The sequence below is a fragment of the Salvelinus sp. IW2-2015 genome, linkage group LG21 (genome assembly GCF_002910315.2).
Source record: "Salvelinus sp. IW2-2015 linkage group LG21, ASM291031v2, whole genome shotgun sequence".
Classification (NCBI taxonomy): domain Eukaryota; kingdom Metazoa; phylum Chordata; class Actinopteri; order Salmoniformes; family Salmonidae; genus Salvelinus; species Salvelinus sp. IW2-2015.
In genome coordinates this window covers 3,819,816-3,891,904 of record NC_036861.1, presented here as the reverse complement: position 1 = coordinate 3,891,904, position 72,089 = coordinate 3,819,816, and the positions used below count along the sequence as shown (strand labels likewise).

At 43.0% G+C, this 72,089-nt stretch overlaps 2 protein-coding genes across 3 annotated transcripts; both read right to left on the bottom strand.

The window, feature by feature from the left end:
• Positions 1 to 2,079: 2,079 nt before the first annotated feature.
• Positions 2,080 to 26,067, bottom strand: LOC111982430 (voltage-dependent calcium channel gamma-1 subunit-like). 2 transcript variants are annotated; one of them, XM_024013998.2, is made up of 5 exons: positions 25,856 to 26,067; positions 25,517 to 25,822; positions 15,494 to 15,568; positions 4,365 to 4,502; positions 2,080 to 4,161 (listed from the first exon to the last, which is right to left on the bottom strand). In XM_024013998.2, exons 2-5 carry the CDS (start codon positions 25,749 to 25,751, stop codon positions 3,932 to 3,934), a joined length of 678 nt encoding a protein of 225 aa, XP_023869766.1. In that variant the 5' UTR covers positions 25,752 to 25,822; positions 25,856 to 26,067; the 3' UTR covers positions 2,080 to 3,931. The 2 variants fall into 2 exon arrangements, with proteins under 2 accessions (XP_023869766.1, XP_070289920.1); XM_070433819.1 differs by having other exon boundaries at positions 25,517 to 26,067.
• Positions 26,068 to 36,490: 10,423 nt separating this feature from the next.
• Positions 36,491 to 60,825, bottom strand: LOC111982287 (voltage-dependent calcium channel gamma-4 subunit-like). Its single transcript, XM_024013835.3, has 4 exons — positions 60,307 to 60,825; positions 40,158 to 40,241; positions 38,655 to 38,795; positions 36,491 to 38,466 (listed from the first exon to the last, which is right to left on the bottom strand). Exons 1-4 carry the CDS (start codon positions 60,521 to 60,523, stop codon positions 37,910 to 37,912), a joined length of 999 nt encoding a protein of 332 aa, XP_023869603.1. The 5' UTR covers positions 60,524 to 60,825; the 3' UTR covers positions 36,491 to 37,909.
• Between the last annotated feature and the right edge of the window lie 11,264 nt (positions 60,826 to 72,089).

The following is a 72,089-nucleotide window of genomic DNA, read 5'->3' as shown; positions in this document are numbered from 1 at the left end:
CAAAGAAGTGGATATTAAATTTGAATCAGTTTCCCACAAATTAGTTGTTGGTTAACCTCTAAATTGTGCAATATTTATTCCTCTCAATTTCTGCAATGTCTGATCTATATTTGTGTAAAATCCAAACTATAAGCGATTGAGCCATTCTGTGTTTTGTTCTTACATTTACATTTTACATTTAAGTCATTTAGCAGACGCTCTTATCCAGAGCGACTTACAAATTGGTGCATTCACCTTATGACATCCAGTGGAACAACCACTTTACAATAGTGCATCTAAATCCTTTAAGGGGGGGGGGGGTGGTCAGAAGGATTGCTTTAGTAATCTTCTTAGTAATCTTGTCCAAGAGTAAGTAATAGGTCTGTGCTTGTGTCCATACCGCGCCTTTTCAGGCCTTCATTATTGCTTACTTGCTAACAAAATCTAAATTTTGTGCCGTGTCATGACTCGTGACCTGACTGACTTTGCATCGAGACAGAAGCTTTTAATTAGTTTGTCGTCAACAGAGTTTGAATGTCAGTTAGCCTCCACCCAGTCACATATCATCGTGTGTGAGTGGCTTCCGAAAGTTCTTCGCTATGCCTTCATAAAACAACTAAAACAACCCTAACTTGAAAAGACGGTTTTGTCTTGGGAGCAGCCTTTAGCCCAGCCAGTAGAGAGCACTGTGTTCAGCCTTTGTAAAACCACATCTCCTGTTGTCATCCATCTTGTCTCCAGTCTCCTCTGTTTCTTCCCCTCCCACAGTAAATCAATGGCACACCTGTTAACTGTTACCCCCCACTGGACCCACACGAGTGGGCTACATAATGATGAATATTTCCCTTTCACTCCTCAATTCAATTGGTGGTGGTCGTGATAAAGGATTTAGACTTTGTTTCAAAGGTATTATTTTCTTTTTTGTTTTTCAAAATTTGTTTCTCTATTAAAGTGTTTTTATTGAATCAGTTACTCCTTGTTTTTATTGCGGAGACGTACTTCAGTTGTTGGATTGGATGAGGTAGAGTTTTATTGCTCGGAGTGATTTCCCTGTGTGGAAAGGAAGTGCACACCATGTGGCTCAATGTCCCAAAAGGGACCGAAGGGTTACGCAATTGACTTTACTCTCATTAAATCGCTGGGTGTCTTGTCATTATCTCACTCGGAAGCGATGTGGCCCCTGAGGAGCCCTTAACCCCAACACACTGTATCTGTTTTAGGATCGGTTTATCCTTAGCAGTCTCAACCGTTGCCTCCACAGGTGCATAGGCCCCCTACCCATAACTGCTGCTAGTGGTGTACGGTACCCCAACAGTTTGCACTCAAGGCTAATAGACTTGCGTCATTGACATTTGATGTCACTTTTGTTTAGAATCAACCAAGGCAGCTCTGAAGTATTTTTCTCTCTGTTTTTGATCCATTCTCCATCATGCGGTTACTCCCTCTTTCCCCTCTTCTCTGCCACCAAACTAACCCTGGCTGTGAGTTTGGAATCTAAATGAACCCATCAAGGGAGCGGAGACCGAAAAGATCCGGATCAAAAGCCTGGACTCTTTCTGATGTGGCGAAGGACAGGGAGGGTGCTCTTGCTCCTCTTTCATCACCCCCTACACACACACACAGTGAGGGTACGCTTCCAAAATCCCTCCCTCCTTTCATCACCCCCCCCCCCCCCCCCCCACCCGTCATTCCTGCTCATGACCAGCACAGGTTACCGGCAGGGTTCCAGCAACAGTAACCATTCAAAAATCCCCCCCCCCCTCCCCCCACCAGAAAGATTTAAAAAATGATAGAATGCCCTCTTTCAGTGATCCACCTGGGAAATGACCAGTTAACATGGCTTCACTCTGTCGACACTCACTGTCCGAGCCCTGAGTTTTCTACATATTCCCCTCTATGGCCGTGATTCAAGGCTTTATTCTCAAAACAGGTTTGTCTTCATTGGGACACGCAAAAGAAAACATTTTGCGACAGAAAACAAAATGAGCATTTCTTATTGGGCAAGTCCAGGTAGTCCATCCCATTTCTTACGTTTTGTACCTAAATGAACACGACCCAGGTGTCTTGTACACAGAGAAGGACGAAAGAGATACAGGAAACTGGCTTTCATCAAAGCTAGATATCAGTGAATTTATTTGATTTAGAAATGCATGGTTTCATGGTCATAACATGTACGCACAACTGAAGACAACCACTGTACAGTAATTCATTCCATACCAAAAGCTAGTTCTAACAGACAAAATGGCTAAGCAAGTTATCTGCTACATTCATGAAGTCTCTTATGTAGTGTTTAAGTACCATAGTGCCAGTACCTTTTATCAACTGCCCTCATCTATTCAATCACATATCAAATGGGGAAAGCAATGGTATTAGAACTTGCAAGCTTGTTTTGAGACACTAGTAATGTACATTTCTGTATCAAAAAGAATCCTTGTTTCACACTTCCACTGAGTAAATAGAAAAGCAGTATCATCCATAACAATATAATGTACCCGCTGGGTTTTTACAGTACACCTATTTCCTGCCTGTCCATAGAAGCCAAAGATGAATGGTAACATAGGAGAGAAGTCCAGTTTAGTTTGGCTGAGAAGACTGGACATTTGGAAAATATATATTAAAGCCATATACTGGATCTAGATGGTACATATTAAGGCTCTGAGTTTTTCCCTGACCATTTGAACTGAATGGCCCTGAAAGTGTTGGCTACTGAGTACCTTCCAAGTTAAGTTAAATGCATCAGAAGCTAACTAAAATCAGAACTAGAAGAAATTGATAACTTCATTAAAAAAAAAAGAGTACTTGGTTCACCTAAATTGAATGGGATCAAATAGTCAAAGAAATTGGGCTGCAATGTGTTCAGCTCTAAAAAGCAGGGTTTTTTAGTGTTTGGTGTGCACCTGCTAGAACTGAATACTTTCCAACCCAAGCATTCAGTGGACTGTTGGTGTTTAGCATTCTGCCTGGTATGCACACTAAACCCACCAGACAGCATTATTTGTTTCTCCAATTTGCTGTGACAGCCATGTATTATTCTTCTAAAAGTAAGTCCTTTTGAATACTGAAAATATATTTATTTCACTATAAATCTAATATGACCTAAATTCTAGAATTAAAAAGGATCATTTTAATATCACTCCTTTACATCACAATTAGTGTTATGTATGCTGTGAATATTTTTGTAATTTTGTTGTAATATTAAATAATTATGAAGTAATCATTTGGCATCTGATTCTAACAATTTTCTGGTTTATCTTGAAATCTGCCTTAATACATTTGACATAAATTCATTGCAAGTTGCTTGATGCACTGAAAATAACAGAACCGTCCCAGTTATAAATTGATTGACTTATGTACAGAATTATCATAAAAAACACACATTGGGGAAAAGGTGGATTCATAGGTCAAATGTCACTCGGCTGATGGAAACAGGAAATGCCGGTGCAATTTTATAAAACAGACAATTTGCTCATTCGATATGGTGGGATGTTTTATGTGTCTGTAAAATTAATTATGCGAGAAATTGCAGTGGAAAGTCTCAACCGTTGCCTCCACAGGTGCATAGCCCCCCTACCCATAACTGCTGCTAGTGGTGTACAGTACCCCAACAGTTTGCACACAAGGCCAATAGACTTGCATCATTGACATTTGTGTGTCTGTTGACATTTATGTGTCTGTAAAATTAATTATGCGAGAAATTGCAGTGGAAAAGCCTTTTATCAGCAAATATTTATAGAATAACCATCATATCGGCGTAAACTTGGAGTCACACGATGACACTATGTTGTGTGGTCCTCCCACTATGACTCGGGAAAGCAGGACTCGACTGCTCCCAAGCACTGTGTGAAATAACCCTCTGGTTCCACTACATAACAACACAAAGTTTATCTTGATCGTGATCTTATTGCTTTTAAAACAAAGTGTCACTCTCTTCCTCGTCTCATCCCTCTGTCTATTACTCCACTTCGTGTTCAGCGTCCATGCAGGACTCCCAGGGGTTTTGGGGCATGCGGGGCATGGAGAGCAGGAGGAGGCCGAGGCCACTGAGGAAGAGGAGGCAGAAGCCAGCGCAGGCACAGGCGAAGGACCAGGCGTAGGAGTAGTCGATCCAGATGGTGTCCTCGCTCTCGATCATCCGCTTTACCGACTGACGCATCACCTCCACTGAGATGATGGCGCACAGGCCTGCGATTGGGCATAGAGGGAGAGAGGAGGATGGGTTAACGGGCATAACCTCCAATCACAGGTAAGCAGTTGAATCAGATATTTGTTTTTAATTTGCTATACTACATTATGATTTTAGTACTGTATCTGTTCCCTTAACCCATTGATAACAGTACAACCAAAAGATCACAGAGGTAATGTGTTATCTGCTTGTCTGGTCTTACCTGCGAAAGCGAAGAACATTCCGGCAGGTTTGAGGACGTAGTCATTTCCCTTCTTGAAGGAGCACAGGAGACACAAGGTGCCCAAGATCATAAAGGCCAGGCTGAAGATGGCGATGGCCGCTGCCGAGATATTGTACTCTGAAAAGAGAGCAAATAGAGGTCACTTCAAGATGACCCCTGACCTATGAAAATATAGTATGCCATTTAGCAGAGGCTTTTATCCATAAGCGACTTGGTCATGCATGCATATGGGTGGTCCTGGGAATAAAGCCCACTACCTTCGGCGTTACATGTGCCGTGCTCTACCAACCGAGTTAGAAAGTATGTAAATACACAACACAGGAGGAGGTTAAAGTTGCCCCTTACCACTGATACAGGGTCAGACATTTTTCCATCCAACTAGGATTGAGGGAAAGGTAATCTGATCCTAGATCTGTGGTTAAGCGCAACTTCTATCTTAAGCAATTGTACATACTGTAAACTTGTAGAGTGCTACTTTCCTCCTATAAACACTAAAATACCTCTCGAAACTGGATCTGCATAAATTAACATAAATTAACTTTAGCTTTTCAATACTCAAATAGCTTTTTTTTTACGTTACAGCACACGAAAAGGTGAAAAGGTAAGCAAGAGTCATTATGGTGGGTTGTGGGGGTTAATTTCTTTGTATGTCTATATAAATCAGCCATAAGCCGATAGGAGGCTTTCCAAGAAAGACTGTTTTATTCCATGAGTCCTTATGCCTCCAGCTGAATTATATAAATGATATTTCATTATAGTGCAGCGCTGGGCGTAACTGGATGTGCAAACACTTATGTGGTTTTTTAATTCGTCTTTCATTTCTGCCTGAGAAAATAGTTGAAGGGACCTAACTGAATTGTTACGTGTGCAGACCAATTTAGTTTGTCACCTCATTGTACAGTACATGAGGTTGTGTACAGTCACAGAATGGACAATTAAATATATATTTTTTAAATGAACAGGAGTGTGAAGCATGATAAGAAGATGGAATTTCATTTGGTTGGTGGGATCTGCCATCAGTCAAACTAACAAGCTACCTAAATCAATCTAACTAACTAACGGAATGAAATAACTAGGTTACATTTGAAATGACATTGCGCTTGAAGTAAAAATTGTTGTGTGAAATGAGAGACATGTTACCCAGTGAAAAAGTTCCTCTTGCAGTAAGGCAGCCATCTTTATTCAACCAAAGGAAAAAAACTAAAGCTTGGCATTACTGTACGTTGTTCAAAGCTGCTTAACCAGCCATTCCAGTTATGTTGGTGTTGTAATGTGGATGGAGGAGCTAGGCTTTGATCTTCCGCCTGCGCTCCTAGAATCGGTGCCCAGGGGAGAGCCTCTCCTCGGGGGCTCCCCTTCATCTCATTCTGGGGGAGGATGGGCCAATGCTGGCTCTCACCCCTTGAGTAGTTCTGGAATCATGCTATGTCCTGCATGGATTGCTAGCTCTCTTCCCCTTGCAACCCCAAACAGAGGGGTGAGTGGTTTCAGTGTAGGCTGGATCAGTGGTTTAATGTGTCAGGTATGGGCTGAAAGATCTCGTTGGTGCTTTAGTGATTTATTATCCCAGTGGCATTTTCAGTTTAGCTCTGTTTACGCTGCTCGGCTGGATCTGCCTGTGGCTAGTCGTACTGGCAGCGCTGGATCATAGCTCTATGTATAAATGGTAACCATTGGTTTATTGAGGAGTGAAGAATACCAATGGGCATTTGGAATGGGTCAGTGCTACATTTCAAGTAAGGGCTATTTCTATTTCTGGGGCTAGCCATTAGCAATTTCATGTGTGTGTGTGTGTGTGTGTGTGTGTGTGTGTGTGTGTGTGTGTGTGTGTGTGTGTATATAGTTTACACAAACTCATAATGACATGATAAGCTTTAGACCACACTATTTACCAAGAGAGTTTTCATCTATATTCTTCGTAGCTGTCTATTTACCACCACAAACCGATGCAGGCACTAGGACCGCACTCAATGAGCTGTATACGGCCATAAGCGAACAGGAACACGCTCATCCAGAGGTGGCGCTCCTAGTGGCCGGTGACTTTAATGCAGGGAAACTTAAATCCGTTTTTACATAATTTCTACCAGCATGTTAAATGTGCAACGAGGGAACAAAACTCTAGACCACCTTTACTCCACACACAGAGACGCGTATAAAGCTCTCCCTCACCCTCCATTTGGCAAATCTGACCATAATTCTATCCTCCTGATTCCTGCTTACAAGCAAAAACTAAAGCAGGGAGCACCAGTGACTCGGTCAATAAAAAAAGTGGTCAGATGAAGCAGATGCTAAGCTACAGGACTGTTGTGCAGCACAGACTGGAATATGTTCCGGGATTCTTCCGAAGGCATTGAGGAGTACACCACATCAGTCACTGGCTTCATCAATAAGTGCATCGATGACGTCTTCCCCACAGTGACTGTATGTACATACCCCAACCAGAGGATATGGATTACAGGCAACATCCGCACTGAGGTAAAGGTTAGGGCAGCCGCTTTAAAGGTGCGGGACTCTAACACGGAAGCTTATAAGAAATCCCGCTATGCCCTCCGACGAACCATAAAACAGGCAAAGCTTCAATACAGGACTAAGATTGAATCATACTACACTGGCTCTGACGCTCGTCGGATGTGGCAGGGTTTGTAAACTATTGCAGACTACAAAGAGAAGCACAGCCGCGAGCTGCCCAGTGACACAAGCCTACCAGATGAGCTAAATTACTTCTTTGCTCGCTTCGAGGCAAGTAACACTGAAACATGCATGAAAGCATGTGTGATCACGCTCTCTGCAGCCGATGTGAGTAAGACCTTTAAACAGGTCATCATTCACAAGGTCGCAGGGCCAGACGGATTACCAGGACGTGTACTCCGAGCATGAGTCTGTAATACCAACATGTTTCAAGCAGACCACCATAGTCCCTGTGCCCAAGAACACTAAGGTAACCTGCCTAAATGACTACTGACCCGTAGCACTCTCATCTGTAGCCATGAAGTGCTTTGAAAGGCTGGTCATGGCTCACATCAACACCATTATCCCAGAAACCCTAGACCTACTCCAATTTGCATACCGCCCCAACAGATCCACAGATGATGCTATCTCTATTACACTCCACACTGCCCCTTGGGTGCGTGCTCAGTCCCCTCCTGTACTCCCGGCTCACTCATGACTGCATGGCCAGGCACGACTCCAACACTATCATTAAGTTTGCCAATGACACAGCAGTGGTAGGCCTGATCACCGACAACGATGAGACAGCCTATAGGGAGGAGGTCAGAGACCTGATCGTGTGGTGCCAGGACAACAACCTCTCCCTCAACATGATCAAGACAAAGGAGATGATTGTGGACTACATGAAAAGGAGGACCGAGCACGCCCCCATTCTCATCGACGGGGCTGTAGTGGAGCAGGAGGAGAGCTTCAAGTTCCTTGGTGTCCACATCACCAATAAAATATCACGGTCCAAGTACACCAAGACAGTTGTGATGAGGGCATGACAAGGCTTATTTCTCAAGAGACTGAAAATATTTGGCATGGGTCCTCAGATCCTCAAAAAGTTCTAGAGCTGCACCATCGAGAGCATCCTGACTGGTTGCATCACTGCCTGATACGGCAACTGCTCGGCCTCCGACCACAAGGCACTACGGAGGATAGTGCGTATTGCCCAGTACATCACTGGGGCCAAGCTTCCTGCCATCCAGGACCTCTATACCAGACAGTGTCAGAGGAAGGCCCTATAAATTGACTCCAGCCACCCTAGTCATAGACTGTTCTCTCTGCTACCGCACAGCAAGCGGTACCGGAGCGCAAAATCTAGGTCCAAAAGGCTTCTTAACAGCTTCTACCCCCAAGCCATAAGACTCCTGAACAGCTAATCAAATGGCTACCCGGACTATTTGCATGTGACGAATACAATTGTATTTTATTTGAAATATTAGTGGCATAGCTTTTATTGCAGGACTTTGACAAATGACCTCAACAGTCAACCTTTTGTGTTTTAAATATGAATATTGGAATGTACAGTCTTACCCCATATCATGGGTGCACACTCTATAGGTATCAGCTTGCTCAGTGTCACCCATAGATTACAATTCCATAGAGTTTACACACATYTTAMCATCWTAGCTKTTATTGCAGGYCTTTYKWMMRSAMWAWMKKRSTRCKKWYRSKARKWWWMYTMSYRWMMGYASYMMKWTWKTSYKKWMRAAAGRCCTGCAATAAMAGCTAWGATGKTAARATGTGTGTAAACTCTATGGAATTGTAATCTATGGGTGACACTGAGCAAGCTGATACCTATAGAGTGTGCACCCATGATATGGGGTAAGACTGTACATTGCAATATGAATTTCCAATACACACAATAGACTGACTGGGAAGGTGATTTCTCACAGTCAAAGTCCTGCAATAAGAGAGAGCCCACTGCTCATCCCGCAATACACTGCAATCCTTCTCCCTCTGAAATGCTGCACCTCTCTCCCGACCTGCTGCAGCCACACTCTACTTGTTGCTTTAAACAGATGTGTGTGTGTTTAAAAAGCAACAAATCCCTTTGAAAAAGGCCTATGTGGTATCGGTATGAGTCAGAAACATTTATTTTAAAGTCAAAATGTACTGCAATGTGTAAATATGATCATTTTTGTCATGAAGTCAGTCTGGTCTAAAACGGCGTTTGGAACATCCGTGCATCACAACAGGTAAAGGAAAGTTGGGTTTTGATTTGATTTGACTATGTCCATTTGCCCACTAACATGGGGTGAGCAGCTTCGGTGATTGCTCTCTATCCAATAGCATAGACAGTGAGACAGACCTGCCCAGCAGCTCTGACTTTGTTTACAAAAGACAACACGTCATGCATTTTTTTACTCAGGAAATGCTGCCCCAAACACCTTACAGGCTGACTACACCGCTCGCGTCAATTATTGCACCCACATTGCTCGCGTGCGCCAACGAGCGTCTGCGTTGCCAAGGGTTAAAATAGAAGTCAGTTCCATTTCTAACGCAGATCGCGCTGCAAGTCCTGCCTCTCCCATCTCCTCGTTGGTTTATAGAAGCTGGTACCCACGTGCAATCTCCTCATTGGTTCTACCCACGTGGGTGATTGAAAGACGAAATAGGTCGGTGGCGGTAATGGACGTAATTTATGAAAGTTGCCAATTGCAATATAAAGTCCAAAGAAGAAAAAGAAGCCTGGGAGGAGGAGAGATGACTAGAAACAATTCGGTTGACCGTTTTATGTGTGGATTAATTGTCGGAGTAGAGGACCTTGTGCATTTCAGTTAAAATAACAACTCAATGTTTATATCCCAGGACAAATTAGCTAGCAACAGCAAGCTAGCTAAATAGGACAAATTAGCTAGCAAGTGGAAGCTAGCTAGCTAAATTGCCATAAATATTTAATGCTTTTCGACCTGTCCCCAAATTAATATAATATGTTCAGAGTTTGTTTTGATATTTTAACCTGCGTTTCGTGATCGCGTTTGGTGTGGGGGGACAAAATACATTTATGCATGATGGCGCGCGCAGCCGGGTTTGGTTCCGTGTTAGTCAGATGTAAAATTGCACAACTAAAACATCCTTGGCAAAAACGTCAAAATTAATTATAGATTTCTTGAGTTATCTTAGATTCCTTCTGGGGATTTGGAGGAAGTGAAATAGGCTTCCGCATCTACAGTGTCTCATGGGGGACAAACATCATTAACTAAACGTGTAATTGGTCAGAAAACAAAACACCAAGACTGAAATCACATTTTTCTAATGAGCGACAGAAAAAAACGGGCCGATCGGCGTGTTCAGTGGCTCTTTAACTGTGTGAAATCACCTCACTATTCAGACTATTGAACGTATTGAACATTCATATCGCTTTACCTATAGTGTGTGCACCCATGAAATGGTGCATCAGCCTACTCAGTGACAGAGTTTACACAAATATTAGCATCATAGCTCTTATTGCAGGACTTTGACTGTGAGAAATCACCTCCCCAGTGACCCCTGCAAACAAAAAATGAGTCGTTAGGATGAAAATATCCAGTACATCTCTCCTTATATGTACTCATATACACAATGTCCTTATAACGTATGTCCTTATAAACTATATGTCTTTACAAGCCTGTGCATTTACAGGTATATTATTTCAATTTGATCCGATGTACAAATCTGTAGTCAGATGTATCTTCTACATATAAAATGAAAAAATGTGATGTGTTCAATTCATTGATAGGACCATGGGAACGGTGGGTCCCCATAAACCATGTTACAAACTGACTGACATCATCAACTATAAAAACAAGTGTGTGTGTGTGTGTGCGTAAATATATTCCAATTTACACCCTACTGATTAGGTCTGACAAGGCCCTGCATGTGCTTAGCAGTCCTGTCATATGTGAGAGTACATGCGTTGAATGGGCCAAATGTGCACAGTACTGGCAGGGTCACAGAGGGGGCTAGTGGAAAGATGGAAGGAAAATATCCAAGTGAGAAGGGAATGGGCGTTGAGCGGGATTAGCTCTGTCACATGGAGTTCCATTGATGCTACCTGGCAGATCGTATACTCAGCTAACACATAACATTCTGAGAACCATATGTTTTTTGATGGGAATTTCAATACTTCAGCATAACGTTTTCTGCAAGTCAAGAAAACATTAGTAGTGTTCAAAGTAGTGTTCTCAAATACCAGTATCGCGATACGAGGAAGTATGGAAGAAAAGGAAACAAATTATGAAGCGGATTACATTTCTTGAGGGAAACATTCCTAATGTTGGATACAAGAAGTCTTATGCTGTCACCCAGAGTGACATTTGCTTATTTTCCAAGCTATAGCACACCATATTTAACAAAAGTAGGTTTTAAAGGACCATAGAGTTGAGTCATGTTTCGTGCTTTCTTTTTTGCCATGGAAAATCTGGTATCGTAGAATCACAATACTGGTATCGTGACAACACTAGTTCAAAGAATGTATTTCTTTTCAACATATACATTCTGTTCTCAGCGTCAACAAAACTCTATCCTCTATCTTGCTAAGTGTGTTCAAGTGTGTTGTCCGTGCCAACTAATTGGCCACACCTGATGTTAACGAGTGCTTGTTTCCTTTGAAATGGGGTCTGTTTGAATAGACTAAAATGAACAGCGTTGTAAACAGCTGAGTAATAAACAAACATGGCATGCTAGCTCTGTCCTGGTGACGCAGTGGACTAATTCCATGGATAGAGAACAGAAGGTCATAGGTTTGAATCTCACTGACGCCGTGCCATAATAAAAAAAATACATGTATTTGCATGATTAATGCCTAAGCAAGATTTCCATGTTCTTGAAAAATTCAGGGAAAGTTTTAAGGGAGTTATTCAAAAAACACCAAATTAACCTATAATTTCTGATCTCAGAACGTAAAATAAAAACCTCCCAGGAAAACTTCCAGGGAACCATAGTAAAACGTTCTCAGAACCTCCCTGCCACCTAAAAACGAACATTCCCAGAACAGGCTAAATTATCATTCCGTTTTCAGAATGTTTAAAAAATGTTCAGTTCTACCGGTCAGGAAACATATGGCTTCGTTCGCAGAACCAATGGGAAACCAAAAACGTACGTTTCCACAATTTCCTTGGAACCAAATGTGCTAGCTGGCTATCCATTCAGTTAACTTGGTATGCTGGGAAAAGTCTATATACTTCAATGTTTCTGCTTGTGTTGAAACCAAGGCTGATGGACAAATGCTAACAAAGACCAAGGGCCCCATTCAATCCGTAGCGCTGAAGAGCTGCGCTACTGCGCGTTAGGAAAGTAAAGGCAATCTTCCGACTGCATTGACAGTTAGGACTCCATAAGTCGGCTCAATCGGAAATTACCTTCAAATTTCAATCGCGCTGAACTTTGGTGATGCGGATTGACTCCAGCCCCAAGGCACCATTGGTTATGTGTGTAAAGCTTAGAATGAAGGGGTATGTCTGGTTCTTTGTGCTTTGGTCTTTGTTAGCGTTTGTCCATAAAACTTAGAAGGAGACAATGGGCAGCCCTGCCATGCGCCTAGCATAGAGTTGAGATGTATCCAATTTGGCTTGTACTATTCACCACCCATGTTTCATATCCCATGTTGCTTGTTTGTTTTTATGACTCTCCCTTTGAATCTTCTCTTATGAAACATTCTGTCAAAGGGACATCAAAGAATACACAAATGTTCTTCTTGAAGAGAATAAACCAATATACAGGTAACTGCCAAAATAAAGGAAACACTTGTGTAAATGAAGGCTATAAAGCAGGTGCTTCCACACAGGTGTGGTTCCTGAGTTAATGAAGCAATTAAAACATCCCACCATGCTTAGGGGTCATGTATATAAATGCCCAGTTGCCCATTATTTTGGGTACCATGGCTAGATGAAGAGATCTCAGTGACTTTGAAAGAGGGGTCTCAAAGGACCATAGTGGGCTTAAAGGGTGTGTGTGTGTATAAATGTTTTACTATACTTGAGTATCAAAAGTCCTCAAAAGAATAGTAAACCATCTCAAATTCAGAGAAGTGAGGACATTTTGCCGGTCCTCACTTGTAAAAAGGCTGTTTTAGGCTTAGGTTTTAGGGTTAGAAATAGGGTTAGGTTTAGGGATTAGGGTTGAGGTTAGGGTTAGGTTTAAGGTTAATTTAGGGGTTAGGGAAAATAGGATTTTGAATGGGAATCAATTGTTGGTCCCCAAAAAGTCCTCACAAGTATAGTAAGACATAGCTGTGTGTGTGTGTAAATCTATTATGATTTACACCCTACTGATTGGGTCTGACAAGGCCCTGCATGTGCTTGGCGCCCTTACGTGCATCACATGGAAGTCCTGTCATATGTGAGAGTACATGTGTCTAATGGGCAAAAGCATGTTCACAGTACTGGCAGGGTCACCAAGGGGGCTAGTGGGGAGATGGGAGAAGGAAAATATCCAGGAGAGAAGGGAATGGGCGGTGACAGGGATTCACTCTGTCACATGGAGTTCCATCACGCTACCTGCCAGAGCTTATATCTACTCAGTTGACTTGGCTTGCGCCTACCAAAACTCTATATACCTAAATGTTTCTGCTTGTGTTGAAATTAATTCAAGGCTGATGCACAAATCCAAAGAATGACCAAATCACCATTGGTTGTGTGCGCAAAGCTTAGAATAAAGCAGTATTGTCTGGGTCTTTGTACGTTTTGTTTTTGTTAACATTTGTCCATGAAACTTAGGAGACAACGGGCAGCCCTGCCTTGCGCCTAGCATGGACTGTTTGAGTTGAGATGTATCCAATTTGGCTTGTATTATTCACCACCCATGTTTCATTGTTGCCTATTTTTTTTTATGACTGTTTCCTTTGAATCTTCGCTTATGAAACATTCTGCCAGAAGGACATCAAAGAACACACTTCTTCTGTTCTTGAAGATACACTACATGACCAACAGTAGGTGGACACCTGCTCATCTCATTTCAAAATCATGGGCATTAATATGGAGTTGGTCCCCCCTTTCCTGCTATAACAACATCCACTGTTCTGGGAAGACGTTCCGCTAGATGTTGGAACATTGCTGTGGGGAGTTGCTTCCATTCAGCCACAAGAGCATTAGTGAGGTCGGGCATTGATGTTGGGCGATTAGGCCTGGCTCACTGCCTGGCTCGTTCCAATTCATCCCAAAGGTGTTCGATGGGGGTTCTGTATGGACCCTTGCTTTGTGCACAGGGGGCATTGTCATGCTGAAACAGGAAAGGGCCTTTCTGAAACTGTTGCCACAAAGTTGGAAGCACAGAATTGTCTAGAATGTCATTGAATGCTGTAGCGTTACAATTTCCCTTCACTGGAACTAAGGGGCCTAGCCGAACCATGAAAAACATCCCCAGACCATTATTCCTCCTCCACCAAACTTTACAGTTGGCACTATGCATTGGGGCAGGTAGCGTTCTCCTGGCAAACCCAGATTCGTCCATCGGACTGCCAGATGGTGAAGCGTGATTCATCACTCCAGAGACAGGTTTCCACTGCTTCAGAGTCCAATGGCGACAAGCTTTACACCACTCCAGCCGACGCTTGGCATTGCGCATGGTGATCTTAGGCTTGTGTGTGGCTGCTCGGCCATGGAAACCCATTTCATGAAGCTACCGACGAACAGTTCTTGTGGTAATGTTTCTTCCAGAGGCAGTTTGCAACTCAGTAGTGAGTGTTGCAACCGAGGAGAGATGATTTTTATGCGCCACTCGCTTCAGCACTCGGCGGCCCCATTCTGTGAGCTTGTGTGGCCTACCACTTTGAGGCTGAGCCATTGTTGCTCCTAGACGTTTCCACTTCACAATAACAGCACTTACAGTTGACCGGGGCAGCTCTAGCAGCGCAGAAATTTTACGAACTGACTTGTTGTAAAGGTGGCATCCTATGATGGTGCCACATTGAAGGCCATTCTACTGCCAAAGTTTGTCTATGGCGATTGCATGGCTGTGTGCTTGATTTTATACACCTGTCTAAAACGGGTGTGGTTGAAATAGTCAAATCCACTAATTTGAAGGCGTGTCCACATACTTTTGTATATATAGTGTATAAACCAAGTGTACAAAATATTAGGAACATCTGCTCTTTCCATGACATAGGCTGAACAGGGTAATCCAGGTGAAAGCTATGATCCCTTATCACTTCAATCAGTGTAGATGAACGGGAGGAGACAGGTTAAAGAAGGATTTTTAAGCCATGAGACAAGAGAGACATAAATTGTGTGTGTGTGCCATTTGAACGGGGTATGGTAGTAGGTGCCAGGCACACTGATTTGAGTGTGTCAAGGACTGCAATGCTGCTGGGTTTTTCACACTCAACAGTTTCCCATGTGTATCAAGAATGGTCCATCACCCAAAGGACATCAGCCTATTTAACACAACTGTGGTAAGTAAGCATTAGAGTCACCATGAGCCAGTATCACCGTGGAACCCTTTCGATACCTTGTATCGAACCCTTTCGAGTCCATGCCCCGACGAATTGAGGCTGTTCTGAGGGCGAAAGGGGGTGCAACACAATAGTAGAAAGGTGTTCCTAATGTTTTGTACATGAAAGTTACAAAACAGAATCATGGTGTGTTTGTTAGGCCATTATTAACGTGTGTATGGACGAGGTACAAAAGAAACCTTACCTTTCTGGGTTTTGACTTCAAAAATCTCAGACTCATCCCCTGGAGTGAAGTGTTTGAAGTAGGTGCAGTTCTCCGCTGTAGGAGACATGAAAACACGGTCAGCTGGAGGTTCAGGTCGTAACAAATGTGCAGTTTCTCATCAATACACTGAACATCACAGAAGATACTAAATAATCGTGAAAATAGCTATATTTATTTCATAATAGATGCACAACACTTCGGAAATAAAGTAGCATAATAGACCAATGTGTTTACCAAAAACTGTTTCACAAATGTAAAGACGCTAACTTCATAAAAAACTGATAAAAGGATTTTGATGCTTTTTACATGGACTACCTTTAAACTACTTGTAAATGGTACCGATTAATAAGCATTCTGTAATTGCAATGTAACAGTTGTTAATCCACACGGATCAACATTTAGGCGCACCACTTTCATCTGATGGTTTGCGCTGAGTTCACATAAAACCCTTATCTATCTTCACCATGTTGATTGACAGTGTCTGATTTTGTGTTAGCATAGGATGTTTGGCATCCATAAATGGCGCATCCAATAGGAAGTACATTTAATTCAACTTGCCAAAATGATCATTACTCCTGTGTATACAACAATAAATACATTCCTTCAAAGCACTACACCAGAGAGCATGATTTAGCCACAAAGGAAGATTCGCTTCTTTTAAAAAATAGCTGTGGACTGTTTTAAATCACAATGCCAGGGCATAACCTACAGTTGAGAAGCGCGCAATTTGGGCAGGCGGCGCACCATATCAAATAGCGGATTGTTGATTTGCGGCTGTCGGTGAAGTTAGGCTATCAAAATTCTCAACTCACAATAGGCTATTTTATTGGCACTATGACGGAGACCATCGGCCATATCCCCGGTGAGAGAGTAGCCTGCGATTTTTGTGGCGTTAAAGATTCTGCTCGTTTCCAGTGATGGAGACGAAAGTGTCGTAGAATTGCATGAAATATGTTTATAAACGGCAATTTTTTTCGGATCCTCATTTTTTAAAATCCATCTAGCTGGGGCCGAGCTCTGGACGTGTGCAAATAAAGGAAGAGAAAAGCCGAACGGTATTTTTTTGCGAACAGTGAGTTAGTTATATTATTAGCCTAGTTTATGACTCCAATCCACTCATCATGTTAGGAATAGAATGCTATCTTACATTAGTCTGCAAATAGATAGATGCATGCAATTCTTTATTTTTTAGCCTCCACTAACTTGAAACTCACGCGCAGCCTATAGGGGCATCCCGTTCACTTTGCTAGGCCCAATGTGCTAACCTCTGGGGATCCGTGCTAAGCACGAGTAAAAACTGACCCACAGAATACGATCACAGCGATTGCAGAGGGCTAGGAGTATCGCCTTACGCTTTGATGCTAAACCAGAACTTCAAAACATCCATTCGCCGGGGAAACTATATTTGTAAACAGCGGCGGCAGACGGCTCTGTCACTCAGACGTTAGGAGGAACTTCAGTCGCTCAACTCTGTTCTGTCACCGGAGAGGCTTGCTCTGCATCAGATACTTGGCATCTAATGTTGTGGGCCAACTGCAGGGACCACGCAGGAGTAAGTGACAGGCTGTCATGTAGAATTATGTGAGCTAAGCATATTATCACATCGGCTCCAGCGTTCCTCAAATCCACACATACACATGGGCTAGAGATAATTCCCCTTCTCCCAGGACAACTAGGAAGATAGAGTTACTGGTGGGTGGGGTTGCCAGTTTGGATGTATTATTGAGAGAAGGCTAATAAAGAAAGATACACAAAGTATGTGCAGGTTCAATTAGCTGGATTTGGCGCCAGCAAAGCACTCTTTAATGAGTGGAATCCAGCTGACCAAATTTGGCACATGATTAATGACTTAATTTTCTCGGTGTAAACTGGTTTTCTAGTTGAGAAGACATCATCATATAATCAGAGTACAACCAACTGGTCTGTGTTACAACCAGATAAAGATGTATTTTTCAGTACAGGATGAAAACCTAAAGTTAAATATGTCAGATTTTGGTTGTTATCTAGTTCTGTTACCTTAAAATATGCTCACAAAACATCCTTATTTGACTATTATACAACCTGGCAATGATTGGTTTTGGTAAGGTAAAGGACCATGAAAAAGGATCTAAATGTTTTAATGTTTTGACTCTCACAAATAGAGGATGTTTTTGTGAATGAGGACCGAGACTGGCCATCAAGGGAAAACCCAGAGGTGGTTACTTAGCAACTGGCTCGTCTGCTCTTTTTATCATGTAAGGCGGGCAGGGGAACGAGGTGGCTAGCCACAGAATTCAATGTTTTGGTTTAGAGAGAGAGAGCTAGTTTATAGAAGAGTCAGAGTACATTCGGGCCTTGAAAGGTCAATTGCTGAGTCACCTCAGCTCGACCCAGCCATTTTAAGTCGTTCACCCCTCTAACAAAAGCCTCTGGCTCTAGCTTCGGTAGTATCTCTCCGCACCACAAACTCCTGTGTTAATAACTGTAATGGACCAGAAGTGATTCTTGTCATCATGCTGAAGACCAAGTGCCTTTTCATTGCGCTGACAGGAGAGAGAGAGCCCACGCTGCATTATGAGACACTTGAACAGGCATTGGGGCTGTGTCGCTGTCCTTCTGTGTTTGTTAATTGAAACACTAAATCCAGGGATTATGCCAATTATGCGACGGCGGAGCTTGCCTCATTAGCTTTTGATGTCCTCATTACACACTCCCATCCTCACCTTTTAGAGACACACACACACAATATAAAGGCAGTCAGTCAGGTTGGCACAAATACGCACACACACACACACACACACTGAACGCAGGTAGGCAAGCACACGTGCACGCTCCCTCGCACCCACATGGTCTGTGCCGCTGTGCTCTCTAATGGCATTGGAAGACACTCAAAAGGTCTCTCTAATGATGGGTAGAAGAGACTCGGGCCTTCCAGGAACTGGCTTACAGTATATGTGCTTGGAATTCTATAAGGACTTGTAAAGGCTCGCCCATGTCTATCCACATCTGTAGTATGATCTAAAATAAGGACGCACGACAACGAGGTTCTACCTCCAGCATGTTTACTAACCTAACCCTCGCATGTCATGCCTAGGTACGGATACCCCCAAGGGACATCCTACTACATCTTCCCCTCTCCCACGAACAAGAACTCAACATGCATAACCACTGAAGCATAACTGAAATGCAATTTGGAAACCAGTATTATTCTCTAACATGCTACTTCCCATCCTGAAACAGTATGAAAGCATTAAATCACACAGTATGAACATTAACTTAGGGACAGTCCCTTTTTGCTGGGTATGGTCCCCAACAGTATGTTTTCTCTTCACGTAACAGTCTTTCAGCGCTTCACATCCCTTTATGGGCTCGCTTGTGGCTCTGTGAGCGTTCTCTCTCCTTCACCCTCTTTTTGTGCATTTTCTGTGGCCTCAGTCTGTGTGGCTGGTAGATCTAGATCTCTTCTGAGCCTGTGTCCACCACATAGGAGCGTGGGGCATCCGCTTTCCTCAGCACTATTGCTGGTGTCTTTGAGTTTGTAATCCACACACGTTGACCTTCTGCCAGCTCTGACCTCTCCGTAGCACGGTGTCTCCGATTAAAGTCTCCAGTTTGTTTGTTTCAGCCGTTTGTCCCTCTCAGCGAAGGCCTTCCTGTTAGGCCATCGGGGTTTAAGCTGAGCCGGCGAGACAGACAATGGGGAACGCAGCCTCCTGCACATCAGGAGCTCGGCAGGCGACGGCCCATGATGCAGTGGTGTAACTCTGTAAGCTAACAGAGCCCTGTATGGATCCTTGTTCTTTTTCAGCAGTCCCTTGACTGTTTTCACAGCTCTCTCTTGCCTCACCACTACTCTGTGCATGGTAGGGGCTACTGGTCATATTCTGCGGGGAAAGCAGAAAAGCAGCTCGCAGAGAACTGGGGAGCGTTTATCGTAACCCAGGACCTCAGCGTTATCTGTAACCAGGACCTCAGCGTTATCTGTAACCAGGACCTCAGCGTTATCTGTAACCAGGACCTCAGCGATTCCTTTCCTGGAAAAAAAATGACTTTAATCCATTGATAAAACCAGCTGATGTGGTTATGGGTGTCTTTGCTATTTCAATGTATCTGTAATAGTAATCTACCACTAGCAGATAAGTGTCATTTTTCCAATAGAACATATCCGCCCCTACCCTTTGCCATGGCCGTTTTGGCAGCTCCATTGCCATCATTGGCTCCTGATGACAAGGTTGACATTTTGTACAGACCTCACACTGGGCCACTAGCTTGGCAATCTGAGTACTCAGACCAAGCCACCACACCGACTGTTGAGCCCTCAGTCTGCATTTGGTTATCCCCATGTGTCCCTCATGTGTCCCTCTGAGAAGGTCTCCATTACAGTGGACGTCACTTTGGTGCACCCAATAGGGCTTCAGCAGCTGAGGCAGTTCCTCCTGCCTGGGCCATCCCTTTTTGCACTGCTGCACTACCTGTCAGCAGATGGGGTCTCGTTGTTGCTCCTCTGCAATCTACTGCAGTTTGGTCTGAGATGCAGGTAGGCTGTCCCTTATTGCATTAATGGACACCTGTACCTCACCCTCTAGACATTGCTCCTCCTCTCATAATGGACGTTTAATTGTGGCCCTAGAGAGTGCATCTGTTGTGATGAGTGCCTTCCCTGGCACATACACCATCTTGTAGGTGAACCTCAGCAATCTGAGGCGGAAGCGCAGAGCTCTGGGAGGCAAGTCGTCCAGTGCTTTTGTCCCTAACAGAGCCAACAGTGGTTTGTGGTTAGTCGCTGGTGTAAACTGCAGGCCAATAAGGTATTGGCTGAGCCTTTCACATGCCCATGTGATAGCCAACGCCTCCTTCTCCACTTGTGCATAACTTTGCTCTGTGTCAGATAAGCTTCGGGAGATGTATGCTATTGGACGCCACTCCATGTTGTCCTGCATCTGTGTGAGGACCGCCCCTAGCCCAAAGGATGATGCATCTGCTGATACCTTTGTCTTAGCGTGGGGACGGTACTGGGCCAGCACTCTCTGTGAGGCCAGATCTCCTTTGATTTTGTCAAACGCTACCTGTTGCATGTGACCCCATGACCAGTCATTCTCTTTGGCTAGTAAGTCTCTCAGAGGTTTGGTTGTATCTGAGAACTGTGGGAGGAACTTACCCACATATGTGGCCATGCCTAAGAAGGTCCTGACTTCAGCCACATTCTGGGGTCTGGGCATATCTGTGATGGCGCTGATCTTCTCCGGGTCCGGCTCTATTCCAGCTGCACTGATTTTGTGTCCCAAGAACAAGACCTCTGCCTGTGGAAAAGTGCATTTTTCATTGAGTGTCAGGCCAGTCTCCTGGAGTCGGGTCAGAACTGCTGTGAGCCTTACATCATGTTCTGCTCTGTCCGTTCCGCACACGAGCACATCGTCCGCGTGGACTATGACGCCACTCTGCCCATCCAACAGCTGGAACATGCGTCTTTGGAAATGCTCAGGACCGCAAGCGATTCCAAATGGCAAAACGGTAACGGCCAAACGGTGTTATAAACGTTGTGAGCGCCCTACTCTCTGATGACAGCGGTGTCTGCCAGAAACCTGACTTGTGAGCCATCCAACTGAGCCAGTGACTGCTCCACTGATGGTAAGATGTGTCTCTCTGCAGAGTGCCTCATTCAAGTTAGTCATGTCCACACAGATCCTTATGTCCCCATTGGCTTTTGGGACCACTACCATCCCTGCACACCAGTCAGTTGTTTTCCTTTACTTCTCCCAGAAAGATGCTGTCCTGCTGTACCTCCTCTGAGACCTCATGCATTTGCTTTAATCGACAGACAGCTGAAAAGTGTCCTCTCCTGTGACATTTCCTGCATTCCGCATCCTTTGCTGGGCAATCTTTCCATCTGTGGAAAGGGGATTTCCCACATTTGCGACAAAACACTTGAACTAGCTACTGGTGCTGTCTGTGATTGTTTTCTCCACGTCTGTCTCTGTTCTGTGTTCCCCTCTGTTTTTTTTAGCTCGGTATGAAAATGCATTTATTTCTTCACTCTCTTCGCTCTGCAAGGAGCTGCTGTCGCGCAGTATCGTCTGCTGTCTTTTTACTGTCTCACTCTGCCTAACCTTGTCCAAAGCTGTAAACCAGGTAAGCTGGGAATCCAACTGTAACTTTTCAGAAAGTGATATTTCTTATTCCCACTACAATCCGATCTGGGATCAGCTCTTCCCTGAGCGCGCCAAACTGACAATGTTCTGCTAGTTTGTGAACAGCTGTGATAAAACTGTGGCGGTTTCACCCTGCTCCTGTTTGCGCATATTAAACCGAGCTCTCTCAAATATAATGTTGTCTTCCCCTACAAAATGCGTTTCAAAACAGTCTTTAACGGCACTGTAGTTAAGTTTCTCTTCCTCGGTCAACGTTGAAGCATTTAATATATCCTCGGCTTCATCGCCCATAGAGTAGATCAGTGTATTAACTTGAAATGCCTCATTTTTCACGTTTAAGCCTGATGCTACTCTGTACCTTTCAAAGTGCCTGAATGTCCATACAAACAAAATTCTCGGGGGGACTAATGCAAAATCCGTCAGCACTAGCCACTGGCCTGTCCGTGTTTGCGCCAGAGCCCGTTGAACTTGGAGTCGCAAACCCTGAAATCTCGCCAGTTACTTCCTCTTGCAACATGTTGCTTGGCAGTAACTTAGTCCTTGCTCGTTAGCTAGCAGAATAATGATATGCGCTGTTTTATCTCCAACACTGTGCCCTCCCTGCTTTGAAACAGCCGGAATGTATGATTTACTTGGTACGTCCTTCACGTTTATGTGATTATTAAAACCACTTCTGACACCATGTAGTATGATCTAAAATAAGGACGCACGACAACGAGGTTCTACCTCCAGCATGTTTACTAACCTAACCCTCGCATGTAATACCTAGGTATAGATACCACCAAAGGACATCCTACTACAACATCCATGAATATAGTCCCACACTACTAGATGCCATGGCTCTCTTTGTGTTGTATTAATTCTACCCCGGAACGTTATGACTCAGCACATGTCCAGACAATGCTCTGTCTATGTGAGTGGATTAGCAGTGAGTGGATTAGTAATGCCAGGGTGGTCTCACTGTGTAACATCTCAGTGACACCCCAGGCCTCTCCACACCAACAGGGTATATACATTTCAGTGCGAATAGAGTCCAAACCGCACCCTAACTAGGAGCCACTTCGCCGACGTCAACATCTCAAGGAGACGATAAGTAATGGCACCCGATGGAACTCTACTGGCAAGTCAATAGCGTATCAATTAGCTGACCTGCTCAAAGCAGAAATTCTACGCACTACTAAACAGTACCTCATCTATCTTTAAAAAGGTGAAGAGATCAAAATAAGACTCCACTATCGCGCTGTAATGAGGTGCTTCACAGTGAGTTTGTCTGCCGTTTCATCAACATAAGGGGCTATGTTAGGCATTTCTTTCAGCCCCATGTTTTCACTCTCTTTGCCTGTTGCATAGGCTATAGCTACAACGTGTCGTAGCCGAAAATGACCCACCCTGAACCCCCCCCAAAGACGACTCCAGTTTATATCGGATGGTGCCAGATAGGATGAATACGAAACACAAGTTAAATACAAACATTTAAGCTCATGTCTAAAATAGAAATAGGGAAATATAACCAACCATTAGATACTCTACCATTGAGATCGTTATAGACAGAAAAGCAAACCAGAAAGACCAACATGCAACAAATCATCATTGGCACTTCCACAGCCGGGTTGCCCCTCCCACCACTGGTATGTGGTTGAAGTTCTACCCCAGGACCCTTGTAGCCCACCCCCATGGGACGGGAAATGATTTTGGACAGTGGGTAGCAGGGCAGCGCCAGGAAGGGGGTTAGGGGTTAGGGGTTGAAGGGCTATGCCTGGCTTGTGCAGGTGGCCTTGTCACTCAGATGGGCTCTGAAGGTGGGCACACACTTGACTCCCTCACGGCTCTTACCCCGGGACAGCTGGGTATTTACACAGCCTATATTTATCCTCCATTGGCCCGCTGCATAGTGCTGCGCACAACAGAAAATCCCACCGATATCTTTGTTTCTGTAACAGTTGCTATATTGGCTTTGGCTGAACATCTCGCCACATCCCTAACCTAGATTGTATGTTTGCTGTTCTGGACAGTATTCATATGTAATAAATGATGTCAATATCCTGTTTTACAGTCATTCTTATTTTCTAACCATCTGTTATGATTATTTAGGAAGGCAAACAAGGTGAGCAACCTCTATGTACATGCATACGGAGATCTCCATTTCTCCTTGATCTATGTAGACTACTAGCTAAAATATATATATATATATACATTTTTTATTCCAACAGATGGCAAAACTCATGGAGGGTCACTTAGAGAGCACCATCATCCTAGAGATGACAGAGGGGCATGAACTGTCCTAGTGGTTGGTATTTCTCTCATTTAGATGTGAGGCTATTCATTCCCAAATAGAGCTAGCGATACCAAATGAAACCCTGGTGTCTGGTATTGTACCCACTAGAAAGGTTATATTAATCTTGGCGCCTATCCACTGCATTACTTTTTTGTTCACCTGACCTAGAATTCCTTACAATCAAATGCCGACCACATTATCTTCCAACAGAATTCTCTTCGATTACAGTCACAGCCGTGTATATCCCCCCCAAGCAGATACCTCGTCGGCCCAGAAAGAACTTCACTGGACTCTATGTAAACTGGAAACCATAAGGCTGCATTTATTGTAGCTGGGGATTTTAACAAAGCTAACCTAAGATCAATACTCCCTAAATTATATCAGCATATCGAATGCGCAACACGAGCTGGCAGAACTCTGGATCATTGCTACTCGAACTTCCGCGATGAATACAAAGCCCTGCCTTCGGCAAATCTGACCATGAATCCATTTTGTTGCTCCCAGCCTATAGACAGAAACTAAAAGAGGAAACGCCCGTGCGCAGGTCAATACAACGCTAGTCTGACCAATCGGACTCCACGCTTCAAGATTGCTTCGATCACGTGGACTGGGATATGTTCCGGATAGCCTCAGACAACAACATTGATGTATACGCTGACTCGGTGAGCGAGTTTATTAGCAAGTGTATCGGAGATGTCGTACCCGCTGTGACTATTAAAACCTTCCCTAACCAGAAACGGAGATCGCATTCAAAGTAAATGCTGCAGATGTTTGCAAAAAATGACCTTTTTAAATGTCAACCGTGCTACAAAACGGATCTTCCGTGGTCCAGATTGAATTCTGCCCATGGTCCTGTTTTGATTGGAGTAAATGATAACTGCAGTCATTATAGAGTGTATTTTAAGGCCTTGGAGCTAGCCTTGTTAGAGCTGGGACTCAGGGGATACTGCAGCTTCAATAGTTGCTGAGGAGCTGGCAAACACCTCAGCTTGGGGGAGAGAGACACCTCATCGTTTAATTACTGTGGGGATGTAGCTGGATTGGGACTTTAAAGGTCAAGATTAGTCTGAAAGTGCTTGACTTAGTTTATCTTATTGTTGCGCTATTTATTGTAGCATATGCTAATCCTCACACTGTTGGGTAGTTACCTCTTGTTTCCCGGCTTCTGAAGCCTCAATATCTCAATGAAATAATTGTCTGACAAGCGGTTCTACACACCAGGAAGGCTTGTGGGTTAAGAGGAACATTAGCTGGCCACATTGCAAAGATGACTGGTGCTTGGTGACATGGCTAACCGCTAAGTGTTGAACCATGACCTTGACAAGAGTTCACTGACCCCCTTCCACCAAACCCAATCTCTACAACAATCCAAATACTGTTTTTTATACTGTGTGATGGCACATATTTCTTGATCAGCAGTTAGTGTATCCGATTTAACAATAGTTATAGACACAGACAATGTTTTAAAGTGCCACATTGGTCGGTGTTACATTAGGTAGCCTCAGACATTGGACAGAGAGGTCCAGGGTTCGGATAGACACAGACAGTGCAGATTTTCAGGTCCAACCTATAAGCCGTCTCCGTGTTATCTTGTCTTACCTCCAGGTAAGCTGATGGGGCCACAACCCTTTCCATTGTAGTCCGCCTCACTGATGTAGATGGCCTTCTTACACAGCCTCCAGAGGCCAAAGTGGGCCGCCTCACACGTCGCGTTCACCTGCTCCACCCGCGGGCTCAGCACGGCCCAATGGTCCGTCACCACCGCCGTYAACATGGACGCCATACCCACCAGGATCACAAAGAACGTGATCTTCACCTTCGTACGTTTGTGCATGGTGCAGTTTTGTACGTGGATACACTGACAAGAAGATGTCCAAAGAAGAAGAAATGCGTAGCACCGAGGTCCTCGCTTGGATCAGACTTGAAGGGACGTCAAACCTGTGGGGACGTCAGACTTCTGGAGGCTTCGATGGTGGATTTTCGCGGCCTTCACTCCTGAACAGCCTACACCCTATTACTCTTTGTCTCTCTCTCTCTGTTGGATTTGTGCCTCTAGTTTGAGGGAAAGGGGTCAGTTTTGCTGTGCCCTAGTTTTCGCGGCCCTCTCCCTTCTCTGACTGTGTCGACTGAGGGGGGCCTGTGTTCCTCAGACTACAGCTGTTAAGGTGGATCAGGAAATTTGATGACCAAACCGACTGCCGTGGTATGGAAGGGGGGGAGGGGGGGGTCTGCTGCTATAAATGTGTGCAGTGATTCAAGATGTCAGGGTGTCTTTATTGGGTTACATCAAAGTGGGTGGGAATGTGTAAAGTGTCATGATAAGGGACCTAGTAACGTAAATCATTTTTATCTCCTGGTACTTACTCGAATATTTTCAACACACTTTATTTGGCAAACATCTCAGTGAACTATATATGTGCGGTGACACAGAGTAAGTATAGGACCTGCCATTTTTACCAGTTCATTTACAACTGCATTGGGGTACTGCCATCTCATGTCCATGCTATTGCAATTTGTGGATGCTGTTTTAAAAGGATTTGTGTTGCTGCTATTCTCAAACTGCTTGGTCTGAGTTTCTATGTATCTCTAAACTATTTGCAAGGACTACATGTGTTTGTAAACAGCAGCTGTCTCGCTGCAGGCCTGAGAGTGGCTTTGGCATCCCCTCATTGAACCAGACTCAGGTATTGCCATTACTCACATTACTGACTCTATGCCAAACTCCGGCACATATCAGATTGATAATACATGGTAGTGAGCTTCACCAATGTCCCAAAAAGTAATAATACTTAAACTTAAGAAGTTTTTTGGGGGGTATCTGTTTGACAACTTGTAATTTTACTCCACTACATTCCTACAGAAAATATGTACTTTTGACTCCCATACATTTTCCCTGAAACAAAAAGTACCTGTTTCATTTCAAATGCTCAAGTAGAAAAGCAATATGGTCCAATTCACGTACCTATCAATATAACACGTTGTCATTGCTCCTGCCTCTGATTTGTCGGACTCAATAAACACAAATACTGCGTTTGCAAATGACGTTGGAGTGTGTCCCCTGTTTCTCCGTCAGAGGCGTAGGCAGAAATTGCTGTGTCTGAGGCAGAGTAAAAGTGTCTGGAGCTGGGCCAATATTTTCCAGCAAAAACATCGACATTGTAAGTGAAAATTTGTGCAATTGCATAATTTAACACGTGATACATGTGACCAAGAAACACCACACATTTCCCTTCTCAAACAAGCCCGTTATTAGGCCTATTGCCAAGTAGGCAGCACAGGTTAAAACCGTTTACAACAACACCGCTGAAACAATAAACACACATAATTAAATACACATCATAGGAGGCGTGTGAGTTTCTCATGTTTGGCGTAGCAGCTCAGTCCGAACTAGAATACATTTATTTAATCTAATCTAGGCCTGCGAAAAGGGGATACATATTGACTATATGACATACATCTAGACAGGAGTGAAGAATGGTGCTAGACTTTCCAGTGGCACTGACTCGCCCAATGAAGACGGTGAATATGCGCACTCAACAGGCATATGTCCGACGCTCTCCGCTGGTGCCAATAGATTAGTCCCGGTGTAGCCTACTAATGGGAATAAACTACAGTACGTTTTACAGTTAAATCATTTGAAATGATCACTCAGGAAAAAATGTGCCTTGTGTTTATCCTGCGATTGAATTTTGAAATATTGCGATAGGCTAGGGCTTTTCACGGACTATTTCATATTTGCCGGGCATGCGCTGACCAAGCGGCAGGCCTCCCTGTAGCCTAGGTGCTTATGATTTACCATATGACTGCGATTTAACCAATTAGGTCCCAGTAACTTCTTACTGCATTTGCAACGTTTTTGATTAGTTAGGGGACAATACAACCAGCGAATCAAGTTCCTTTATTTAATTTTCAGTTTTCAAATATTTATATTTTAAACCAGCGGTGGGCCAGTATTCAACCTAGCACGGCCTGGCTTGCCTCTGCTGTCCGTAAAAATGTATAATATAGATATATATATATATGCTTAATATAAGGAATATTAATTACTTTTTACTTTTACTCAAGTATGACAATTTAGTACTTTTCCCATCACGGTACATAAGTGCATTTAAAACCAGATAGTTTTAGTCTTTTACTTAAGTAGTATTTTACTAGGTGACTTTTATCTGTACCAAGTCATTTTCTATTACGGCATCTTTATTCAAGTATTTGAGTACTTTTCCCACCGTTACCTAGGATCCTTTTCTGCAGTTAAAGTTTTGATTTTATAATATGTTTTCCCTCATATTTAACTTAATGACATGTTTTGATGTTTTCCAATCTAATAATGTTGTACTTTGAATGACGCATTACAAATGTTTTTCATTGTTAATTTATCACTGTAATGTGAACAACTAAAGTGTGAAATGCTACCGGTGCATAGTTATCAACAATTTTACTTCTAAAGTGCTGCTCCCACCACAAGTGCTTTGTAAGTAGCCTGATGTAACATTGGCTGAGATGATGCCTTGGTCAATCAAGTTAACCTTTTACATGGCTAATTACAATAGCCAATGTGGTTAATGAGTAGAAGTCTATTTGTAAAAGTATACATGAAAAACATTATAAATACACTTTATTTGTAAAGAAAATACAGGAATTCTAATTCAAAAACCATTTAATTGATCATGCTAGTATACTAATAATACAACGACGTTTGGTCAACTACATCAAACGTACAACATTTACACTGAATTAGAATTTGTGTATACTTCTAATTTGAGAAATATACATAAAATGTAGTTAAGATGTATTCAAAGTATATTTGTTGTGCTCTATATCTAATATACTAAGAATATAAGTACAAAAGTGTCCCAATTTAGATAATTTTCTATGTATTTAATATACATAAATGCTAATAAAGTTCATATTAAATGCATTACATGTATATAAAAAATTATATTTAGAGCATTTTAAATACACTAAAGTATATTTATCATAGATACTTAAATATATTAATGAAGTATGATTTACGTATATTTAAATCTGTATTTTTCTGCTTGGGTTGTGATTATGGAGACTATTGCTAACCCCTAGAAAGGACACCGCTACCCTTTAACAGCAAGTTCAGATTTGTTACGATGTTTCTGTGGCTGAAATAGACTAATCCGCTCATTTGAAGGCATGTCCACATACTTTTGGCCATGTAGTCTATATAAATTCCCAGAATGCATTTACAGCACACTGTTTGTTGAAAACTTCATGTTAGTGTGTTAGTATTTTTCCTGAAGCACAAAATGCATTGTTATGATTGAAAACAATTGTTGTATTCAACACACTGAAACCAGACACATTATCCTGAAGATTGCCTCCAAAAATATATATTTTTTTGCTTGTTCTCCTAGTCTCTGAAACTGAGCCTTTTATTATACTATCTACAAATCTCCACTTCAAGTTGTTTTTCATTGTTATCTTAAAGTAAAGCATAATACTTTTTGGAATTGAGGGAGAAGGAAATAGAGAGACTTCATCTTAGCACAGCAAACTTCTTTGTATGTTCATTTCTAAACCAAAACACAAAAGAGAGGGCAAGGAAGCATTCAACCACACTTTCAGATTTGGTATCAATTACGGTAGAACAGTATCTGACATTTCCCCTTCTGAAACGATACAGTCCTCAAACATAATCAGATGAATAAAAAATGTACCCTCACACATGGGTGTATTCTACAGAGTGATTAGGAACAGAACGCTAGGGGATTGAACTCCCACTATGAAAAATGTCAGCCATTTTGAAAATGAGGATTCAAGTTTTTAAGAAGGAAAAATGTATTGGGATGGCAGTGCTTTTTTCCAGTTCTGTGTTTGAGCACTCAGACAATATCTTGGAAATATAAATGTGGATGAGCACAACTCTTTGGTGCTCTCAACTCAATCAAATCACACTTCAGACAGTGACATTACCTTTTTTATTCAATTAAAACAAATGTTCAAAGACACTTGGAATCATATACAGTACATATATTTCAGAGGGATGCCTGACAGAGATTTCAGTGGATTGATGTTGTTGTGTATCCCTACATTAAGTAAGAGCCTCGAAGACAAAAAGCCCTGGCAGATGATAGAGCTACTCTCATTCATTCTGTATCTCATTCTCACACACACACACAGTACCCTCATCATTGGCGTAAATGTTTTACCAAGCCAGCATCACCACATACCCAATACACCACACCCAATAGAGTTTTCAGAGATTAGCCAGAATAAGGCCTGTAGCCTAATATTATCTTCCCGGAATAACATTACCTTAAGGGAGCACTGGCTGTTACCAAGACGATGGCAGACATCAATATCTAAATTGAGATAGGAAAAACATCAAGCAGATGGATACACTTTTCTCCCTGTTCACCCACGACTACTGCCTGTTCTCCCACGACTGCGTGGCCAAATACGACTTCAACACCATCATCAAGTTTGCTGATGACACGACGGTGGTAGGACTAATCACCGACGGCGATGAGAGTCTTGGCACCGCCCTTTACCGCAAAGCGCTACAGAGGCTGGAGGGGCGGCCCAGTAAATCACTAGGGCCGAGCTCCCTGCCATCCAGGACCTCTATATCAGGCTGTGTCAGAGGAAGGCCCGAAAGATTGCCAATGACTTCAGCCACCCAAGTCATAGACTGTTCACTCTGCTACCGTGTGGCAAACGGTACCGGAGCATTGGTTCTCGGACCAACGTCTACCCCCAAACCAGAAGACTGCTAAATAGTTAATTAAATGGTTACCATCTGCATTGACCCGATCTTGCACTGACGCTATGCACACTCACAAGACTATACAGTATATACACTATATATACACTCACATACACTACACTGACACTCTCACACAAAACCACACACATTCACACCCATACGTTTGTCTATGGAGATTGCATGGCTGTGTACTCGATTTTATACACCTGTCTGCAACGGGTGTGGATGAAATAGCCAAATCCACTAATTTGAAGATGTGTCCACATACTTTTGTCTGTGTATATACAGTGCATTCAGACCTTGACTTTTCCCACATTTTGTTACGTTACAGCCTTATTCTAAAATTGAGTAAATCGTTTTTTTCCTCATCAATCTACAAAAAGTATTCAGATCCTTTACTCAGTACTTTGTTGAATCACCTTTGGCAGCGATTACAGCCTCAAGTCTTCTTGGGTATGACGCTACAAGCTTGGCACACCTGTATTTGGGGAGTTTCTCCCATTCTTGTTTGCAGATCCTCTCAAGCTCTGTCAAGTTCTGTGGGGAGCGTGGCTGCACAGGTCTCTCCAGAGATGTTCGATCGGGTTCAAGTCCGGGCTCTGGCTGGGCCACTTAAGGATATTGAGACTTGTCCCGAAGCCACTCCTGTGTTATCTTGGCTGTGTGCTTAGGGTCGTTGTCCTGTTAGGTGAACCTCTGGAGCAGATTTTCATCAAGGATCTCTCTGTTCTTTGCTCCGTTCATCTTTCCCTTGATCCTGACTAGTCTCCCAGTCCCTTCCGCTGGAAAACATCCCCACAGCATTATGCTGGCACCACCATGCTTCACCGTAGGGATGGTGCCAGGTTTCCCCCAGACGTGAAGCTTGGCATTCAGGCCAAATAATTAAATCTTGGTTTCATCAGACCAGAGAATCTTGTTTCTCATGGTCTGAGAGTCCATTAGGTGCCTTTTGGCAAACTCCAAACGGGCTTTCATGTGCCTTTTACTGAGGAGTGGCTTCCGTCTGGCCACTCTACCATAAAGGCCTGATTTTGTGGAGGGCTGCAGAGATGGTTGTCCTTCTGGAAGGTTCTCCCATCTCCACAGAGGAACTCTGTAGCTCTGTCAGAGTGATCATTGGGTTCTTGGTCACCTCCCTGAACCAAGGCCCTTCTTCACCAATTGCTCAGTTTGGCTGGGCGGCCAGCTCCAGGAAGAGTCTTGGTGGTTCCAGACTTCTTCCATTTAAGAATGATAGAGGCCACTGTGTTCTTGGGGACCTTCAATGCTGCAGAATTTTTTTTGGTACCCTTCCCCAGATCTGTGCCTCGACACAATCCTGTCTCAGAGCTCTACGGACAATTCCTTTGACCTCATGGCTTGGTTTTTGCTCTGACATGCAACTGTCAACTGTGGGACCTTTATATAGACCGGTGTGCGCCTTTCCAAATCATGTCCAATCAATTGAATTTACCACAGGTATATCCAATCAGGTTTTAGAAACATCTCAAGGATAATCAATAGAAACAGGATGCACCTGACCTCAATTTCGAGTCTCATAGCAAAGGGTCTGAATATGTATGTAAATAAGGTATTTCTGTTTTTTATTTTTAATAAATTTGCAAACATTTCTAAAAACCTGTATTCGTTTTATCTATATTGGGTATTGTGTGTAGATTGATGAGAAAAAATATTGAATACATTTTAGACTAAGGCTGTAACGTAACAAAATGTGAAAAAAGTCGAGGTGTCGGATTACTTTCCGAATGCATTGTATAGTGTATCTACCTCATACCTCGTACCCCTGCACGGTGATATGGTAGTGGTACTCCTGTATATAGCTTAATTTCTTGTGTATCTTATTCCTTTTGTGTTACTATTTGTATTATTTTATATAATTATTATTTGTTTGTGTTTTTTTTACTCTAAATCGTTGGGAAGGGCTCTCTTCTCTATTCTTAAAGCACACCAAAATCATTAGCGGGAAGCTATTAAGAAATAAAAAAATATATATACAGTCCCAAGCATGTTGTGGTGATAGCCATGGACCATGGTTAAAGTAAATAATGATTGAAAGTTCATGATAAAAGAAAATCTAAGGAAGCTGTGTATCAATGTGAAGTTCAAAGGAAAAACATACATGGAAAAGGTTGACGATTAAATGTGTTCCTAAGAAGACTGCCAGTCACTGTTTTGTCTGTAATCTTATCCTCAATTGCTATGACTGACAGACCCAGACAAATCGTTCAACATAGATAGTGCAGCGGTGCCGTCACACAGTAGCTAGCTAACTAACAGCTAAGTCATTGGCCACGTGGAACACAAAATCCTGTCATTTCTGTCTCAATTAGAGGGGGAGGAAAAATCACTGGCTCACACTGGAGAACAAGCTTAGCTTTATCATGGATGAAACTATCTGTGATGAGGGGAGAGAATTGTTCAAATTCACGGCTGATGAACAGACCAGGATGTATGTTCCGTGGACCATTATTGCGTAACAAAGGCGTCATAATCTGTCTCCACATGTCGTGAGTGACAACTACTGTAGCAAAGGAAGCAGCGGAACCATGCAACCAAACCTGCTGATTTAAACACGCATAGTCCCCGGAAACAACAGAGTTACAAATAGTCACCTAATTAAATCAATCAAAATGGCCACTAACACCAGGATCCAATGAAAGGAATGAGTCATGTGAACTCTAAATGAACACCGGCGTATTACCCAATTCCCTTCCAAAATCTCCAGCTGGGGAAGAGAGGAGAGATACAGTGGCAAGAAAAAGTATGTGAACCCTTTGGAAATACCTAGATTTCTGCATAAATTGGTCATACAATTTGATCTGATCTTCATCGAAGTCACAACAATATACAAACACAGTCAGCTTAAACTAATAACACAAACAATTATACGTTTTCATGTCTTTATTGAGCACACCATGTAAACATTTACAGTGTAGGGTGGGAAAAGTATGTGAACTCTTGGATTTAATAAGTGGTTGGCCCGCCTTTGGCAGCAATAACCTCAACCAAACATTTTCTGTAGTTGCGGATCAAACCTGCACCAGGATCAGGAGGAATTTTGGACCATTCATCTTTACAAAACTATTTCAGTTCAGCAATATTCTTATGATGTCTGGTGTGAACCGCTCTCGAGGTCATTCCACAGCATTTTAAAATCGGGTCGAGATCAGGAATCTGAATGGGCCACTCCAGAAGGTGTATTTTCTTCTGTTGAAGCCATTCTGTTGTTGATTTACTTCTGTGTTTTGGGTCGTTGTCCTGTTGCATCACCCAACTTCTGCCGAGCTTCAATTGGCAGACAGCCTTACACTTTCCTGCAAAATGTCTTGATAAACTTGGGAATTAATTTTTACGTCAATGATAGCAAGCTGTCCAGGCCCTGAGGCAGCAAAGCAGCCCCAAACCATGATGCTCCTTCCACCATACTTTACAGTTGGGATGGGGTTTTGATGTTGGTGTGCTGTGCCTTTTTTTCCACACATAGTGTCGTGTGTTCCTTCCAAACAACTCAACTTTAGTTTAATCTGTCCACAGAATATTTTGCCAGAAGCGCTGTGGAACATCCAGTTGCTCTTTGCGAACTTCAGACGTGCAGCAATGTTGCTGTTTTTTGACAGAAGTTGCTTTCTTCCATGGTGTCCTCCCATGAACACCATTCTTGTTTAATGTTTTACATATCGTAGACAGAGATGTTAGCATGTTCCAGAGATTTCTTTAAGTCTTTAGCTGACACACTAGGATTCTTCTTCTACATTCTGCACTGTACTCTTGAAGTCATCTTTGCAGGATGTGCACTCCTTGGGAGACTAGCAACAGTGCTGAACTTTCTCCATTTATAGACAATTTTTATTACTGTGGACTGATGAACATCAAGGCTTTCAGAGATACTTTTGTAACCCTTTCCAGCTTTATGCAAGTCAACAATTCTTAATCTTAGGTCTTCTGAGATCTCCTTTGTTCGAGGCATGGTTCATATCAGGCAATGCTTCTTGTGAATAGCAAACTCTTTTGTGAGTGTTTTTTATAGGTCAGGGCAGCTCTAACCAACATCTCCAATCTCGTCTCATTGATTGGACTCCAGGTTAGCTGACTCCAATTAGCTTTTGGAAAAGTCATTAGCCTAGGGGTTCACATACGTTTTCTAACCTACACTGTGAATGTTTAAATAATGTATTCAATATAGATTAGAAAAATACAATACTTTGTGTGTTATTAGTTTAAGCACACTGTGTTTGTCTATTGTTGTGACTTAGATGAAGCTCAGATCAACTTTTATGACTAATTTATGCAGAAATCCAGGTAATTCCAAAGGGTTCACATACTTTTTCTTGCCACTGTATTGGAGTCTGTTAGTAGACTCGTGCTTGAAGTGACTTGGTGTTGATTCCCTTCATTCACACTGTGGATGCTCGTAATGTCTTAATGCCTTTCGTGCTGCCACAGAATGGCGCATTACAGGCCTATCAAGCCTGCCTCATTAGCTCAATGTCAGGGGGAACTGAACACCATGAACAGTGTGGCGTTTGAGGGAAGAAGGTGCTACACAGAAGATCCAATTTAAAGGAAGTTGACTCTGAATAGGGGCCTTTTAAGCCTTGTTCACACTGCAGGCTTTAATGCTCAAATCAGTCAAATCAGTTTTAATGCTCAAATTTGTTTTCAAATCCTTTTTGGAATATTGACTGTCCAAACATCAAGTTTACCAAACCGAATGTGTGTTCAGACAGAAGTCATTTGCTGACATGGCTACGCTAGTTGTCATAGTAATGACGGGTGTGTGTGCAGTGGTGTAGGCTGATTGGTGGTGGTGCTACTACTTCCTGTCGCTCAGAAGTTATGTAGCAAGTTAAAGTGACAACAATGCCTGCCATGGATGTTTCCCAGTTGTTTTGAATGTTCAGAATTATAGTGTAAGATCACTTTTAAAGCCTCAAAGGATAAAATGATCCAACTTTCAAAACAAGTCCTTTTTGGCTAGCCACAGCAGTCAACTAGCTAGGTAGTGGTCTAGCACATTCACTCATTTGTTTGCAAACAATTAACGAGCTAACGTTAGTTGGCTACCACATGTTCTTGTCGAACTGTCAAAAGTGTAGCTAAAAAGGAACAAGATATTCCAAATAACAGCCTAAAACCCACTTAAGGGCAAATAAATCAGATTTGACCGTTCTGACAAGTCGCATGGCCAGGAATCAGATTTGACCGTTCCGACACAAGTCGCATGGCCAGGAATCAGATTTGTATCTGACTTTAAACCCCCTACAGAGGTGGTTAGAAATGTGGCTTCAACTATACAATTCCATGTGCTTTTTGGTTGTTCAGACTGCAGGAAAAATAACATATTCAAGTAGGATATACAATTTTTGGGAGATTTGAGTCACTTCAAATTGCTAATGTGAACAAGGCTTTAGTTTTCCAACATATAAGTGTTCTCAAGATGCTGATCCAAGGTAAGTTTAGCGTTTTATCCCCTCATGGTTAAGGTTAGGATTTTAGTAAGCTGATGCTAGATCTGTTCCTACGGGCAACTTCTACATGGAACTTGCCATACACACAGTCCTCCACAGAAGTACATGATTTAAAAAGTAGATTCATAAACAACAAGACATAGCCTACAGTGTGATCTCACCTCTATTTGTGGACACTGATGACAGTCTTTATGGCGTTAGACAAGATATAACAGCATAAATGCTTTTACGTAATATACCTAATAGGTAATGCTTCATAAAGGTGTAAATTAGTTGATACCAATACAGCTTCCCAGAGCAAAATCGAAAATAATACATAACACTCAATAAAGACAATGTCCATTTGATTGAATTAAATCTATTTATATTAATATTCATGAAAATGAGTTCAGTATTTCCATACATCCCCTTACTTATTTTCAATCTACAACGGGTTTGTATTTGGATATTTACTAATAGTAAGAGTGGCAGTGGGTCAGATCATAGTACAAACATACGTAGCGTACAGGTACACCAGTTCCCTCCAATACAAAGACCACAGAGGATAGATAGATGAGGATCACATGACAGTTAGAGAGAAGAATTAGGGTTACAAAATTCCAGTAAGTTGACCAAAATTTCCCAGGTTTTAGAAGATTTGCTATCTAGGACTGAAAAGGGTTCTTCAGCTGTCCCCATATGTGAACCCTTTGAATAACCCTTTTTAGTTCCAGGTAGAACCTTTTGGGGTTTTATGTATACTGAACAAAAATATAAAATGCAACATGCAACGATTTTACTGATTTTACTGAGTTACAGTTCATATACGGAAATCAGTGATTTTAAATTAATTCATTACGCCCTAATCTGTGGATTTCACATGACTGTGGCACAGGCATGGGTTGGCCGGGGAGGGTATAGGCCCAACCACTGGGGAGCCAGGCCTAGCCAATTATAATTTGTGTTGTTTGACAAAACTGCACATTTTAGAGTGGCCTTTTCTTGCCCACAGCACAAGGTGTGCCTGTGTAATGATCATGCTGTTTAATCAGCTTCTTCATATGCCACACCTGTCAGGTGGATGGATTATCTTGGCAAAGGAGAAATGCTCACTAACAGGGATGTAAACATATTTGTGCACAACATTTTAGAGAAATACGTTTTTTGTGCATATGGAACATTTCTGGGATCTTTTATTTCAGCTCATGAAACATGAGTTTATATTTTTGTTCAGTATAGAACCCCTTTTACATGGGGTTCTACATGGAACCCAAAAGCAAAAAGGGTTCTACAGCCCAAAACTATTTTGGAACCCTTTCTTCTAAGAGTGTAATCAGAATATTCAAAGTGTGTTGAAAGTGTATAGCACCAGTTACAATGGCAAAATCAACCCCCTCCAGTGAGTTTTATCACTTGACAACATCAAAACAACAAGATATGACTACCATTTGTTGAGGGATATGCAAAACACATACTTTTTTTTATCATGTATCACAGAAGCATTGCTACTAAAGGTCTGGGTTTCTGTAGTCTTTGTAAATGGACTTATAGTAGCTTTACCAAAGGTTTTCAAAATAATCCTTCAGCGTCCATTTCTCCTCCACATTCAAACGAAGACAGACGGCAATTTGTTATACCACAAAAAGAGCACACTCCATCATATGAACTATGACCTTTCAACATGGAAGATAGTCTGTGTATTGTAGTTGCAACAATGATCCTGGGTCTTGTGCTGTCCAAGTGTTACCTTTTACAGTTTAGTGAAGTCTCCTGTATCCTACCAAGTTCAGAGATGCATTCCAACTCTCATACGGGAGTCGTTCTCCTGTTGACACCCTCCTTCAGATCTTTCTGGAAGCAGTTGTGGACCTGCAGGAAGCTTGAGTCACGCTCTGGACTACAGTACCCAGCTATCCCACTTTTCATCGTGTCCCTACTGAGGGCGTACATGGAGATCCCACCCATGGGCATCCCAAAGCTTGCTCCACTTCCTACGCCTGCTCCCCCTCCTCCTCCCATCTTAACCCCGACGGGTGAGGTCTCTCGGGACGGGTCGGTGGAGCGGGAACTGGAACGGGAGCGTCGCCGCCGGTAACGGTAACTAGGGATACGGGAGTAGGGCGAAGTGGACGAGGTGGTCTTGATGAACTCACGCCTCGCCCGGCACCGCGTCTCCTTGTTCTTCTCGATGTAGATGGTGACAGCGAGAACGCCGACGGACTCGGCCACGATGAAGGACAGAGCCCCGAAGTAGAAAGACCAGCCGTATCCATAGCTGCCCTTATTGTCCTCGTCCTTCTTGTCGCTGGGGTCACCGGCATTACTGGAGATGTAGACGATGATGCCAATGATGTTGCTTAGACCTGAGGAGATACATAGAGAAAGAGGTAGAAATGTAGGGCCTTGCCCATACAGTAGCTTAGCGTTTTCAAAAGTATATACAGTATATGTAAACATCAATATGTGGGTAATGTCTACTCCAAGGCAATGCTGAATATGCAAGGAATCGCCGCCATTGCAATATTATTAACAGCTGTGTGACGTCACCTACCTGCAGCCACAAACAGGATGCCGGCGCTGAGCAGGATGTTGTTCTTACTGCTGTAGATCCTCCCAGCCCCGACACACAGTCCTCCCAGCAACAACAAGATGTTGCTCAGGATGGGGAAGAGGCTGGAGGCCCGCACTATACCTGTATAGCACACAGCAGTTAGGATGGTTAGCATGTTTACAACGTTAGCATGAATCAAAACATTAGTATGTTTTGGATGATTAGCATTAGCACGTTTAGCATCGCCACTAACTCACTATCTCTGTACATTTTCTGCTGTTATTGCATTATGGATGTTCATAGAAGTGTGCTAGTACTTTTAGCATTATTGTTAATGCACCATTTTGGCTGCTATTGCATTACATGCATGTAGCCAACACATGTAAAGTACTAGACATTTTTGGCATGATCACTAAGACACAGTTTTCAAGTTAAAAATAAAACTATGACACAAGCCCTTTTTTTCTTTGTTCTTAGCATTGTTTTATAAATGTATTTTTGTAAGGGTGTTGCCAATACACAGCAGGCCGAGTGCTAACAGCGGTTAGCACGCCCTCTAACAGTCATACTGGAGACACCCTCTGCTTACTCACGCCACTCTTAAACACAGCGCTCAGTGGTGTAAAGTACTTAAGTAGTACTTAAAAGTATTTTCACTTAAGTATTTTTGGGGGGTATCTGTGCTTTACTTTACTAATTATATTTTGGACAACAGTTACTTTTACTCCATACAATTTCCCTGACACCCAAAAGTACTTGTTACATTTTGAATGCTTTAGCAGGACAGGGAACTGGTCCAATTCACACACTTATCAAGAGAACATTGGTCATCCCTACTGCATCTGATTTGGCGGACTCACTCAATTATGTCAACGTTGGAGTGTGCCCCCGGCTATATGTACAAAAACAATTGTGCCATCTGGTTTGCTTAATATAAGGAATTTGAAATAATTTATACTTTTGATACTTAAGTATATGTTAGCAACTTCTATTTACTTTTGATACTTACGTACAGTATATTTAAAACCAAATACTTTTAGACTTTCTCAAGTATTATTTTACTGGGTGACTTTTACTTGAGTCATTTTCTATTTACGTAACTTTACTTTTACTCAAGTATGAAAATGCTGTACTTTTAACACCACTGACGGCTCTATATAAACCCAGCACTTACGCCATCTGTCTCTCTCTCCACAGCTCCAATTACTGTCATGACATCATGCTGTTATGGGCCAGGGCAAAGGGAGTTATGACAGATAAAGCACCCCATGACCACTGGCTACCATTGAGTATCTATGGGCTACCATTGAGTATCTATGGGCAACCATTGAGTATCTATGGGCAACCATTGAGTATCTATGGGCAACCATTGTGTATCTATGGGCAACCATTGAGTATCTATGGGCAACCATTGAGTATCTATGGGCAACCATTGAGTGCTTTACACACGATGATAAAGGATGAAAAGACATCTGGATGTGGTGGCGGGAGACAAGCACTTACGTAAGATGTATTCCGAGCTGTCTGTGTCATAGTTGTTATCTTCTGGGAAGTGATTGATCCGAAGGCAGCTTCCTTTGTTGATCCCTGTGGAGTCAAAAGAACCGCAGAAAGTCTGTCATAAGAGTGCACACTTCACACAGAAGGGTCGAGAAGTTGATTCTAGCTCATGCAGCTTAGTGGACATATGAAACACGGCTAATGATTTTTATACAGTACCAAGACCAAATCCATATTGTGGCAAGAACAGCTCAAATAAGCAAAGAGAAACGACAGTCCATCATTACTTTTAAGACATGAAGGTCAGTCAATATGGATTATTTTTTAAAGTTTCTTCAAGTGCAGTTGCAGAAACCATCAAACGCTATGATGAAACATGAGGACCGCCACAGGAAATTAAGACCCAGAGTTACCTCTGCAGCAGAGGATAAGCTCATTAGAGTTTACCAGCCCTAAAAATTGCAGCCCAAATAAATGCTTCACAGAGTTCAAGTAATAGAGACATCTCAACATCAACTGTTCAGAGGAGACTGCATGAATCAGCCCTTCATGGTCAAATTGCTGCAAAGAAACCACTACTAAAGGACAACAATAATAAGAAGAGACTTGCTTGGGCCAAGAAACCTGAGCAATGGACATTAGACTGGTGGAAATCTGTCCTTTGGTCTGATTCCAAATTTGAGATTTTTGGTTCCAACTGCCGTGTTTTTGTGAGACGCAGAGTAGGTGAACAGATGATCTCTGCATGTGTGGTTCCCACCGTGAAGCATGGAGGAGGTGGTGTGATGGTGCTTTGCTGGTGACACTGTCAGTGATTTATCTCAAAATCAAGGCACACTTAACCAGCATGGCTACCACAGCATTCTGCAGCGATACGCCATCCCATCTGGTTTGCGCTTAGTGGGACTATCATTTGTTTTTCAACAGGACAATGACCCAAAACACACCCCCAGGCTGTGTAAGGGCTATTTGACCAAGAAGGAGAGTGATGGAGTGCTGCATCAGATGACCTGGCCTCCACAATCCCCCGACCTCAACCCAATTGAGATGGTTTGGGATGAGTTGTACCGCGGAGTGAAGGAAAAGCAGCCAACAAGTGCTCAGCATATGTGGGAACTCCTTCAAGACTGTTGGAAAAGCATTCCAGGTGAAGCTGGTTGAGAGAATGTCAAGAGTGTACAAAGCTGTCATCAAGGCAAAGGGTGGCTACTTTGAAGAATATAAAATATATTTTGATTTGTTTAAAACCTTTTGGGTTACTACATGATTCCATATGTGTTATTTCATAGTTTTGTCTTCACTACTGTTCTACAATGTGGAAAATAGTAAAAATAAAGAAAAACCCTTGAATGAGTAGTTGTTTCCAAACTTTTGACTGGTACTGTATATATGTGTTAACACCAATTGAGCATGGTTCAGATGGTTTAATAGTCAGAGTTGCAGGTGCTATTGCAGGGTACAGCGAAAGTCTTAGGCTTCGAGCTCCAACATGCAGGGGAGCAGCAGGAGAAAGAATGTTCATAGGGGGAGTAGCAGGTAAGGTAAGTGAGAGTTGAGACAACGCTATACTAATTCAATAATGGTTGTACATCAACAATGTCTGTTCATTAGAAAAATATATTATGCCTCATGACATGTCACAGTGGAAGTGAAGCTAAAATGGTTCCCAATACGCAATGCACTTCTGTGTTGACCTGTAAAGGCACTCACTAAGTAGAGAGATTAGAGATTGCAGATTTGCCGTACATTGGGGTTGCTTAATTGTCATAATTAAAAATGACAATACAAATTGATTGCCAAAGAAGAGATGCTGATTATTTTGTTTCCCCACTGATTTTCATACAAAACAAATCATTTAACCTGTGAATTATTATTTATTTAAAAGGATTGTCAATCTGCAAGAGACATTTTCTACCACTGCTAGGAAATTATGTATTCTAGTGGTTAGTGTACCACAGTTAGACAGTCCATTTTCAATATACACATCCCCCCACTAGGGGCAGCAGGCTAGGTCATTTTGATCACAGGCAGGGATTGGAACCAAAATTATTTTCCAATCATTTAGTTCTGAACAGAACCATATCTTTTTTTTGTTCTGTTCCACTGTTCTAACCTGCAAAATAAAGTTTTGAACCAGGTCGAACCCCAAAAAGGTATGGTTTATATATATATATATATATATTTTTTTTTATATTTTAATTTTATTTAACTAGGCAAGTCAGTTAAGAACAAATTGTTATTTACAATGACAGCCTAGAAACAGTGCCTTGTTCAGGGGCAAAACTATAGCTTTTTACCTTATTAGCTCGGGGATTCGATCTAGCAACCTTTCGGTTACTGGCCCAACGCTCTAACCACTAGGCTACCTGCCGCTATATTGTTCCATTCTGTTCTTTTTTAAACCTCTGAAATGTTTACATTTAGTTCAACATTAAAATAATTCACCAATCAGTGCGGATAGAGCAATCTATAGTTGCTTACATGTGCGATGGACAGACAACTGTAGGACTCGAGATGCGACAGAAATTTTGTGTATGGGGAAAGAGCGAGAGATGTTGGAGGAGGCTTGGCTTGAAGAGCTGGGCATTATTGACATGCATTATCTGAATTAGGCCCACAGAATTATACCTACAGAGAAGCAGCATCTATTGAATGAATGAACTTCAGAGAGTTGGCTAAACGTTGAACCAGAGCGAGCTAGCTAGTTAACAAGCTGTGTGTGCAGAGCGGCACCAGAATTAAAAGCACGTCTTACATTTTTGTAGTTAATAAATCCAATGTGAAACGTGATAACTATAGTATCCTTAACTAGCATTGAAAAAGTTAATTAGAATTAAATAAATAACTTCACCCTAATTTCTGAATCCCGCTTGTAACTTCAGTATACTACAGTAGTTTCGGAGGGGCAGGTAGACTACACACATTGGCAAAGATTTCCAGCTGTCAGGTAGACACTGGAATACGTTTCTGAGTGACAGAGTAAGGGCTTTGCATAGGCGCATTGTTGTGTTTTTTTTGTGGGACTGCATAAAGTGCCCGGAACTTAAAACAACGTGAAATGCTTAATTACAAGCCCTTAACTCTATTTTCTTAAAACGACATTGTTGGTTAAGAAAATATTTACTACATGAACTAAATAAAAAATTTATAACACAATAAAATAACAATAATGAGGGGTACCGAGTCAATGTGCAGGGGTACAGGTTAGTCAAAGTAATTTTTACATGTAGGTAGGAGTAAAGGGATTATGCGTAGATAATAAACAGCGTGTAGCAGCAGTGTAAAAACAAAAGACGGGGGTGTCAATGCAAATATTTTAGGTGGCCATTAAATGTTCAGCAGTCTTATGGCTTGGGATTAGAAGCTGTAAAATAACGTTATTAACTGGTTCCCATGATTTTAAAAGAACGGTTCTGTTCCGGAACAGTATAGATCACTTTCGTTCCAGGTTCTGATTCTGTTACTACAAATGTGTTGTTATTTTCTGTTCTGTTCCCTGAACTGGTTCCAACCCTTGCTTACAGGTAGGTACAAGTGATTGACAGGCAATGGTAGAGTGAGAGGTAAATTGAGTAGCCTCTCATCCCGGAATGGTTTACCTGTGTTTGTTTGGACACTTTTCATTTGATATGCCCGTTTGTAAAAATAAAAAATAAAAAATATTTTTTATTTTTTATTTTTTTATTGTCGTTTAGGTCACTATCTATGAACATTGATAACCTGCTTGGACTGGCTGACCAAGCTTAGCCTGAACCCTGGAGAGAACAATGTCTACCATAAGGTCACATGCATTGCTTAACTGACTTCTCACGTGAAATGCACACATTTATATCAGATTATGGATGACTTAGGTAGACCTAGGTCCCCTAGATGTAGCAAGCTAAGTTTCACCCCCATATTTGAAACCAACTGAGGACAGGAAAGTCCGTCTGCACACCCACAAAAGAGTTCTGATGTTCTTCAGCCCCAAGGCAAAAACTTCCATTCAAAGAGTGACTCTTGGTTAAGAAAATCTTCTCTGCACTTTTAAGAGAATAAAACATGGCGGTGACATGAATATTGAAACGTTTCTCACTTTCCACTGAAATTGCTGCCTCAACCAGAGGTTGGGAACTCAAGTCAAGTGTGCGAAAGAACAAGGACTTACTTCACGCTTGGACTAAATTCACTCTAAAACAGATATCAATCATTTATGAGACAAGATAGTAATGTAAACATGTCTTTTAAGTGGTTTAATGGTCTGTGTGGTGATACTATATTTCTATGATTGGTGTCTCCAAGACACTGCAGATTTATATTCTTCCCCTCTAATCAGGAAGTGATTCAGGACACCAGGTGAGTGGAATCTATGAACAATCAGTGACTTTAATGGCTACCCGGACTATGGCATTGACCCTTTTTTTACACTGACTCTATGCACACTCACTGGACTCTACCCACACATTCACACATACTTACACTGACACACACACACACAAAACACACTCTCCACACACGCTGCTACTACATTGTTTATTATCTATCCTGATTGCGTAGTCACTTTTACCCCCACCTACATCTACATATTACCTCAACTACCACTACCTAATTTGCTCCCAAGTGGCACAGCGGTCTAAGTCACTGCATCTCAGTGCTAGAGGCGTCACTACAAACCCTGGTTCGATTCCAGGCTGTATCACAACCGGCCGTGATTGGGAGTCCCATAGGGCGCCGCACAATTGGCCCAGCATCGTCCGGGTTAGGGTTTGGACGGCCGTCATTGTAAATAAGAATTTGTTCTTAACTGACTTGACTAGTTAAATAAATGTTAAAATAATAAATACCCCTGCACATTGACTCGGTACCAGGACTCCTTGTATATAGCAAAATTATTGTTATTTATAGTTTTACTATTTATATTTTTATTTGCAAATGTTCTTACTTTATAACTCTGCATTGTTGGGAAAGGGCTCGTAAGCATTTTGCAGTTTGGAGCAACTACCACCAAACAGACTCCACTGTCACAATGGAAATCAATGAAAAGGCTACAACCAGGACACCCAACTTGAAAGGGATTGAGAGACCCCTAAAACGCCTCCAAACTAGGGCCCCTGGTCTGGGCACAACCCCCACATATCCCATGGGCCCAAAAGCGGCCCACACTCCAATTTAAAACCAACAGAACACAGCTGGAGTGCACCTCTCTATAACACATTACATAGCCCATGGGAGAACGGTGACACAGTCACCCAACTTCAACAGCATTGGAAAAATTGAAAAACACCTCACAGGAACAAAACTCTGGGCTGGTTACAACCCCAACATAGGTTACTTCTACCTCCTATAGCCCCAGGACCCTAACTCACACTCTCGAAGAACCAAGGCCAACAGAACACAAGAGCCCACCGATCTCTACCGTTACAATGAAGTCTATGGGAAATCGATAACATAGACACCTGACTTTACAGACATCCTAAGACCTTCCAAACACTTCCAAAACGGACCCCCTGGTCTGGGCACCTACCTAACATGGCAAACCACTGCCCCAAACACCCCCTGGGCATAGGAAAGGCCTACACCCAAAATCGAAATCAACATCGTATAATCAGAGCCCACCGCTCCCAACAAGTCAATGGGAGAGAGAGAGAAAGACAGCTAGTCACCCGACTTCAACATGATGGTGGGACCACAAAACACCTCAGAAGAACTTCTACACGGGACGGCTCCAACCCCCTTGGGGTATACCATTACCTGTGCCACCTCCCGGACCTGCCACCCTTGAAACAGGCAATTGGCACTTAAAAGAATAGAGGATGAGCGCACCGCTCCCTAACACTAACACACAGGTCAATGGCACACAAGAGGTCTAGACTACCATCTTTGAGGACACAGTGAGGGTCTTCTACACCCCTCAGGAACTCCACCAAGGGCTCACTTTATCACACGGAGTGGCACACTTACCTCCTGGACCGATCATTGGTCCACAACGGAAACAGCACAAAAAAGGTAAGGGCACCCGCTCCAATGCAATTTCCCGTATGGAAAAACGTTGCAAGCCTTCACCATTTGTAATCAATGGAACAGGCCCTCCATCTCAATAACGCAGGATCCCCATACCACCGGATCTCCATATGACATTGACATCCCAAACTAGCCACTATCAATACTGCATTCTGATTGGACGAATCGGCCATACACCTCACATGCTCAGTGCATGAACACATCATGCACCAATAGGAATCCTCGACACCTATTAGACCACGCCCTTCTCTCTATAAAAGAAGAGCATATGTTCAGTCTCAGCACCCCTCGGTCGAAGTACTTAGAGGAGACTGACTTTAAAAAAAAGATACCAACGAAAGAACGATAATACAACGACTACCGATCAGGACTTCAACGACCTCCATGCCCAGCATGAGGAACACAGGCACTTCTACGTCTACCTCTGAATCCCGAAGACGCTAAGAAGGACAACCAGATGCTTTACCTGGTCAACGACGATCCTTCAGACCCTCTACCTCCTATAAAAGGAGACGCACCGATGGGCCACCGGAAACATTTTCCGGCCAGCAACCACGTCTCATCTCCGGAACATCACATAATCAACGAATAAATGGACCTCCGGATGCGCCTCCCGGTCGTCAATTTCATCCAACGATGGGAGATCTCCCTCCCCTGCATGACCTCTACCCCCACAGGCCCCTTGGGTCCGGCAACCCGATATCAACACCAACACATGAGATAAAGTCGGACGAGCGGAGGAACCGCTGGAAGCTTTTCCCAGCTGGCAACTTGACACCACTTCTACCCGATTCAGCACCCATCAGGGCAGAAGAACCGACAGAACACCGGAAGCTCCTCCCGGTCAACACACCACTCAACTGAGGACACCTACTCCACAGTCTGTGTACTACCACCGCTCCCCACCCAACGAGGGAGGCCCAGACACCTTCTGACTGGGCTACTATGACACCAACACGGGTCAACGGACCCCCTTTGGTACGGGCAGATACCACCATGAGACAACAGACACTCCCACTACACAGGAAGACCAAGGACAACCAACACAGCGGAACCCGACTGGGCAGCCCGCTGGCACCAGTACGGCACCACTGACCCCAACGTCCATCGCAACAAGAACAGGACGGAGCACCAACACATACTGGGACCCCATCCCCGCCCTACTACGACCACTAGACTCCCAACTGGTTGGAAAGATCCACCTTACTCTATAGAGCAGCCCACTCAGCGACGGGTGGACCGAACCCCGGTCTGGTACCGCTATAGTGATGCCTCCAGAGGTGGTACTGAACCCCATACCACGAGCAGTCTCGGACTACACCACACAAGAGACCACCATGACCACCACTCCTTCTACTACAGGGACCTCGGACGCTTCACAAACCATCTCCTCCCCCTCCCCACTCCCCCTAAAGGGATCAGGGAGCCACGACACCAGGAGCACCACCAAGGAGGTTCTCCCTACGGCAGACCCGAATCACAGTAAGGTCAGACCGGGAAGCAACCCCTCATCCTCCTTCCACCCCAGCATCAACACTACAGCGAGGATCACCTCTAAGCTCATCAGAGCCCGACACCATCTGGAGACGATCAGCCAATATCTCTCAGGCGGCCCCCTACCACCGCGGTGCCAACGAAAGGCGAGATAATTGATCTCCCTCTTCACCCCATCATGCGCAACGGATGTCTCTATAGAGGAACTATCCCTCGCCTCAACTCTATTGATGAGATGCAACCATGAGGTGTTGGAAAGACACTACAGCACGGAGGAGGAAAGGATGTACTCCTCCCTCGGCAGCTACACCAACTGCACAGATTGGAAGGAGGCATGGTGCTTAGGCACCAGATTGGCACAGAAACAACTCAGTAGCCCACTACTAGAACCCCTACTCGAGGACATCCGGGGCTCACTCCCCAGCAATTGGCCTACTCAGGACCACAGCCGCTTCAACCCTCCCCTCACCTGTAACATAACGGGCAGCGAGGCTGAGGACAGCAACACTCGTCCAAGACACTAATACACAGAGCGCCTCAGAGGAAGGAAGCCCATCACCGCACTCCAGGACTAACAGACAGTCTGTTAGTCCTAGATTGGCTCACCACACAACACAGGACAGGGGGAAAAAACTCAGACAGCTCGACGAGGAAGAAAAAGACAGGCCCTCTCCATCATCCCCGGAACCCCAAAGACCCGGCCATACCCAGACCAGGGTGGCACAGGGAGGGCTTCTGATGAGGAACACGACCCGATCCCAGTTCAGATCATGCCCTGACCAGGGTGACTGTACGGGAGGAGACTGAGGAAGTGAAGGTGGCCTCTGAGTCTTCACAACCCGACCATGCCCAGACCAGGGTGGAATGGGTGGTAACTCAGCAGGAACAAGGGGAACAGCCGAAACTCAATCCTTTCCTCTCAACCACTGGGGAAGAAGGAGATGAGGCTAAGACAGACCACGGCCTCAAAATACCGAAGGTATGTCTGGTACCCTACAGACCAAGACCCACTCGTAACTCTGGAACCAGACAAGGGATAGATCGGACGATCAACCTGCTCGCAGCTAAGGGAGACATCCTCCCCACCTTCAAGGATCCCACAGTCAGCCCTCCTGCAATCTCAGGACAGCACTGGAACACCACTGAAAACTAACCACACAATGACGACACCTTAAATCCAGCAAAATTGGTTAACCCAACCGGACACCCACACTACACCCCAGGGACCCACCAAAAAAATCTCTCTACAACTCCGGAACCACCTAATACCAACTCAGTTATGACTCCTCTTCCACCGCCCCATCGCCATCTACGTCTCTGTCATCCCAACCAACCCATTCCACTCAACACACTAGGACGCCATCCAACAACACCATCACGGATTACACCACACCTGAAAGGGTGGCGTCATTGTAAATAAGAATTTGTTCTTAACTGACTTGTAAAGGTTAAATAAAAAAATTAAACGAAGATCACAGGAAACGCCAACAATTCAACCATATCAACAGCTCAGGCCATGAGACACAGGGCTGCAGTGACCACGGGTCCTGTCGAGTCTTCGGCGGCGGCTAATGGAATAGGTTTGCCGTGACCACGGATCCTTCCAAAAATCTGATAAAGACCCTCCGCCCCTGCCAAACACTGAGGGTTGCCATGACCATGAGCCTTACATAACTTCTGGTCCGAGCCATCGACTCATCACAACCAACATGAACCATCACAACAACTGACTTAACTACGTCACAGGCTCGGACTGAGACATCAGAGGTTGCCAGTACCATGGGCCTCTACACGTCTCTGACGATGGGCGATAGCGAAGAGTTGCCACAGACCCTTCCACCTTAAGGCTATCCACCGACGCCGGACAACGAGGGTTGCCATGACCATGGGCCCTACACCTACCTCGGCCCGAGCCTCTGACAAACACACAGGACCAACAACACCACAACTACATCATATCAACTCAACTAGATCTACACTCTACCCAACAAGCTATATGACCAGGGGTGTACGCAACTAGGGTTGCACATTTTGGGGAATATTCAGAGGTGGAAACTTTCCGTGGGAATTAACGGAAATATATGCAAATGAATATTAATACCATTTAAATGTAGATGTTTTTTGCATTGGATATATTCACCATATCATATGGAAACAAACATAAACCGTTTACCTTATCAGAAGTAAACAATTGCAAATGATTAACTCCTTCCAATAGAAATACAAAATTAAATTAAATTTTTATTAAATTAGTTGACTCTTCACATGGGATGATTTTACTGAACAACAAAAGAAATGGAATATTGAATGATCCCCAATGATCCATCACATCTCCCAAAAACGTTTTCAACATACATCTGTAAAATGATAGTTTCTAGACTAACGTCTTCCTCTCAGGCTTCCATGTCTTCTCCCTGGACCTCCTCAATGTCCACCTCTTGAACATCAGACTGAGGCCTCATCTTCGCTGTCACTTTTCAACCTTGTTGAGTATGGTTCGTTGTCAGGCTCAAAAAGCCTCAAAGTCCCTTCCACCAGGTGGCTGATGAGATATGTTGGCACGACTGCCATATTGCATCTCCATCCCAAAGCCCTTGCTTGGAAGTGTACTTCGCCAGACTGCCAAGAACCTTGTCCTCATCCAGGCCAAGGTGGCGAGACACGGTAGTGATGACACCATAGACCTTGTTGATCTCTGCACCAGACAGGATGCTCTTGCCAGTATACTTGGGGTCCAACATGTACGCTGTGGCGTGTATGGGCTTCAGGCAGAAGTCTTCACGCTTTTTGATGCATTTCAGAACTGCAGTTTCCTCTACTTGGAGCAACAGCGAAGTGGGCAGGGCAGTACAGATTTATTCTCTTACATCTGCAAGCAGAATCTGATCATCAGACAGGATGGCAGTGTCTCCCTCAATCCGTGCAATGGCTACTGCTATAGGTTTCAGGCTGCTTACCACTCTTTCCCAAAATACATCATCCAGGAGGATCCACTTGATGGGGCTGTCCATATCGGCAGACTGTGATATGGCCATTTCTTGGAGAGACTCCTTCCCCTCCAGGAGACATGATGACAACACCACCCCATTGGGTGTTGCTGGACAGATTCAATGTGGTGCTCTTATTCTTCTCACTTTGCTTGGTGAGGTAGATTGCTGCTATAACTTGATGACCCTTCACACACCTAACCATTTCCTTGTCTCTCTTGTAGAGTGTATTAATTGTTTTCAGTGCCATGATGTCCTTGAGGAGCAGATTCAATGCATGTGATGTGAGGGTAGGACTCCTCCACTTTAGACCAAGCAGCCTTCATGTTCGCAGCATTGTCTGTCACCAGTGGAAAAACCTTCTGTGGTCCAAGGTCATTGATGACTGCCTACAGCTCATCTGCAATGTAGAGACCGGTGTGTCTGTTGTCCCTCGTGTCTGAGCTCTTGTAGAATACTGGTAGAGGGGTGGAGATGATGTAGTTAATTATTCCTTGCCCACGAACATTCGACCACCCATCAGATATGGTTGCAATACAGTCTGCTTTCTCTATGATTTGCTTGACCTTCACTTGAACTCTGCATCCAGCAAATTAGTAGATAACGCATGTCTGGTTGGAGAGGTGTATGCTGGGCGAAGAACATTCAGAAATCTCTTCCAATACACATTGCCTGTGAGCATCAGAGGTGAACCAGTTGCATACACAGCTCGAGCAAGACATTCATCAGCATTTCTCTGACTACATTCGATTGAGTCAAAAGAACTTCTGATTCCAGGAGGACCATGAGCTGTTGCTATCGATAAGGTGTCTGATTCATAATTTTCACCTCGAATAGAAGTAGAGGGACTTTTGTCAGAGGTTGCTTGTTGTGAGCGCTAAGGAAACTTTATGCACTTGGTCAGAAGATTCTGCATCTTTGTTGCATTCTTCACATATGATTTGGCAGAGTATATAAATGTACACAGCTTTTCCTTCTACATTAGCTGCAGTGAAATGTCTCCACACATCAGATAGTGCCCATGGCATTTTCCTGTAAAGATTAGAATTTTTTTTTGTAAAACAACAACAAATACAATTCCATGTACAGATAAAAAGTTAAACAGTTGGATTAAACAACTCCTTTATAAGATAAATGTTTTAAAATTAAACATGTATGGGATCAGGTGAATTAACACTCCTCAGTTAGCAGGCTCAAGCAAGCTAAAACCCACATGGTAGCAAAAACTAACTAGCAGAAATTGTTAACAAGTTAGAAATGATTTAAACACACTTTGCTGTAGGCTACTATTTACTAGTTAACAAAAAATCATGTATGTCATATAAAATATATTCACCCCACCCAGTATTGTAATCAAAACTTACGAGAAAACATGTAGTCTTTGGCTCAGACAGTGTAGTAATGTGGGCTCAATAGGATCTCATTAGTGTGCAAGATCTTGAGAATCAGCTGTACATGTGCTGGAAGAATGCACTGTGCATGCAGAGGGTTGCAATTCCATTGAATTGGGGATAGTTTAACCAAAATATGCCACAATACCTAGAATTGCCTTGTGTAACCCACAAAAAAAGGTTCACTGTTATAAGCTAACTTTTTTGATGGATTTAAGCAAAATTCCCCATATTCCCGAGCTTAACTTCACATTGAAAATTTTCCCAAAAATTCCGGAAATTTACCGGAAAGTTTCCGACCCATTGCAACCCTAGACGCAACAGCAGGGCCCCTTTGTCATTAGCCACCAAGGGAACAACAAAAAACACACTGAGGTAACAACCCTCCTGTGTTTAAACACAAATAGACACTCTACACTCTACTCAACAAGCTATACGACCAGGGACGGACGCAACAGCAGTTCTCCTCTGTCATTAGCCACCGAGGGAGCAACAAAAACACAGAGGTGATAACCCTGCTACATTTCAACACAACATCTACTCACACCCTTCCACCCACACACCCAGATGCTTACTAACAGTGATGTAAACAAATGTGTGCACAAATTGAGAGAAATAAGCTTTTTGTGCGCATGGAACATTTCTGGGATCTTTTATTTCAGCTCATGAAACATGGGACCAACACTTTACATGTTGTGTTTATATTTTTGTTCAGTATAGAATAGGCTATCCCTACTGCAGAAAATAGCTGATTTCCTCATATCCAAAGGCCTACCTGTCATTTAGCAGGAGGAATGTAGTAAGGTCCGGAATATAAATGCATATTGATCTGCATATCATTGTGGCAGTAAGGGGGAAACACACTATGAAACCATCTTTAACTTACTCTTCAGATAACTTTACGCTGTATATTTCACACATACTTACTCTACCTCCCTCACACACCTTCTCTCTTTCACTTACTTCCTCTCTCACACACATCCTCTCTCTCTCTCTTACACACACTGACATCACTCTCTCTTGACATGAATTGTAGCCCAATGCTCTAACAAAACCCTAAGGAGGTATCGCTCGGCCTATAGAAGTGTCTATGTGCGTATCAGCTAAGCATACAGAGTCATGATTTACCCAGGAGATTTAGAGGGAGATATAATTAGCATTGGTTCTGATGTACGCTGTAGTGTTGGATACAGGGCAGTACTCTCAATCTATTATGGACTCACAAGGTCTCACTCGCTCACACACACACTGCTCCCAACTTAGAAAATAATTGAAGGAACACCGGAAAAATATAGATTTTTTATTTAAGATATAGTTTTGAATTATTTATATTAGGCATATGCATCTTACCTTTGAAGCACATTCCTTTGAGTAGGCAATCCTTTCCTTTTCCATTCTTCCAGTGCAATCCACATTTGTGCATAGACTATTGGTCAAGTTACCAGGAAGTTTAGCTAGCTAGCTAGGTAACATGACTGAACAAAGAAGTTTATCAAATCAACAATCAGCGGCCCATTAGTAGTTTAAAATGGCCTGCGACATGGTTTATGAAATTATATGAAATGTGAGACGGGGTTTTCAGCGACATAAAGGTGCAAGCATGACTGTCGATATGCTCTGCTTTCCCTCTATGGCACTGAGGCTGCGTAACTAGCCTAGTCTCATAGACTACACGTAACAAAGTAACCTAAATCCGGGACACTCAAATTAGTATGATATGTGACGTTTAGTATGGTTGCATAAGATAGTTACTTAAGGCAAAAACGGAAGTAGGGTGGTTGGGTGGGCGTATAACGCGAACGTCTAGCAACAGAAAGGTTGCGAGTTCAAATGTCACCACAGATAACTTTCACATTTTAGCTAATTAACAACTTTTCAACTACTTACTACTTTTTAGTTACTTTGCAACTTCTTAGCTAACCCTAACCTTAAATTTAGCTAACCCTACCCTTAACCTTAACTCCTAAACTTAACCTTAACCCCTAGCCTAGCTTACGTTAGCAAGCTAGCTAATGTTAGCCACCTAGCTAGAATTCGTAACATATATACGTATATTTGTAACATATTGTAACTTTTTGCAAATTCGTAACATATGTTACAAATTAAAATTTGTATATCATACAAAATGGGAGATGGATATCCACAAATTAATACATACAGTGGGGAGAACAAGTATTTGATACACTGCCGATTTTGCAAGTTTTCCTACTTACAAAGCATGTAGAGGTCTGTAATTTTTATCATAGGTACACTTCAACTGTGAGAGACGGAATCTAAAACAAAAATCCAGAAAATCACATTGTATAATTTTTAAGTAATTAATTTGCATTTTATTGCATGACATAAGTATTTGATCACCTACCAACCAGTAAGAATTCCGGCTCTCACCCAGACCTGTTAGTTTTTCTTTTAAGAAGCCCTCCTGTTCTCCACTCATTACCTGTATTAACTGCACCTGTTTGAACTCGTTACCTGTATCAAAGACACCTGTCCACACACTCAATCAAAAACAGACGCCAACCTCTCCACAATGGCCAAGACCAGAGAGCTGTGTAAGGACTCAGGGATAAAATTGTAGACCCTCACAAGGCTGGATGGGCTACAGGACAATAGGCAAAGCAGCTTGGTGAGAAGGCAACAACTGTTGGCGCAATTATTAGAAAATGGAAGAAAGTTCAAGATGACGGTCAATCACCCTCGGTCTGGGGCTCCATGCAAGATCTCACCTCGTGTGGCATCAATGATCATGAGGAAGGTGAGGGATCAGCCCAGAACTACATGGCAGGACCTGCCCAATGACCTAAGAGAGCTGGGACACCAGTCTCAAAGAAAACCATTAGAACAACTACGCCGTCATGGATTAAAATCCTGCAGTGCACGCAAGGACCCCTGCTCAAGCCAGCGCATGTCCAGGCCCGTCTGAAGTTTGCCAGTGACCATCTGGATGATCCAGAGGAGGAATGGGAGAAGGTCATGTGTTCTGATGAGACAAAAATAGAGCTTTTTGGTCTAAACTCCACTCGCCGTGTTTGGAGGAAGAAGAAGGATGAGTACAACCCAAGAACACCATCCCAACCGTGAAGCATGGAGGGTGGAAACATCATTTCTTTGGGGATGCTTTTCTGCAAAGGGGACAGGACGACTGCACTGTATTGAGGGGAGGATGGATTGGGCCATGTATCGCGAGATCTTGGCCAACAACCTCCTTCCCTCAGTAAGAACATTGAAGATGGGTCGTGGCTGGGTCTTCCAGCATTGACAACAACCCGAAACACACAGCCAGGGCAACTAAGGAGTGGCTCCGTAAGAAACATCTCAAGGTCCTGGAGTGGCCTAGCCAGTCTCCAGACCTGAACCCAATAGAAAATCTTTGGAGGGAGCTGAAAGTCCGTATTGCCCAGCGACAGCCCCGAAACTTGAAGGATCTGGAGAAGGTCTGTATGGAGGAGTGGGCCAAAATCCCTGCTGCAGTGTGTGCAAACCTGGTCAAGAACTACAGGAAACGTATGATGTCTGTAATTGCAAACAAAGGTTTCTGTACCAAATATTAAGTTGTGCTTTCCTGATGTATCAAATACTTATGTCATGCAATAAAATGCAAATTAATTACTTAAAAATTATACAATGTGATTTTCTGGATTTTTGTTTTAGATTCCGTCTCTCACAGTTGAAGTGTACCTATGATAAAAATTACAGACCTCTACATGCTTTGTAAGTAGGAAAACCTGCAAAATCGGCAGTGTATCAAATACTTGTTCTCCCCACTGTACCATACGAAATGTAACATATCATACTAAATGGAGTGTTTCGGATTTACATAAGGAATAATATACGAAATGCTCTGAGACCAGGTTGGCTTCATAGCCAGACTGGCCTTTGCTCTTGGTTCTAACAATGAAAAGATACAATGTATCCACTTTGCTCGCACTACGAGCCACTCCAATAATTAAACAAATGTAACAACAAAAGATTCCTTAGTGTCTGCCGAGCCCAGCTCGCATCACGGCTGGATTTGATTTGTTTTATTTTTTTGTACTTTTACCCCTTTTTCTCCCCAATTGGTAGTTAGTATTGTCTCATCGCTGCAACTCCTGTACGGACTCGGGAGAGGCGACGGTCGAGAGCCAGGCATCCTCCGAAACATGACCCTGCCAAGTCGCACTGCTTCTTGACACACTGCTCGCTTAACCCAGAAGCCAGCCGCACCAATGTCTCGGAGGAAACACTATACAACTGGTGACTGAAGTCAGCTTGCAGGCGCCCGGCCTGCCACAAGGAGTAACTAGAGCGCGATGGAACAATGAAATCCCGGCTGGCCAAACCCTCCCCTAACCTGGATGAAGCAGGGCTGCCTCATGGGTCTCCCGGTCACAGCCAGCTGTGATACAGCCTGGGATCGAACTCGCAGCTGTAGTAACACCTCAAGCACCGTGATGCAGTGCCTTAAACCGCTGCGCAACTCGGGAGGCTTTTTTTTTTTTTTTACCTCTCAGCGCACGGTTTAGTTTCCTGAATTTCCGCCTCTGACGTGCCCAAAGTAAACGGCCTGTTATTCAGGCCCAGAAGCTAGGATATGCATATCATTGGTATAATTGGATAGAAAACACTCTGTTAAAATAATGTCTGTGAATATAACAGAACTGATATGGCAGGCAAAAACCAGAGGAAAATCCATTCAGAATATTTTTTTGTTGAGCTCCCAATGACTTCCAATGCAATGCTATTGAAAGATCTAATTTCCGCCTCCCAGATTGCAGTTCCTATGGCTTCCACTAGATATCAACAGTCTTTATACAAGGTTTTAAGCTTGGTGAGCGCCAAGGAAAAAGTAGTCTTTTTTTGCGCGCGTGAACGAGGGCGCGCTCTTCGTTCTTTTCCTTTGCTATTGAACATAGTATTCTCCGTATGAAATATTATCGTTTATTTAGATATTAGACAACCTGAGGATTAATAAAAAATATTGTTTTACTTGTTGGGATGAACTTTGCTGGTAACTTTTTGGAATCCTTTGTATGCATGTTGAAGGAGTGGATTATTAAATTCAATGGCGCCAACTAAACAATGCTTTTGGGATATAAAGAAGGACTTTATCGAACAAAACGACCATTCATTGTGTAGCTGGGACCCTTGGGATTGCAAACAGAGGAAGATCTTCAAAAGTAAGTGATTTATTTTATCGCTATTTTTTGATTTTGTTACGCCTGTGCTGGTTTGGAAAATATGTTAATGTGAGGCGCTGTCCTCAGACAATCGAATGCTATGCTTTCGCCGTAAAGCCTTTTTGAAATCTGATAACGCAGTTCGATTACCAAGATTCTAAGCTTTTGAACCATGTAAGACACTTGTATTTTCATGAATGTTTCATATTACGATTTATTATTTTGAATTTGGCGCTCTGCAATTTCACCGGATGTTGTCGAATTTGATCCCGCTAGCGGGATCCGTGCGCTAAGAGGTTTTTTAACTGATGGAGATGTGCAGAAAGAGCTAACAGAGAGAAGCAGGTGAGTAGGGGAGAACGGGAGAGCAAGGGGGTTTCTCTCCCGTCTGTCAGTCATCACTAGTTACCACAGCCACAAAGTCATATAACCAGCTTAATTCTACAATTTCTCTTCTTAAAATGTGATTCTAAATCTAACCATAACCACACTACTAACCTTATGCCTAACCTAAGCTTAAATTAAGACCAAAAATAAATAAATAAAAATTCATGAATTTTTACGATAGACAATTTTGACTTTGCCTGTGGTAACTAGTGGAAACTCAGTCTGTCTGCCTGCGAGACAACAGTTCATCCTTTATTACTCAGCATAGCATTGCCATGGCAACCTCCTCCTGGTGCCCAAGAAGCACATTGCATGCCTACATCTCAGAGGAGCTCTTTGACATCTTACTCATGTTTTCATACGGGGACTGGCGAGTGTGCGCGTAGACCTGCGTACACACACAACAACACCATGATTTTAAACCGCCAAAATGTGTTTTGCTAGCTATAAACAGTCTCTCACGACGCCCCTTTGCTTATTACAAACATCATTCGACAATTACCTCACAGAGCAAAACACCCAACAAGACCCATGAATCATCCTCATTATCATCAAGAAGTCGTTCTTATTCAGTCTGGAAAGCAACAATAGCTACTCAAAATCAAAAGCCATTCAAAAACACAAAGAAAGAACCCATCAGAGAGAGACTGACAGTCATTCAACAGGTGTCTCATCTACTTAGAAGGACGTAAATGAGACCCCTCCCACTTTCGCTCTCACTCTCTCTCTCTTTGAAGTGCGTCATCTCGTCTCCCGTCGACACGGAGAGAGACACAGGAGGGAAGCGCTGGTTAAGTGGGAGTTCTTGTTTGATTTACGGCGAGCTGGGAACAAGACTCAAGTTGTTCCGTGCGCGTCTTAAAAGCCTCCCCTGTGCTCTCCCGCAGCGAAGAACATTTTGTTTTACAAGGCACTAAATAAAGAGCTTTCCATTTGGAACACTTCGTTTAAGAGATGAGCAGTGTGAGGCCAATTTAGTAATTTATAGTTCGCTACATACATGTTAGGGGTTGGAGAAAAGTAGAGCGGGTGGAGAAAGGGAAAGAGGATTGTGGGTAATGTTGCAACTTGACGTTGTGTTGCCTAGCTGTGGACATGCATGGAATAGCAATACTTGAGAATTGTATTTTTTTGTCAACCTTCACTTTTCTCGCCCTCTCCGTCTCTCTGTGAGTGTCTGTGTGTTAGTGTTCTTCTTTGCCACTGAATAATTTAACTTATCAGTCTGTAGCTTGTAATTCATGCTGTTACTCAAAACATATTGACTGTGGAAGTTGGAAATGGTCTTCTCCAGTTGCGTTCGTATCCTCTCAAGGGAGTCATCGCTTTCCGCTGCGCGATGTGAAGACACGTTTCAGCGCCACGCACAATGGACAGCACCAAATCAGCCGGCTCGATTTTCATGCGCACTTGATTCCACTTTGTAGAAACGAGTTTTATTCAATACTTCACTTGCTAACCTACAGAAGAAATAACAAGTAATATTTACCTAACAAATCACGTTTGTATCATATAGCAAGGTTTGATAATCAAAATGACAAGTGGAAGTGTCCATCTCTCCCCAGGCCAATTTACGCAAGTGCACTACAGTTCGCTTGCAGTTCGCTAGAGAATAATTTCCCAATCGCAACACTACAGCGGTTAGCTGCTGCATATTTATTAACGTGGTTGATTTCGCCTAACAATGACGCAAGTAATCTCAAAGAGCTGGCTAGTGGCTACATCAATGGAGAAGAGTAGATAACTGGGTTTTGGTGGGAAAAAGTAGAGACCCAACATCCATGAATTATCCATTATGTCATTTAGATGCTATATTCGTCTGGATGTGACCAAATCGAAGGACACCACTTAACAGATTTACTGTATTGATAGATACAATTCTCAGCACCTGGTTCAAATGGGTAGACATTATAAATGAAGTTGACTGAATCTTTCATTGCTGTGCAACGCTTAGCAAAGCCCAACCCAGGTCTTATGTTGAAACGAGAAAGTCACTTACATATTCGTTCCATCTCGTGTTGGTGAAAAACATACATGCTTTGAATTTGGTTAAAGTTAACCCTATTTGCAGATAACTATTTCTAAATCTCACTCATGTTTCCATAGCAATGTCTTAGGTGTAGTTGCCAAGCAACAGCATCACATACACTGAACTGGATGGACAAAGAACCGCCGTTTGGAGAAGCGCATCTAAACAGTCTGAAGTTAAACTCGTAGTTTTGCGCTCCTAAAAGTAATAGCCATTGATTATAAACGGGTTGAGTAGGCTATGAATTAGTTCTATTGCACATTTCCATACAGCCGTGCATTATGCATGTGGAGTATATGGTAACGATGCCACGTCATATCCGAAGCAAAAACATAAAGTAGGCCTGATACATTGCATTACGCACAGGGATGCATTACGCACAGGGATACATAATGGTATAACGCGCCCACAATTAGCCTACACCTCCAGCTGCACTTCGCGTTCCAAGATCTCTGTTCTATCAAACGTCCTAACAACTTTTCACTCTGTGCATGGACAGTTTTTTTTCACTATAGACAAGGTTGTTTTTCCTCAAATGCCCCAACATAAAGTCGTATCATAATACACTATGCTAACTAAAAACGGGTGTCACAAACTAAACATGTACTACTTTTACGCACGTCAATGATTCATACATCAGATACTTTCCTATATTAACCAAATGAAAAACTCAAAAGAATAGACCAGAATAAATAACAACAGTACCTTCTATACAACAAATCCGCCACAGCCCGGAATGCGTCAGGTCGCCTCTAGTTTTCTTGGGTTGCATGTCATCGGTGGTGACATTGGTGGCGTTACATATGTACGCCCGAGAATAGAGCCAGTAGTCGGTCCCAATAGCTATTGTCATCAGACTGAAAGCTGCAAAAGCGCCCACGATGGTCAACAGTATCTGACACCCACGGTCACACCACGCCATGACGCCTCATAATAATCCACAACGGGCTAAAAACACACTAAAGAGGCATGCGCTCTAGCCATATGGCGAATTGGTGCAGCAGAATATGGCTATCGTTGCCGTGTTTTTCTTCTAGAACATCACTTTCATGTAAACTTCAACTGGAGTGCTTCTTAATGGTTAAATTCAGTAGCTTTTTCCTTTGCACGCTTCTCGTGGATTTAATACCCCAAAGTTCACATCGCAGAAGTCGTTGATTCCTCCACAGGTTGAATTTTATAAACTTGCACGTTTCTTGACGACGGGTGTTTTTCGATGTGCGAATTGCTTTCACTTCTCAAATGAATTGATTTGCCAAAGAGCGCAAGATCTTCGACCAAGACCACACCTTCTATTCAACTAACCAATGAGCGACAACAATGATGGGTCTCGAGTCGGCATCAGAAAGATACAACATAACAACTGATATCTAATAAGGCAAACCCCCATATCCCATTGAAGAAAAAAAAAGAAAGTATACTGAAATATATAAACGCAACATGCAACAATTTCTAAGATTTTACTGAGTTACAGTTCATATAAGGAAATCTGTCAATTTAAATACATTAAATAGGCCCTAATCTATGAATTTCACATGACTAGGAATACATATATGTGTCTGTTAGTCACAGATATATATTTTTTTTAAAGGTAGGGGCGTGGATCAGAAAACCAGTCAGTATCTGGTGTGACCACCATTTGCCTCATGCAGCGCGACACATCTCCTTCACATAGAGTTGATCAGGCTGTTGATTGTGGCCTGTGGAGTGTTGTCCCACTCCTCTTCAATGGCTGTGCGAAGTTGCTAGATATTGGCGGGAACTGGAACATGCTGTCCTACACGTAACTCCAGGGCATTCCAAACATGCTCAATGGGTGACATGTCTGGGACATGAACTGGGACATTTTCAGCTTCTTGGAATTGTGTACAGATCTTTGACATAGGGCCGTGCATTATCATGCTGAAACATGAGGTGATGGCAGCGGATGAATGGCACTACAATGGGCCTCAGGATCTCGTCACGGTATCTCTGTGCATTCAAATTGCCATTGAAAAAATATGCAATTGTGTTTGTTGTCAGTAGCTTATGCCTGCCCATACCATAACCCCACCGCCACCATGGGGCACTCTGTTCACAATGTTGACATCAGCAAACCGCTCGCCCACACGACGCCATGCACGTGGTCTGCGGTTGTGAGGCCAGTTGAACGTACTGCCAAATTCTCTAAAACGATGTTGGAGGCAGCTTATGGTAGAGAAAGGAACATTCAATTATCTGGCAACAGCTCTGGTGGACATTCCTGCAGTCAGCATGCCAATTGAACACTCCTTAAAAACTTGAGACATCTATGGCATTGTGTTGTGTGACAAAACTTCGCATTTTAGAGTGGCCTTTTACTGTCCCCAGCACAAGGTGCACCTGTGTAATGATCATGCTGTTTAAATCAGCTTCTGCCACACCTGTCAGGTGGATGGATTATCTTGGCAAATGAGAAATGCTCACTAACAGGGATGTAAACAAGTTTGTGCACAAAATTTGAGTTAAATAAGGTTTCCTTATATGAACTGTAATTCAGTAATATCTTAGAAATTGTTGCATGTTGCGTTTATATTTTTGTTCAGTATATTTTCATATACCCACATATGCCATTGGGTTTGCCTTGTTAGATATCAGTTGTTATGTTGTATCTTTCTGATGCCGACTCGAGACCCATCATTGTCGTCTCTCATTGGTTAGCTGAATAGAAGGTGTGGTCTTGGTAGAAGATGTTGCGCTCTTTTGGCAAATTAATTCATTTGAGTAGCGAAAGCAATTCCCACATCGAAAAACACCATTCCATTCTTGGGGGTGGAAAACGTCAAGAAACGTGCAAGTTTATGAAATTCGACCTGTGGAGGAATCAACGACTTCTGCGATGTGAACTTTGAGGAATTAAATCCATGAGAAGCGTGGAACATTTCCGGCATCTTTTATTTCAGCTCATGAAACATGGCACCAAAACTTTACATGTTGCGTTCATATTTTTCTTCGGTGTAGAAATGGTCAGAAAATGACCATAATTTCACAAAAAAATGTCAGATTAATTCACAAAAAAAGTACTGATAATTCACGCCTGAATTTAAGCTTGTCATCAAACCTCCAACTCCCATTTACTGGAATTGTAGCCTGCAGACTTTAGACCACTTTTGAAAGTTACATCCATTTTAACTGTAATTTCAAATGGTTGAACAGCCCCTTTAAGGTCTGGGCTTTAGCTGGTTCAGCTGTGGTCCACGAGGAGCGTTTCCCTTTCACAGACACACAGAGAGAGAACCTGCTGGGCTTGGCTAGCTCGCTGCCGTTTCTGTCCCACCCCTTCGAAAGAAAGCCCCCAGCCGCACTCTGATTCACTTCCTCTGTGTGTGTGTGTGTGTGTGTGTGTGTGTGTGTGTGTGAGAGAGAGAGAAATGGGCCACTTGAAGGGGTTGAATCATATACTGAACTGGTCCAGTGAATGAGAGTGGAGACATCCTCTGTGGGGAGACATTACAGTGTTGTTTAGATAGGAAATGAAGGTACTCAGGGTTGTTTAGATAGGAAATGAAGGTACTCAGGGTTGTTTAGATAGGAAATGAAGGTACTCAGGGTTGTTTAGATAGGAAATGAAGGTACTCAGGGTTGTTTAGATAGGAAATGAAGGTACTCAGGGTTGTTTAGATAGGACATGAAGGTACTCCGGGTTGGGTTGTTTTCTCATTGTAAGTATGTTAGTGGGTTTATCTAAGTATGACTATAGTTTTGGATCATAGAGCAGCAGAGAAAGCCTTCTGGTTTGTGTTAGTTCGTCACTTTCCTCTTAATAGCTAACTTTTTATTGCACAGAGGGAAAGACAAAGAGCAGAAAATACACACATGTAATGTGTGAGACAAAGAAGAGGGAAATTGAGAAACTGATGATTTTGCCTAGTGTCAATGAAGACACATTTCCTTCATATATGTGTTGCACGTTGCAGCAAAATGTTATTTTCATTACTTCTAGTCTGTGGCATCTTGAACTCCCACAGACAGCAATATTAAAGACGACACCCTCCAAGGGGATTATGCTGGTCGGCAATGAGCTTGAACTGAAATGGCACGGATGCCATCTGTCTCAATGGTAGGCCTCCTTGGTATTAGTATGACTTGTTGCATACAAATGTATAGCGCATTGGAAAAGTATTCAGACCACTTCACTTTTTCCACATTTTGTTGCGATACAGCTTTATTCTAAAATTGATTAAATTCCCCTCATTCATCTACACACAATACCCCATAATGACAAAATAAAATTTTATTTTATTTACATAAGTATTCAGACTCTTTGCTATGAGACTCAAAATTGAGCTCAGGTGCATCCTGTTTCCATTGATCATCCTTGAGATGTTCCTACAATGTGCTTGGAGTCCACCTGTGGTCAATTCAATTGGACATGATTTGGAAAGGCACACACCTGCATTTATAAGGTCCCACAGTTGACAGTGCATGTCAGAGCAAAAACCAAGCCATGAGGTCGAAGAATTGTCTGTAGAGCTCAGAGACAGGATTGTGTCGAGGCACAGATCTGGGGAAGGGTATGAAGAAATGTCTGCAGCTTTGAAGGTCCACCAAGAACAAAGTGGCCTCCATCATTCTTAAATGGAAGAAGTTTGGAACCACCAAGACTCTACCTAGAGCTGGCCGCCTGGCCAAACTGAGCAATCAGAGGAGAAGGGCCTTGGTCAGGGAGGTAACCAAGAACCCAATGGTCACTCTGACAGAGCTCTAGAGTTCCTCTGTAAAGATGGGAGAACCTTCCAGAAGGACAACCATCTCTGCAGCACTCCTACCAATCAGGATTTTATGGTAGAGTGGCCAGACAGAAGCCACTTCTCAGTAAAAGACACATGACAGGAGTTTGCAAAAAGGCACCTAAAGGACTCTCAGACCATGTGAAACAAGATTCTCTGGTCTGATGAAACCAAGATTGAACTCTTTGACCTGAATGCTGGAGGAAACCAGGTACCGCTCATCATCTGGCCAATACCATCCCTATGGTGAAGCATGGTGGTGGCAGCTTCCTGTTGTGTGGATGTTTTTCAGGGGCAGGGAAACTAGTCAGGATCAAGGGAAAGATGAACGGAGCAAAGTACAGAGAGAGATCCTTGATGAAAACCTGCTCCAGAGTGCTCAGGATCTCAGACTGGGGGCGAAAGTTCACCTTCCAACAGGACAACGACCCTAAGCACACAGCCAAGACAATGCAGGAGTGGTTTCGGGATGGGGAGCGTATACCAGCTAAACTGCTTACTGACTGTACACTGTAACGTTACTGCATGATTGTAGTGGGTTTACTGACTCGTTAGTTCTCTGAATGTTCTGGAGTGGCCCCGCCAGAGCCTGGACTTGAACCCGATCAAACATCTCTGGAGAGACCTGAAGATAGTTGTGCAGCGACGCTCCCCATCCAACCTGACAGAGCTTGAGAGGATCTGCAGTGAAGAATGGGAGAATCTCCCCAAATACAGTTGTGCTAAGCTTGTAGCATCATACCCAAGAAGACTCAAGGCTGTAATCGCTGCCAAAGGTGCTTCAACAAAGTACAGAGTAAAGGGTCAGAATACTATTTTGATTCCAGGTAGAACGCTTTTGGGTTCCATGTATAGTAGAACCCTACAGAGGGTTCTAGATGGAACCCAAAATGATTCTTCCTGGAGCCAAAAAGGGTTTTACATGGAACCAAAAATAGCTATCCAATGGGGACAGCTGAAGAACCTTTTTTAAGAGTGTAGGGAATAGGGTGCCATTCAGGTCTAGTATGGTCCTGGGTATAGAGATGGCTTCCCCCTATGATGTCAGAGGAGATAGTGAGTTTAGGATCTTTTGAAGGGAAACTTCACCACTTTTTAACCTCCTATTTGTTAAATGTGGTGAAGTGCCTCTCGACTATTGACATAAAACCACGCAGGAAAGATTACCCTCGGTGGGGGACTGCCTTCAAAAAAATCCTGCTACAGAGAGAATCAGTGATGTGCTATTTCAGAATTTTCCATACTCAGTCCTGAGATACACATTTCGTTTTTTTTGCCATAGCACTACACCGTGGATTCAAATAACAAACTTTTCCATCAAGCTTTGATTATTTGAATCAGCTGTGTTGTTCGAGGGCAAAAACCATAACGTGCAACCCTTGAGGTCCCCGGAACCAAGTTTGGGAAACGCTGTCCTATTTAGTCGTAGTTTTTTGGAGGTTTGAAGACTGGAAGTGGTTGAAGTGGGAGCCTGATTTTCAAAGGGCTGAGTCTCCACTCCCCCGAGTTTAATCAGCTTGAGTCCTGTAGAGGTACACCAATGATTAAAAGCAAGATGCTCTTTTTAAATACTTCAAGCAGGCACCCAAGCTGTTATACCTTGATACAAATGAGCTTTTTGATAATTGCCAGGGCAACAGACAGGGAAGACGCACGGATGAACGCACGCACACACACAAAAACAAACATAAAAATGAATTTACCAGGAAGGCCATATGCAAAGGGCAATCCTTTAGGGCTTAAATAAGTATTCAAGCACTTGTGACTTTGTTCACAACATTCTATATACATCAAGTTTTTCTCTTAATTCCCTCAGTTGTATTACACACTATAAGACTGATATAGAATTTCATTATCAATGTTTTTAATTTTCAATTATTCTAATGTGTCTGCAACCCAGAATTTGTAAAGTTCTGGTTTAAATGAAACAGACAAAATTCCCAGCTCACAATAGTCAAACCCAGTTTTATTCACGAGAGCTCTACCGTTCATGTACAAATATATTCCTTTTATAACATACTTCTAACCTACGCACACACATGCACACTAACATTAGGAGAGCTATCTTCTTCTCCAGAATTCTCACCACAGTTTCTCACTACCCAGCTGACAGTTCCAGTCCCCCCCCAGATAAAGGAAACCTGGAGGGGTGTTCCCTGTCCTATCTTATCTTCCCAGAGTTATAGCCGGGTCGGTTCAACCATAGTTGAATTGTTTCTAGGTGTTTTCTTAGGCACACACATACATTCCTCTCTTCCCCAGTCCAACCTAGTTGGACCTATGTTTAATATTTTTAATTACTCCTTATCCATGCTACATAACCTCTAATCCCTAACGGTTAAGTTTCCGGGTACTATTATTTAATCATTTATCTTAAACCTTATAAATTATTTTATCAAAGACACAGGACATGAATTGTATTCCAATGTTCTAACAAAGCAGGAGGCATCGCTCGACCAATAGAAGTCTCTCTGTGCATTTCAGCTAAGGATACACAGGCTCATGATTCACCCAGGCGATTTGGAGAGCGATATCATTTGCCCTTGTTCTGATGTGCGTCATGTTGGCGACAGGGCAGTACTCTGAAACTATTATGATCTCTCTATGTCTGTCTCTCCCCCTGTCTCTCTCTCTCTCGCTCTCTAATAAGAGAACGAAATGAAACAGAGGAATAGAAAAACAAACGAAACAGATCAAACCGTTTTCATCCAAGCTCCCAAGGGATGAGAGGGAACGGCTAACCTGATACAACATTATTATTTTGTAGCTGTGGTTTGTGCCATTTCATTCTGTGGCACAAAGTGTGTGTCTGTGCGGATTAGGAGTACTATCGTTTATATCATAAGTGAGTGCTATTTGGTTGATGTTGTCATTTCCTTTGGACTGTTTTGGAATAATGAAATGAGGCAGTCTATCATTTCACAATTCCCAAATTAGTCAATTGTTATGTACGCACCATTTTAATTTGTTTTCAGTGAGTCACTTCGTAATACACTTAACCTACCGACTGGTGTATTTAAATTTAAAAAATCATATCCCAAAGGTAGTTTATACAATTCTTCAAATTTTTCACAACTTTGTCAAGCAACCTGTTCTTAACAAATCTTTATAATTGTTTAGGATTTCTGTATCAATATGGACTTGAAAAAAACACCTTCTGGTCCTCCGTGGGAATCAAACCCACAACCCTGGAGTTGCAAGTGCCGTGTTCTAGCAACTGAGCCACGCGAGAGACATGGGGTCATTTTAACAAGTGACAATAAGCGATCAGGGCTTTCACCTGGATTAACCTGGTCAGTCTATATTAGCGTTTCCCATAATGAACAAAATTGCCGAGGATATATGCTTAGTTGGAGTCAAACAGCTCATAAAGGTCTCAGTGGTATGAATACTTGGTAGAACTGTAAAACAAATACCTGCCACCCTCTGAATGTACTGTACACATAGTGCCGTATTTGTGTGTATTATCTGAAAAATAGTTATTCTACTGAAAATGTTATACACTGCTCAAAAAAATTAAGGGAACACTTAAACAACACAATGTAACTCCAAGTCAATCACACTTCTGTGAAATCAAACTGTCCACTTAGGACGCAACACTGACAATAAATTTCACATGCTGTTGTGCAAATGGTATAGACAAAAGGTGGAAATTATAGGCAATTAGCAAGACACCCCCAATAAAGGAGTGGTTCTGCAGGTGGTGACCACAGACCACTTCTCAGTTCCTATGCTTCCTGGCTGATGTTTTGGTCACTTTTGAATACTGGCGGTGCTTTCACTCTAGTGGTAGCATGAGACGGAGTCTACAACCCACACAAGTGGCTCAGGTAGTGCAGCTCATCCAGGATGGCACATNAGGTAGTGCAGCTCATCCAGGATGGCACATCAATGCGAGCTGTGGCAAGAAGGTTTGCTGTGTCTGTCAGCGTAGTGTCCAGAGCATGGGGGCGCTACCAGGAGACAGGCCAGTACATCAGGAGACGTGGAGGAGGCCGTAGGAGGGCAACAACCCAGCAGCAGGACCGCTAACTCCGCCTTTGTGCAAGGAGGAGCACTGCCAGAGCCCTGCAAAATGACCTCCAGCAGGCCACAAATGTGACCACCGCTGTTGTATAAATACCAAAATTCCTACAATATCCTCCAATATTCTATATGTGCAACTTGTTACGATATTGTTTCACTAGAAGCGATGCTAATGCTGGCTGTGGGGTAAGTAAATAAAGAAAACAAAGGCATGTTTTTGGTCAATGTCTCTCAGGATCACCTTTTTAAGTCAATTGAATCACTTTTTTGCCAGTAAAATGAACTACTTCAAATGTTGGTGTACTGCCCCCTTAGTGGCAGTCTTCTTTACCACATAAATATGACAGGTTCATATTTACTTCAAATTGATCACTGACAGGGATGTAAACAAATATGTGCCCAAAATGGGGGAAATAGGGTGCCATTCAGGTCTATTTTGTGTGTATGGAACATTTCTGGGATCTTTTATTTTAGCTCATGAAACATGGTACCAACACTTTACATGTTGCATTTATCTTTTTATTCAGTATAGTACTAATGTAGTGTTCTTTACAAAAAGGTTCACATTACAAAAAGGAAAAATGTGTATTTTCATTTGACATATGCTAGTTTGTTTTATTTTGCTAAAATAAGTCTGTTTGGGTCATGCTTTGCTATGATTGTTGATTTCTCCAACAGTTTCTTCTTGGGGTCAAACTTATCCCAATTGGTAATAGATGCATGTCAAATATGTTGAGAGCTTGATGGTTAATCAACCTTACCCTCTTTCACCATGGGCCCATTACTGGAAGTTCTTACATTCAAGTATGTAGCTTTAGTTAGCCTGTAACATATAGTCTCTGGGTCTTCACGTACAGTGATATACAGTGTGGTTATGTTATGCTGAGGAAGAAGGCATCCGGGGCCATAGTAATCATAATAGTCCTGAGGTCTATCTCAACCTTCTTATTTATTTTACATTTCGATCTTGTCTCATCGTTGCAACTCCTCAACGGGACCAGGAGAGGCGAAGGTGGAGTCATGCGTCCTCAGAAACATGACCGGCCTAACCTCGCTCCTGAACACCCGCCAGCTTAACCCGGAAGCCAGCCGCACCAATTTGTCAGAGGAAACACCGGAGTCAGCCTGCAGGCACCCAGCTCGCCACAAGGAGTCGCTAGAGTGCCATGAGCCAAGTAAATCCCCCCCCCCCGGCCAAACCCTCCCCTAAACCGGACGACACTGGGCCAATTGTGCGCCGTCCTATGGGACTCCCAGCCAAGTCCGGTTGTGGCACAGCCCGGGAATGAACCCGGGTCTCTAGTAACGTCTCTAGCGCCTTAGAGGCCTCCCGTGCGGCGCAGAGTTCTATCTCAGCATTCCTGATCAACAGCTGGCTTGAGTCCCATGGCTCCAACTCCATAGGGCGTTGTAGAGTTGAATAATGCATCCGCCCTCTCCTTTAGCCATCCCTCTCTCTCCCTATCTTCCCTGATCCCCCCTCCTTCTCATTCCCTCGGCAGACCTGTTAGCTCACCTCGGTAGACTGTTTTGAGACCTGTCAGCTCACCTGTGCCTCCTGGTGATGTTGAGAAAGTAAACAGAAAACTGATCACCATCTATACCAGATGGGCAGCCACGGTGGCGCTGACAGAGGGCCACGATGTCCCCACGGTGGCGCTGACAGAGGGCCACGATGTCCCCACGGTGAAGCTGACAGGTGTGTGTATAGGGTCGTCACATTGATGATTACTGTGGGGGATTTTTTCTGTGTGTGTGTGTGTTTGTGTATGCATATCAGGTTTATGCTAAACATGTTTCAACATTAGAGTTTAGTGTGAGTATCCTCTGACCTTCTGTTCTGTTCCCCTGTCACCCAGAGGCGAGGACTGAGGCGTCCCAGATGAAGACTGGGACTCAGCTGAGTGACATAAAACTTTAATACTCATACTCACAACTCATTGTAATAATCACTCAGTTGAAAGGTTATTTCACCCAAGATTAATGTTTTTTCATCCGTGGTCCACAGTTGATATGTTTCGGACAAATACTCGATTGTCTTTGTTGAGACTGTTTTTTTGTTGTTTAACATGGTAAGAATAGAATGCAGCTCTGACTTGTGTCTTTCTATAACCAACACTAGATGGCAGTGTAGTACAGAGGCACAGTGCCACAGCTCCCCATCTTCTGCATGTCTGTACTGAAGTCATCATTTGGATCGCTTTGTTTATTCACACAGGTCATATCCCAAATGACACTTTATTCCCTACATAGTGCACTACTTTTGACTTGCTCCGGTCAAAGGTAGTGCACTATGTAGGGAATAAAGTGCCATTTGGGACACATCCTGAATTGATGACAGAGGGGTGGTAACACTGCAATCATCCTTATAGGGTGCATCTCAATACTCTCAATAAAGCTGACATCTCAATACACCACTTAATGTAACATTTCTGATGTTGATTCAGGAGTTAAATTCACTGTGTACATGTGAAATTAACACTAAGTGGGGTAAAATAAGCCCCAGTGCTGGTGTTAATAACGAGAATTATTGTTTTACACTGTAGCGAGTAAAACAATCCTATCAAAACCACATCCATTATTATATTTCCCAGCATGCTCTACTGCAGGTTTATTAATATTTTTAGGATTGTTTTTAACATCTGTGTTTTTGCATGTACATTGATCGATTAACTATACAAAGATAAATAACATACAGTAAAAAAAGTGTATAGTATCTTACCCCATTTTTCTCCCCAATTTCGATCGTGTCTCATCGCTGCAACTCCCCAACGGGCTCGGGAGGCGAAGGTCGAGTCGTGTCCCCCCCAAAACATGACCCGCCAAACCGCGCTTCTTAACACCCGCCTGCTTAACCCGGAAGCCAGCCGCACCAATGTGTCAGAGGAAACACTGTTCACCTAACGACGAGGTCAGCCTGCAGGCACCCGGCCCGTCACAAGGAGTCGCTAGAGCGCAATGAGCCGAGGAAAGCCCCCGCTGGCCAAACCCGGACGACGCTGGGCCAATTGTGCGCCTCCCTATGGGACTTCCGATCATGGCAAGTTGTGACACCACTGTGTTTGGACAAAACTAGATCATCAACTAGGCCAATAAGTAAGACCTTGATATATATAATGTATTATCATAGAGTATCATTTTAATGATAACATTCACCCAGGAACTCACTTGGGGAAATTCAGAGGCCTTTAAAAGGAAAGAGTTCAACAACCATGTCTCTGTCACTAACAAATACAGTTATGGGTGTTAACTCTACAATTTACTCAAAAAGAAAAGGCACCCTGGGAAATATGCAAATTAGGTTTTACAGTGTTAAAACACCCCAACAAATATTTACCGCAACATTACAAGTGTTAATTTCTTATACTGAGAAAGTGTAACAGGGTCAGCACTAAGCGAAGTGGGTCCAGTTTACTCTAAACCAAGTGTTATGTTTTACACTGTAGGTGTTGCGTATTACTCAACATTAGAGCTATGCAAACACCACAATCAAGTTCCTTTGAACACGTTAAGGGTGAAATGGGGAACACTGCAACAGAGTTAAATATTTAACACTTCCAAAAGTTTTTTTTTTTTAACACCAGTACAGTGAGACTCATTTGTTCACTGAAAATAGTGTACATTTTAAACTTGCAGAGTTGAATGTACACCATTGATTTTGCTGTGTGCATTACCTCATGCCTAAATTCAAGGTCAGAATACGCATGAAGAGAA

Coding starts and splice junctions, on each gene's coding strand:
- LOC111982287 (XM_024013835.3), bottom strand. CDS start 60,523: ATGGCGTGGTGTGACCGTGGGTGTCAGATACTGTTGACCATCGTGGGC. Junction 40,242..60,306: donor GCGGATTTGTTGTATAGAAG/GTACTGTTGTTA, acceptor TTGACTCCACAG/GGATCAACAAAGGAAGCTGC. Junction 38,796..40,157: donor CAGCTCGGAATACATCTTAC/GTAAGTGCTTGT, acceptor TGTGCTATACAG/GTATAGTGCGGGCCTCCAGC.